Source organism: Chrysoperla carnea, chromosome X (genome assembly GCF_905475395.1).
Source record: "Chrysoperla carnea chromosome X, inChrCarn1.1, whole genome shotgun sequence".
In the NCBI taxonomy this organism is placed as follows: domain Eukaryota; kingdom Metazoa; phylum Arthropoda; class Insecta; order Neuroptera; family Chrysopidae; genus Chrysoperla; species Chrysoperla carnea.
The window spans coordinates 30,735,689-30,807,777 of record NC_058342.1 but is presented as its reverse complement, the minus strand read 5'-3'; the positions used below and the strand labels follow the sequence as shown (position 1 = coordinate 30,807,777).

The following is a 72,089-nucleotide window of genomic DNA, read 5'->3' as shown; positions in this document are numbered from 1 at the left end:
TAATATCGAACGACGTTTTTTTTATGTAGATTAAGGTGATGGCATGGTATGGTATGGAGGTTAGAGGGCCATGCTCGAACATCGGGCCTCGAAGCAATGGTTCAGAGCACCTAGCCAAATAGACCCTTGTACTCTATCCCCGCTACACTTTTCAGTGGCTATTATAACCAACTGATGTACTGAAACCCAGGATTTGCCAGATTAAGGTGATAAAAAGATTGAAAAATTGATGGAATTTTTGTTTCGCTTGAGAGTTTTCAAAATCACACACTTCTTTACCCTTCCTTGTATGTAATGATGATATTTTATAATTTATTATCTACAACAATTCATCAACGAATATTAAAAACAATTTGATTAGCTTCTATGAATTTGTATGATGATGTCATCAAAATATGTCACTACTTCATTTTTTTTTTTTTGTAGATCCCGACATTATAATATTACGTAATACAAGACCACACTCGTAAGGTTTGATTAGAGTTACTAAAAAACAATGTCATGATTTTTTACATAGCTTTTGTATATATCTTATTACGTGATCATTATTTAATATATATGTTATAATATACAGGTTATTATATAATGGTATAGATTAGCGATTTTGACAATGTAATAGGCAATTTATGTTAGTGGAGCAATAAAATAAATTGCTCATATTAAGGATGTATGAGCATGACAACAATGTTTGATTTAAAGGCTCAAAATTTGTTTGTAGGTAGTCTTTTACTCAAAGAATATGTGGTTAAAATTTCAGCTTAGGTATCCGTGCAAATTTTTAAGAAAAAAGTCATTAAAAACCGATATAAAATACATTGGCTCTTATGGAAGAATCTCAAAAAACTACATATTTTGGAAGTTTTTGATAATTTTCATTTGGAATGAATGAAAACAAATTAAAAAAAAAACGTCAAGTAATAATATAAATTTATCATCAAAATTGAAAATATCTATTTTTAAATTTGTGCCCCCACTACCATGCTCATACATCCTTAAATGCTAAGATCATATTAAATATCAAGAGTTTGTTCAGCAAAAATCTGGTAAAATGAAAAGATGGGTTTTATGAACCCAAGACCCAATTGACCTATGTTACTCATTTACGAACTCGATCTCACTTTTTACCTCCAAAGTATGCTATAAATTCAACTTGATATCTCTTTTCGTTTTGATGTTATCGTGTCAACAGACAGACAGACGGGCAGAGTCCGGAAATGGATTAATTAGGTTATTTTATGAACACGTATATCAAAAATGGTGTTCTTCGCAAGCGAAGGATCATGCGTCCGTTAAACTAAAAAACTTATTGATTAACATTTAGTAGGTATCTTATTACAAACACGGATATTCAAATTGTCTTTATTAATATTGCATTGAAAACACATGATTTTGAAAAATAATGACATTCAAAAAAGTGACGCAAGAACATCTCTGATATAATTAATTAATTTTGAATGTTGTTTTAACTGGTTTTAAACATTATTAAGTATAATTGATGGATTTTTCAATCACTCCGGGAACTGATGACAGTTATAGAGCAATGCATGGTTCGAGATCCTTTCAGCAACTTAAATTCTTGCGTCTTAAAGAATGTCAAGGGTTGAAGGAAAAAATTGCTTATTGTACACTCTTTTTTCAAGCACTTTAAGTTAATCCCTGCAATAGGCGTAATAGAATAATAAGTGCTACACTTGCCAATTAATTGTGTTTAATTATAACATATCGTATATATAAAATTTTCCCCTGAAATAAATATTAACAAATATTGATAGAGCAAAATTAAATTTTTTGGATTCTGATGACGTCATAATGTTAAAAAATTCGATTTTTTCGATAACACAGGCAAATTTGATCCGATATTATTGGAATTTGTATTGAAACCCACTAATTTTGGGTCAGTATTTTCAACTTTGATGTTAGTTTTTTGCTAGCTATGATTTATGTGCTTAATTCCGGGACCAGGGCCCCAAATTTTTGAAAGCCATTAGAGCTAGGTTAATTATGATGATTAATTTGAAAAGTATGACCCAAATTTAATAGCATTACATACTTGGTTTATCAAAATTGGATAAAATTTGGATGTGATAGAGCAAAATTAAATTTTTTGGATTTTGATGACGTCATAAAGTTAAAAAATTCGTTTTTTTGATAACAAAGGCAAATTTGATCCGATCTTATTGGAATTCTTTTTGAAACCCACTAACTTTGGGCTATTCTTTTCAGCTGTGATTTCAGTTTTTCGCTAACTATTATTCGTGTGCTTAATTCCGGGATCAGTACCCCACATTCTTGAAACCTATTAGACCTAGGTTAATTTTGATCACAAATTCGAAAAGTATGACCCAAATTTAGTAGGATTACATACTTGATTTATCAAAATTGGATAAAATTTGGATGTGATAGAGCAAAATTAAATTTTTTGAATTCTGATGACGTCACAAAGTTAAAAAATTTGATATTTTTGAAAACACAGGCAAATTTGATCCGATCTTATGGAATTTTTTTTTGAAACCCACTAATTTTGGGTCATTCTTTTCAGCTGTGAGATCAGTTTTTCGCTAGCTATCAGTAATGTGGTTAATTCCGGGACCAGGACTCCACATTCTAGAAATCCATTAGAGCTAGGTTAATTCTGATCACAAACTTGAAAAGTATGACCCAAATTTAGTAGGATTACATACTTAGTTTATCAAAATTGAACAAAATTTGGATGTGAAAGATCCAAATTAAATTTTTTGGATTCTTATGACGACATAAAGTTAAAAAATTCGATTTTTTTCACAACACAGGCAAATTTGTTCCGATCTTATTGGAATTTTTTTTTAAATCCAAAAATTTTGGGTCATTCTTTTCAGCTGTGATGTCAGTTTTTCACTAGCTATCACTTATGTGCTTAATTCCGGGATCAGATCCTTTACCCCAGGTCCCGTAGTGTAACTGACGGATCATTCACAATTGATAATATAATGAATGTTGCATGCTCAAAAGTTTAATAAATGTGATAACTAAATTCCTCAACATAATTTTTCATTTCAATATCAAAAATTACAATTATTATAGATTACAAAAAAAAAAAAAAAAAAAAAATGTATAATCTCAGACACAAAAAAATAGTAGTAAGGATTTATAGTTTGTATTAGTTTAACCGGAGGATGTAGATCAGGGACGAATTTAAATATTTGACCTCCTAAGATCTTAAATTTTCTTTCGCAATGCAAAAACGATTATGCGATATTTAATATAGAACTAGCTGTATTAGCAGCTTCGATTACGTGGATTACCTACAAAATTATTCTCTAGATTTTATTGAAATTGAATTTCTGTTCTTTTACTCATTTACGCATAAAATTTTAAAAGTGAGGTATAACTATTATTAACAGAGCAGAAAATTTAACAATACGCTGCGCTGTTTCATTCGGAGACTAAAATTTATCTTTACACGAATCTTTTAAACTATTTAAATATTTGCATATGCGATTTAACATCATTTTTAATGAACCGTATAATTTAAAGTAAACAAAAAATAAAATTCTGTGAGAAAGTCAAAAAACTAAAATTTTGATATTGTGTGTGAATTAGGTCGCAGACTGGAGTGAACCACCTCGTCCAAATATTATTTTGTCTAGTAGTCAAGTAGTGATAACTTTATGTTAGATAATGTGTTCAAGGTTAGTTAGGTATTAGTTTTTTTTAGGGATCCGTACCTACATATTGCTGAGCAAAGAGATTTTGTTTCAAAAAGAAAAATTTCTCTGAATTCATCAAAATATCGTATTTGTTTGTTTAAGTGGAAAGTTGTACATTAATATTCTTACACAAGGACATTGTGTAGGTGATATTCTGCATCAATTTTCTCCATCCTTCGCATTTGTTTTTATTTTTAATTGTTAAAGTTTTCATTTTACAACTACAGTGGAACCTCAATCACTCGAACCTCAAGAGAAATGCAAACAATTTCCAGTGAGTTTTCGACTTAGTTCGAGATACAGACGATTTAATTGCTAAAATTTTGACTTAGAAAGGCGCGATTACATTTTACCATCTACGGCGCCATTATATTTTCCTAATTACGACTTACGGAGTCTGAGTGTTTAAATTCAAGCGTATAAAAATGTACTATCAAAACATCGTCAGGAAATAACATTTTGTTCAAGTTACAAGGTCTAAATAATTCGAGATACCGCGTATTTAGGGATTTAGCGAACGGGAATGGCATTTATTCGACTTACTGAGGATAAGACTCAACGAGGAGCGATCTATCGAGGTTCCACTATATAAATTCTATCATTCTACATGAGTTGAAGTGCACGGTTTGAATACTTGGGCGATACTACCACGCAAGATTCGTTCCATTGGGCGCAAGATTCGTTCTATTGGGAGCAAGATTCGTTCCATATTCGTTGTATTGTACCCAACCCAAGAAAATTGCAAAACAATCTCATTTTTTAAGATCTATTAATATTTTAAAATTTAAAAGATAAAATTAGACATTGATAAATGATTCACATTTGAATATGTGTGTGAATGTACCAGACCAAACCAGACAGACAGACAAATAAATATCTACCTGTTTTGTTTTTTTTTATTAGTGCAAAGTGCTTTTGAAATATGCAAATAAATTAATTAATTTGTAACAAATAATCCATCAGACAAGTTTATTTAAAGATTATTTACTACCTACATAACACATTTAGAAAATGCTATTTACATGCAAATTGTCTTATTTACTTCACTACGATAATTAAAAAAAAGGATAATGATTTTTAGACCAGACGATAGATTTCTATTGACTTGGGGAAAATTTCTAATTGGAATTTTTTTTTCATACTCAAGCTTGATAGATATCATTGTATCAGAATTAAGTATTTGCCCTATCTTTCTGTCATTTGCTCTATCCTATTATTATGGCATGTTCTGTTAAATGTTTGTATTTTTTAATTGTTTCGCGATTCTCTTAACTTCAAATAATCTGATATTCAGTATGCAGCAAAAGCGTCGCCAGCCGAGGACAAATAGACGAGAAACAGTGTCCACTTGCCAGCCTTCTATGTCTACTTTTAATTCGAAAAATCTCCCCCAAATTGAGCTACAGGGATGAAAATATATCTGAAAATTAAGTTAATGTTAAGATAGCGTCTTTAATGTTAAGAAACTACTGGAAAAATTAATATAGTTTTATTATATTTTTACAAAAATTTAAAATAATTTATAAATAATTAGTATGTTTACAGAACGTTTTTAAATAAACTGTGAATTATTATTTATACAATTATTATTTTACAACAATAATATTGTATAAAATAATGAGCCATTAATTAAGGTAAATAATCGTTTCGTTAAATAAACATTACCTGATAATAATACAAATTAATTTTATTATGGGTTAGTGATTATGATGACAATAAGTTCTTTATTTTATCGATTTGTCCCTTATATTTTTCGTCAAAAATTATAATAATATTTATTTTATATTTTTTAAGTTAATTTTAGCCAAACTCTAAAAATAGGATTGCAATTCTTTGATACAATTTTTATTTGTCATTTTAGAAAGTCCAAACGTTACTCAAATTAAATTAATGTACGTCGCTAATTATTTTTATTTTTATTACAACATGGAAGGATCAGGTATATACAGACTGTCCTGGGACTCGATGGACATAGGTGATTGTAAACTTACAGTATTGTAAAAAAGTTTTGGTTTATTGCACGGTACATACATATAAACCAAATACATGCCTCGTAGTCAAGTAATGTGTTATTTTTAGCTTTACAATACCACGCAACTACAAAAATATATAATATATTGTGTGCAAGTGCTGCTTATAAATTTGATAATATAGATATCGCTCTTCAATCATCAATACTCTAACTATAGTCGTCTCACTGTTCATCCAGTGATGGATCTTCGATATAAAAATATTCAATTGAAAAGGATAACCTATATGAATCATCATTTTTTCAGCCAACTTTGAACGATAAAATAATAATAAAAAGACCAAGGACCTAGGAATTTTTTGTGAGTTTTGGAAACTTGTTAATCAAAAAATGAATTTATAAAGCTTTATTGAAATCCCTAGTATTATGCAATCCTTGCCTATCTCCTTAAGAGCGTATTCCTTAAGCAATTTTAAGTGGAAAGAAAAATAACTCAGAGCCATGAAGTGTTCGCGAAACTAAGTTCGAACATTTCACGAACAAAGGCATGCAAGCAATTAAATTGCTAAACTAAACCGTCTTGTAATAAAAAAAGTTTTGTTGTAGGTATTATATATTTTTTTTCAAATTCTTTAAAATTTTCCAAGTGTAATAAAATCGAAGTTGACTGTAATAAATTATTGTTATCGTTAATTTGTATTTATTAACACTATCAGTTAATAATTAATTAATTTTTTATTTATAAACAAACTATTAATTAGTGTTAACAATATAATCATAATAAATTTTGGCTTAATTTCTGGAATTACAAATTGCTGGTAAAATAAACAAAAAATGTATATATAATTAATTAATTAATTTAAAATATGATTTTAGTAGCGAAAATAAAAACACTTCGTCATTATTTAATTAACTAAATGTGTGTTTATGACTGTTGAGTTTATGAAATTTTTAGGACAAATTTTTAGCCCTCCTCCCTTAAGCCAAAAAGTTGGGTAAAATAAAAATTACATATTCAACCTTTTCCCTGTATGATACTATAAATATATGTGAAAGTGGCACCATCCATTAATATTTTCCTTTACTACACAAATGGAGATTGAGAAAATGAAAAGTTATTCGATCAATGCGGAAAATCCTCATTGATATTCTAGTCAGATATTATATTTTAGTCAGTAGGAATATGTATAGATGGCGATATGATGTTATGTTAGCCGATTAACTCGATCTCACAACAGAAAAATTGAATAGTACAGAATCAAATTTTTGGCACTTAGCCCATTATTGATATCCAGTCGTCATTTGTATTCATTAAATGAACTTCTATGGCATTCACAGCTAATTTATTTCACTTTTTACAAATTTTTCTCCTTCTAGTAATTATGCCATTGATAAATTTTCCATATGCAATATTCAAATTATAGTACTCAGTCAAGGTTACTCGCTGATAACATTTGCAATCAACGCAGGAATGAATTATAATATATAATAAAAATTTCATAATAGTCAGAATCCTTGTGGTTTTTGAAATAATATGGCTCAAGAAATAAAAGATGATCCAAATTGAGTTTCCTAACTTTAATTTAAAAAAAACATTCAAAATATATGATTATCTTAGTTAAATTTTTATTAATCGAGTATCAATGAAAAATAATGTCAGCCAAAGGGCCACCTCTGTACCTTTTGCAGAAGTTTATTCGTGGGGTTAATTCTGGGGTAAATTTCGGCTATAACTTGACAGATGCTTACAGTTTCCTTACAGCTCACTAGGACGAGTAAATTGGGCATCACGCAGTTCTTACAGAATTGTAAAATAGCTGAATGCTTGAACCTAGTGCTTTCTGTAAGCGATGCTTATTATAATGAACGATAAAGAACCCTCGGAGTCGTTCAAGTTTAAAAGGGCAACCACTAAATCTAAATACGCCTGCTTTGAGTTCGCAAGTATGGCGCAACTTTGCAATGAAACCTTTCAGGGGCCATTCTTTAAATACGTCATGCATACTCGAATAGCGGGAGTATTGCTTAGCATAACGAAATACTGGGAGTGTCTCAGTTTCATTGCCAATTGCGGCGTGAGGAAAGGAAAAGGAAGTTCAAAAAGATGAAATTTGGCGTGTCGTATTTTAATATTGGTTTCTCAATATCGTTTATGAGCCTTTTTCGATAAATACGCTGCCGTTTTTGCTTTGCAAGGTTATTAATAAAAATTGCCACTAGCCACCTAACTATTATAGTAATAAATATTGTTTTATTTGCATTAAAAAACTACTGAGATCATAGGTCAAATATTACAACAAAAAAAGCCATCTTTCACCTAAGGTTCATAACGTTTTTAATTTACAGTTTATGTTTACAAAAATCACGTTTTATTCAAATTCACATGATTTAAGTATTTTTCCTTCCTATTTTACGACTGATTTATACTCACCTCATATCACGAGTATGTATATAAAAAGATAAGTATAAGCAGTGAATTGTACAAGCGGCAACATTGTTCAATTTACCTATGCGTTGTGGTGTTTACAAAGATAATACCATAGAGCTGCAAAGTTTCCGCCAAATGGTTGATCGCAGTTAAGAGAGACAGATAAAATAGGCGCGTGAAATGAAACTTACAGAAGTCCCTCGTACTGCTTACTTAAAATACGAGTTAGACAGTGATAACCTAACCAGCGACAACCTAAAATACGAGTAAGACAGAGAGACAAAATTTTTTTTCTACCTATCTCATTACTATTAGAGAAACTGAGATAGGTAGAAGAGTCGTATATCCGTCTCGCTTCCTCCACTATGAGCAATGCGGACTTGGATAAAGAGACACACAATAAAGTTATAACAATGGTGACTTGGACTTAATAACTCACCCATTCCTGCTGTAGTAGTGTAGAGAGACAGATAAAGGCTGGTAAACTAGGCGCGTATAGCTGTTTTCGCTTCTCTTATGCCTCTCTCTTCAGTGACTTTCTCATCGCCTGCATTTATTTATTGCGTTTCCTATGTTTATACAGCTCTATGGTATTATCTCTATGGATTTATTGCACTAATACAACAACATTTAGATAACTATATTTTCCCTCTTTCTAAGATATTCGATTCTCATTACCTCCGATAGAATTATCTTAAGTTTTGTTTGGGTAATTTTTGAATCTTTATTATCCAGAAAACTGAAAAAAAAAAATTAAAAACGACAAAATTATTGATTATACAATTTTTATTAACAATTTTTTTTAAGGAACATGATACTGATGATTCTTATTCGTTAGTGACAATTTATTTTCATGGAAAAACGTGTTTTTTCATAATCGTTTCTGCAAACGATTTATAATATGCTTTTTTTTTTGGAGATTTTCATTTTTTTAAATTATAAATTACATGGCCAATTCCCAAAAAATTAAATAATTCTAACTACCTATCTTACATTAGATAATACAGATTTCTATATGTGTGTTTTTTTTTTTTACATTCCATGTTTTAGTACAAGAAATAGAGATTTTGTGCTCAAAAATTTTATGCACTCGCTAGAAATTTGGTCATAGTTCATTAAAAGATATAAGATAGCATGTGCAAATTAATGTATCGTGAAATTCGAGGAATATTGGAAAATATGGAAAAATAGTTTTTCTTCAACTGAATGCTTTCATTTTTTATGCAAATCTATAGCATCAAATTTGCTTGAGATATGCCACTTTTTACGATAAGTACCTTTTTCATACCAAGTGTTTAAAAAGTTGGAGTTGGAGATTAATGAAAAAACAAAACGCAGTTCTCCAGAGCAAAAATTCGAGGCGAGCAGTGATGTGAAACATTTGATTGTTAAATTTATTTATTTCTTTTTGTATTTCGATGCAAAGTTATGAAAACCATTCAGCAATTTTATTGTAATACTTTTATAGTTAACTCTTTTAATCATTAAACCATTTAAGAATCCCATTTTAAACAATCCGCTTGACCTTGAAGCGACCTTCATGGTCAAGGTTAGAACAACTTTTGTCTTGCTCATTTTTGCTGTCATTATTTTACAAAATTCAAGCGGTCTCGAACTTTTTCAACACTTCGTAAACGTTAAAATAAACCTCAAAAAGTCTACGGCTCATTGGATGCAGCACTTCGTTCTATAGCAAAATTTTCAGCGAGTCCCTAAGATTTTTGGGCGTAGAGTTAATTTTTCTCTCTATTACTTGTGCTATGTCTTTATTTTAATTATTTATAATACAATAAAATTACAAAAAAAAAAAAAATATTTAAAAGAAAAAAAAATTATTTTCGTGGTTTAAATTTACATAATCACTGTCACATTTCAAATTCTATCAGATCCATCTATTGTAATAATTAGAAACTAAACAAGAAAAATAACATACTTCTTCAAATTTAATTAACAGGTTATAGGCCCAGTCATAAGAAGATTTTCATGGTTTTATCGAATTGGAATAATATCAAAGCATTTTCTAATGTTTTTTCATATACTGATTAAGGTAAAATTTTTGTGTATTTTTGAGTACACCGAGCCCCCCCCCCCTGTCCCTTCACTAGATTCTTCTAGATATTTTCATTTAGGCTTCTGGCCGAGGTACATGGCTTAAAAATTAACGCACATTGCAACTGTTTTGAACACAATGTAATGCTAAGAAAGTGCGTGTACTTCGATAAGTCGAGAGATCTTGGCGATCTGTTAGATCACAACTTATTTTTATCGAGAAAAGTTATTGGGTTCAGCAGGCAAGTATTCTTCTTCGTCTTAGAGTAGCTTTAAATTTAAACTTAATTTTCTGACTCATTTAATATAGCCTTTACAAACTTTAATAGATATACAAAAGATACTTTTTAAGTATGAAGTTGTTCCTTATAAAAAGTTAACATTTAAAGTTAAATAGCTTGCATAAAAATTGCAGTATTCAGTTAACGAAAAGATGGTTTTTGCATTAAATATCCTGATGGTAACGGATAATAGGATTATTAAAAAACTTGTCGGTAAAAAACGTTTAATCGAGAGCCGATATATTTTCGTAGATTGAAAAATCACATATATGTACAATTCCTATCAAATCTATTCATTTCCGTCATAAAGAACAACTTTCTTATTTAAAATTGTGTATCAAAGTAAGTATAAGATGCGACCCTTTAAACTTACTTAGAAACTTTTGTTTGCAACATTTTTTCTCGTTAAAACTTTTGAAGTTTCTCGCCTGTCTTTAAATAAAGGAAACACTCAAAATTAAATAAACTCTATTCTGAAGATTTTGCGTTTCATTGGGAATTTACTGCCTTGTATAAATACAGGTAAATATTTTGGAATTCAAGCTAAACTTTACATGAAAATACACAAGAAAATGCAATTAGTCCTCTAAAAATCCTCTATTTTTGACTATAATGACTGACCCACAAGGAATAATTTCATCTGATCAATTTTAATTTAAAAAAAAATTAATCAAACTAATTAGTTGAAAAATTAAAATACCCTCAATCCCGTTCATGGAAAATCATTTATCTAAAAAACCTAAAAATTTTTTTTTTAGTATTTTTGGAATTGAGCTGTTATTTTATGTTTTTTTTTTTTTAGTATTTTTTTTTCATTTTTTATTTTTATTTAATTTTTTTCATTATTATATACAGTTTTTTTTTTTTTTTTTTTTATTGTTAAACTATAACTGGTCCAGTATTTTTTGTGCACGTAATTTTAAGTAGACTTTTTTTTAAAAATATTTTATTATGATTTTGGAATCAAATACCTATTGTAATTTTTTTGTTTTTTATTCTTTCTTACTATGTTTAATAATATACTAGAGAAATGGAATAGATTATAATTTTTAAATCCATATACTTTATTCCAGATGTCAAAAAATTTAAGGTTATGTCATTCCAGTTTATTTTGTCCAATTTTTGACCATTGAGTTTAAGAATTTGTAAATATGTATAACTATGGATTAAGTTTAAAAATATGTTCTCAATCAAATAAAGTATATGAATAGTCTTTTGAAACGGTTATTTATAAGATAATTGAAAATAATATCACTAATTAATGTTTTAGCACAGCTAGTTTGAAATATTGGGTTTTCTAAAAGTAATATACACAATAATTTTTCCTCAAGTGCATTGAAATTATTGTATTCAATTATTGTAAAATGTTTTTTTTTTTATTAAATTTGTTAATTTCAAATATTCTACAATCATTGTCACATTTTTAGGAGGATTGAGGGGGGTAGCTCACAGAAGCATTCCAGGAAATTGTGAAGACGAGCTTGCTAGAAATGGCACAATACTGCCGAACACAAGCACCAATAAATATCCGGGAGTTCCATTTGCGAACTGCAAGTTGCTCTTCAAAGAGGATATCTTAGATGGAAGGAGGAACGTACTTGTGGTACTGCAAGATATGATCTGAGTACAATCGTAGGCGTTCCGACGATCTTGTATCACTTCCTCTGTTAGCAAAGTTGTTGTGGCTATTACAGGACACTGGTTGGTTGGTAGGCATGCTGAACGCCTGGACCTGGCAGTGTATCACGACTACTGCAGGAGCTGTCACAGTGGTGAGGAGGAGGAAACTATGTCTCATCTTCTTGCTACTACTTGAGCCAGCCTCTCTTTGACGACCTCTCCGATCTAAAGTTTGTCGACGTCAAAGCACTCCATGAATTAAGGGGTATGAGCCTCAAAGATGCTGTATGGTATATAGAACATAATACGCTGCTTGGAGAATGACGCAGCGATTGAAGGCAGCTAGTATGCGCAATTCGTGACCCGTCGTATACTGGACTGATTCCCTCAGCTGGAGTATAAAGTACGCAGGAGTTCTTTGTGCAACGCTAGAGGGAATATTAAAATTAGTTGGTTATGATTTATGATAAATCAGAGGTTGAAAAATAAAATACTGAGGCAAGAAGGCATTTTTGATCATTTCCAGCAAAACTGTGACAAAACCTGCGATAAATCAGAGGTTGAAAAATAAAATAGTGAGGCAAGAAGGCATTTTCGACTATTTATAGCAAACCTACGACAAAACAACGATTTCAGAAATTTCTTCCCATTAAGTGTGTTAATTGTGTCAATTCTGGAATAATCTTGCATGTTGATATATTTTTGGGATAGTAATAATGCGTGTTTGGAAATAGTAATAATGCTATATTTTTATGGCAATGAATATAAAAAGAAGAGGACATGTCAGCCTGGGATCCAAATTTTTGTATCCTCGTGGCTATCGTTTATCTATGACTACCCACCACTCTTTTCTAGTAATTAGATGTTTGTTTCCTGATTTTTACATGTTTTCATCCTATTTTAGAACATGGACAAATGAATGTAGACAAAATGAAGTATATTTTCAAAGTGAAATATGAAACTTCAAATTATTGTGTATATTGTTTAAGTATTTCTTTTAAATTACTAACTATTGTTTTTTTAGTATTTATAGTTTTAATAATTATTTTTTATATTGGTATTTAAAGGCTATAAATATGCACACTGCTTTTTTTTTCATAAACATAGAGTAAATGCCTTATTTGCATGATAAAATATATTGTTTTTTGTCGTTGAATGCATCATTTTTTCATAGAATTTAAATCTGTATGTCAAAAAATACGTTGACAGATCAAGCATAATTGAGGTTATTTTTTCATTTGAAAAGTAAGTTACTTAAATATGTCTTAAATGGCTGTCTTCTTGCACTGTATTCAATAAAATTGAGGCTTCATTGGCATTCATTTTGTTTTGATTTTCTAGTTAAAGGTATGATTCCTATGCTGATTCCTGACGCGTTCGTCTGACGCTCACTGCTGTCATACTTGACTGTTAAAAACTAAAGTGACGTAAAATGAGTGTTCGCGTATTATATTACGCCTATTAATGCTGGAAAAAGAAGAAATTCTATTGGAACAATTGATGCTTGATAGTAATGCTGAAGTCAAAACTTTATATAAAACAAGAAAAGATGAAGGTTTCTTTGCAAAACTTATTAATCAGCATTTACTGCAGGATGACAAAAAGAACGTCGCTCAGTTTAATTATGTTTTGGATCTTATAAAGGATGATATTCGAACAGATTCTTTATACAGATATCAGTACCTTATCCTGTATAAACAAAGTGTTGTGCGACTGCGTCAATACTGCTCAAATTGAGGTGTGATGGCACAGCTCCTTCTAACTGCAGCCGAATCAGACTCAGTGGCGCATTATCATAGATAACGCTTGTGTTAGATTTCATAAGAGCAGTATCCTGCGTCAGACGCACACGTCTGATGCAGCATAGGAATCATACCTTAACTTGTTAGTAGTATACTAAATTGTTTTTTACAGTTTAAAGTAGTCCAAATTTTTGACGTATTTAGAATGGAAGTTGAAATAATTAGCGAAAAAGGTGGTCTCAATGGGTTTTAGTAAAGTGACAATGATTTTACATCGCTTGTCTCATATTGACACTTAGTTCAGTTTATGCACAGAGTTTGATATGGAAATTAAAAAAAAAAAGTGAAGCAGTTTTTTATTTTTGTTCTACACCTGAAACGAAAAATGATTAACACTGCAGATATGCATCTTTCATTAATCTCAAGAAAACAAAGAATCGTTACATAGAATCTGTATTCCAATACAAATGCAATCAGGCAATTCCGAAATCAATCTTTGGCGATATCTAATCTCAGAAAATATAAAAATAGTTCTATTTGAGTTCTAACAAAATGATGCACTCATTTATTTTGGTTTCAGAAAATAAATTTTGGGAAATTACTATTTTCATATGAATAAAATATTTTTGTATTTTTTTTCTGCGTATGATAATTTTTCATACAATTTTAAGTAATTGTGGAAAAACTAACCTTCTAGCAAACTACTTTCGATGAAAAATCTACATTTTTTTTTTTGTATATTTTATCATTTTGTTATTTATAATTATAATTAATTTACTTATTAATTAAAGAAGTTTATTTTAATGTATTGGTTTTTATTTTTTTTAATTATTCCTTAAAAGTACAGTGGCTAAGGTATAAATTTGTATTGTCAAATTTTGAGTGTATTTCCGAATTCTAGAAAAATTTTCTTTACTGCTTAAAAGTCTGAGGAAATTTTGTGGTATTTTCAATAAAAAGGCAGTATGAAACAATAAATGTTGACTAGGCAATTGTGAATTACTTCAAATCCCAAAGAACAAGAGTTAGTGAGTCCGGCTCACCGGGTTTTGTACTTTACGAATTGAAACACTCTAAACGAAATGAAAGCGCTTATGCCTGCACAAATAACAATTACTTACAGTATATTCTATTTACGCAGGCGTAAGTGACCCAGATAAAAAAATCCAATTCAAATTTCCAATTCATTCTGATTGAATACCGATTCATTCCAATAGAATCCAATACGAAATTTACAATTCGATCCTATTCATGAATTGAAACCAATTGAAAATTTCCGACTAGTTCAATTGGATGGAATAGGAATGAATTAGAAATTTTTCCCGATTAAATCCGATTCATTTCAATTAAATTTCGATTCAAAACTTTTAGTGGTTTTAACGAGAATGAATCGGAATTTTCCGATTCATTAATCGGACTTTTTTTATCAGGGGAATTCACTTTAACTTCGTTTGGATCACTGGGTTTGTCGTTCAGACTTTAATGGGCTACAATCATATTTCGAAATAGTTCCGCTTATGTTTAAGAAGGGTAGAAAATAATTACTCGATAAGACTGATAGAGAAAGATTTTCAGGCGCTGCCAAAAAAGTCTAATTTTTTGCTTTTATTGTAACTACTACGAAAATGACTCGTCAAGCAAAATTCCTTAAAGAACGGCGTTTCGAAAAGTGATAATGTAACATGAGGCAAGCATTCTAAACAGTAAATAATTTTTTTCGTAGATTGGTCAGGAAATTTGTTTTGAAGTATATTTTTTTTAAATGCGATTATAAAGTGGATATTATTAATAAGTTTTCGAAAAAACAACTTTTTTTTAAGTTTGCCCAGAAATGTTTATAATATTTATCTAATTTTTAAAAACATTATTAAAAAATGGATGTTTTGATTTAATTTTTTTTTTAGTTAAGGCAACCATTTATTCTAAATTTTTTTTGTTTTTTTTTGCAATATCAAAAGCTTCAAATTAAAATTTTTTGATTTAAATTTATTAAACGCACTTTTTTTTCATTGACTTAACGATCAACAAATTTTAAGGCTTCATGTAACCTGATTTAGGTGATTTTTTTTGTAGACAAGCAACTAAGCTATATAAAATTTGAATGTTGATCGATTTTTATGTAAATTAGCTGAACAATTTTTTTTTATGAATTAATTTTTCTCAAATGAAATAAAGGAAATAAAAATGACTTTCTTTGTGTGTTATTTTTATAGAGAAGCTATTTTAAAAACTTGAAGCTATTTGTTTTTGTTATCAATACTAAATTGGTTAGCTAATTTTTGTAACTATCTACGAGTTTATTTTCATAATTTATGATATTTTATTATATTATAAAAATTATTAAAATATATTTATATATATATTTTTTATTATATATTATTATATTTTGTGACTGGTATCAGTTGTATTTTGATAAATATTTATACATTGGAAATCGATAACTTTAAACATGTTTGTATAATTAATTAATTATAATCATTTTGTAGTTTTAATATTTATATAATTAATTAAACCAATTTTTTCGTCGAGTTTAGTTATTTAAAAACTAGGTAAAATATATAAAAGTATGCTTGACAAACACACGTGCATTTTTTTGTAGGTTAGGTATATTTTAATTATTATTTATTTGCAACAGAAATTTTAATTTAAACGTTACGATAGTTTGCGTTGATGAATTGAAAGCTATACGCATCGAAAACAGTGGCAAAATAAGTTTAGGTTGGTACTAAGTCTAAAATGTTTCTGCTGCGTTGATATGGAGGGTAAAGATAAAGAAGAAGCATCTCCATATATAAAAAGTGTCCATCGAAAAGCAGCAAATGAGGGTGGCGCTGCTGTAGCAAAAGGGTAAGTTTTGAAAGAAATGCTCAAAGTAATAAGAATAAGATAAAGATCTAAACAAGTTGTTCGAGAGGGTTAGAGAATTTCACATCAACCTCTACTCTCCATATGCGTTGATCAATTAAAGGCTTTCTGTAAAGTGACACTGCATTCGTTGGAGTAATCTGATTCGAGACTAATGCATCGATAAGGTGCGGTCGTGCGGTAATTGATAAGTCAACAGCTTCTCACAAGTTTCAGTGGAGCTTTAACCTCATGTCTTGAGGTTGAATAAGGTTGTAGGCTCGATTCTCAGCTGGATGCGTTCATGTCTGAATATTATTTGTAAATATGACTAATGTTAGATCGGAGTGGGAAAAAATGCAAATTTAATTGTTTTTAGATTAATGCTCAAATATTGTTACAGAACTTGTTACTGAAACAAATGATTTCGCGGTCATAGTATATTTCATTCGTATGAGATTTAATATCATTTTGAAATTCGGCCTTCTGACATATTTCCAATCGATTTGTAAGTCACTTATTCCAACTTTTAGTTTCAGTCTATTGATATGGCGTACTCACATCTTTTAAATACTTACGACATTTATTGCAAAACTTTTAAGTGACACAAATTTAACACTCTATAATGGACGGGGAGACAAGTCTTGATGCATACCTTAGCTATTGTCAGAGAGCCGTATCGATCAAAAAGTTCTGGAGCAGAAATAAAGAATGTTATCGAGAGCTGGATTCAGAATAGAAATTCTTCACACCAATCAGAGAGGAAATAGGGATACTGATGCGAATCTTAGATGGAGGGAGGAACGTACTTGTGGTACTACGAGACAGATATGGTCTTAGTACAATCGTAGAAATTCCGAAGATCTTACATCACTTCCATGAGCCTCTATTAGCAAAATTGTTGCGGTTTCTACACTGACTAGGTGCCAAGCACGCTGAGCGCCTTGACCTGACAGTGTATCATGATTATTGCAGGATATTTCATTTTCTCGGTCACTACCCTGATCTTGCCACGAAGAGGTGAACTCACTTGAGCCAGACTTTCTTTGACGACCTCTCCGACCTGAAGTCCATTGACGTCAAAGCACTCCTGTTGTTCTCCAACATGGAGTAGTGGCCGGGGATGGGCCAACTCTTTTTCGGTATCACAACGGATCGTATGGTTTAAGTGTGTTCCACCACAGGGAAGCCACTTTAGCCTAACCTAACTCACTGATGCGGCTTTTTACGAGACATTCTTAAATATGACGAGAGCCTTAAACTTCTAAGAATAAATATTTGAAATTATATATTTGTGTCCATCCAAGTGCCACCACATTACCATACTTTCTTTTGGAAAGAAACAATCTCCGAATTGACTTCAAATCTCACACTCCCTAAAATAATTGAGACTAGATTAAAAGAAACTGGAGTAACCCTATGATCATTAATTTATTTGCCTGTTATATAGCCAGCAGAGAAAGTCATCCAAGGAAATCAAGGAAATCAGCTGACGATCGTTTCTCTCTTGCACAGTTTGTTCTGCGCAGATGTTCGTTCGGTCCTTGAAAACCCATTTTCATCTCTCTTTGATTTCCATGAAGTAAATGAGGCGCAGGCTATATCTTAGGTAAATTACATATATGGCTTAAATTGAGTCACAATATTTAACCGGTTGCCTGATGTGGGTTAAAAAAAAAATGAACGAAAATTTTTGTAATATAAATTTTATCAAAATTCAACTGATAGCTATTCAAATTTCTACAGGATATGCCAGTTTCAATATTGATTATTGACATTTTCTAATATAACGAATATAGTTTTCGAATAAATTGTCTGTTATTAATATTAAAACTGTAACACCCAGCGAAAACAAAAAAAAATAATAATTTGGGGAAAAATGTAAAACAGAAAAATGACAGATAATTAAATAAATTAATTTTTTTTAAATCTCTTTATGATTATTTTTAAGTTTAGTAGAAATCTTTTAGCGCTTAATAATATAAGCTATACTAATTAGTTTTTTTTTTCTTAATAAATACTATTTTCAAATTTTTTTTTTTAAGTTTTTCATTAAATTACTTATAAAAATTGTTTTGCATTATCTGTCGAATCAATATCTAAATACATAAAAACATAATTGGCGGGAAATTCGAAAACATTTTACGTCCACACGACTTAAAATTTTTTTGTATACATTCCCTGTATTGAATTTACGAAATTTTCATTAGTCCTTTTAATTGAAAAATAAAATTCCAGAAATCCAATATTTGCAAAATACGGTACGACAACTTACTTATTTGAATATGCTCCCAAGCAGTAGAAGGGATGGTCGTTTTCGAAAGATCAAAGTTTGACGTATTCTCAGAAATGGCAGAAGGAAGATGCTTCCCACCATTATTTGTACACTGAAATACTTGACTTTAGACATTTCTGCTCACTCTCTCATGCTTAGAGGCCGGAATATTGTCAATGGCTAGCCGTATGTTGACTTTAATTTGAGCCAAGGTTCTCTGATTATCATAAAAAGAACCTTATGATGCTAATTTGGACATATCCCAACGACCATTGATAATTGACTCTTTAGAGAAAAAAGGCGTGCATCAAAATAAGCACTCTAAGCAGTGATGATTATGTGGTGATGAAAGTTGAGAATCCCTCCCGTAGTTACGTAGGAAATAATCTCGTGCTAGCAAAAAGAGCACGAGAAAAATCGAGACGAGTGTAAGAGGAGCGTTGCATGTGAATTATTGATAAAAGGTCTCTTCGATAAATTGACATCCCTCTCGGATCCAATGAATGACATATTTAATTCTCTACTGAGACCAATTCTCCAATGAGGTCAATCTAATGCTTCTTATTGAGTCAACTGCTGCTTGGAGAAAATTTTAAATCAGCAAATCATCCTATCGTATCCTGTATTTCCGCAATTTCGGGAACATATTCTGTTTGAAATAAAATGATAAACCATAGCAAAGGAATTATGGAAAATAAAATGCTTTGAATCAGGGGTCACGAAAGGTTACTTACAAAAAATTTTCAGTCGATTGTATTGTAAGATGTTTTCAGAACTCTAGCCTATAAATTAATCACATTTGTTGAGAAAAAAAACGAAATAAAATCATTACGTTTTAACAATTTTCAAATAATTAACAATGATGATATTTTATACACTAAAAAATTTTCATTTCGCATCAAAAGAATATTTTTTTCTTAAATAATAACTTCAAATATTCATTCTGATGAAGTTTTAACTTTGTTTCATTATTTTTATTTACAAACTGAGCTCTGTTACTCACAGTTGAAATCAATATACAATAGATAGCACTACATGTCATAACGATTGATGAAATGGGCTCATTACGTACCTTGCTCTGTCAAAAAAACAATTCCATTGACATAAACTCCCGGTAGATTGCGTTCTCTATTCAGAAGTCATTTTTCTGGCCGACGGTAACAAAATGATTGCTCCAGATTGAGTTTAACGTAAGAGTTGAGTCTAGCCAGTGTCAATGGGCCCTTAGATGTGAAATTGACAATAAGTTTAATTGAACATTCATATTGACGCTCTGTCAAAATACCATTCCATTGACATGACAAGAACTCCCTGTAGATTGCGTTATCAAATCAGAAGCCATTTTTCTTGCCGATGATGACAAAATGATGACTCCAGAATGAGTTTAACGTAAGAGTGGAGTCCAGTTAGTGTCAACGGGCCTTTAGATGTCAAGTTGACAATGACATTAATTAAATTGTTCATTTTGACGTTTGATCAATCAAATAAAATAAATAAAAGTTTATTGATGATTATATTTAAAATATTATGTCAATCATCGATTACAAAAGACAACAGCCTATGACCCAACGTCAAACGAAACGAAGAGGGGGACAATGTAAGCTACGTAAGTAACCCATAACGAAACAAAGCTAATTGACAATATGTAATCAATAATTTTCTTATAAAATAAATCCTAAAGTACCGTATTTAAGCTAATATAACAATTATAAATTCATTTTAAAAAACCAGTGTATAAAAACATTTTCAATAAAAAAATGAAGTCTTGCAGCAACAGTTTTTTTTTGCGCTAAATGTCATTATCATTGCTAAATGCGTTCTTTTTTTTTTAATTCGCTTTGCGATATATTCATCACGAGAGTGTTGTAACTTAGAGAGTTTTGTGGAAGAAAGTCGAAATACTGTTACATTAATTTAGAATATTTGCTTAGTTTGTTCTCTTCCGAAACATCGATAAAACTTTCATCAAATATTCTTTATTTCCGTCGATTTTTTTTTCTATGTACAAAAACGAAAATAATCGAAATGTAGAAACGGAACAAGACACAGGCGAGGTATGGTACATAAGTTCAGTCTCACAAACAGTGCCGGATTAACCCATGCCGGTGTCCATAGGCAGTGTAATCAACTTAGAGTCCTTTCCCTTGTGTGGAGCCCTTGTCATAAAAATTTCATTTTTTTACTCTTCGTAAATCAACTTGGAGCGCCCCCTTGTCCTGAAAACTTGTCTTTTTCTCTTTTTAAACTTTCTCGGGGGCCCCTAGTCAATGCGAGGCTCCTAGACAGTTGCCTACTCCGTCTAATGGTTAATCCGCCACTGCTCACAAGTAGCTTTGAGTCACTCATATTCAAATGTGGTACATTCTTAAATTTTAATATCAAACTGCCAAATTGATTTCATTTATGGGAGTAAAAACTAATCGAATAAATAAGGGAAGTGATCTGCTACTTGCTGTGGTCCATATACCACCACTAATCTGATTTATGTCAGTTAACATGGTGGACAGTCTACGAAAGTTTAAACAATTATTTTAGGGAGTTCCCCGAGTTCCATCTCATCCACGAATGACTTCCGAGGGTATTACTTACTGTACAATCATTTTATCGTTAAACTTCCTAGAGAACGTTTTATCTGATTGAATAAATCGAATTTAGAATTGATCAATTAATTTACTTTCATAGTTTTATAATATTTCCGAAATATTTCTTCAGTTATTTTTGAATCCATCGGACTTACGTAACAGTTACAACACTCCATTATAAAAATTTCTCATGTTTTTTTACAAAAAACTGAAAACATATTTTTGTTTACAATATTTTTTTATATATATTTTTTTGAATGCAAATCAGCATATTTTTGTTTTTATTAAATTTAAGGACATCCACACTCATCAACAGTCATTTTTGGTAAATCCCTTTTAATAATATTTGAATCAGGACCAAAATATATTAAACTTGTTGAACTAAACTTCACTGGAGCACAACACGGCTGTAATCCTTTTAAATCACCATACTTTTGATATTCGTAAATAACATGCGTGTAATAATTAAGGAATGTATCCGGTGTACGATGCACACTATTACAAGAGCCCATACAATAGTTAGCATAATAACCTTGTGGCGCTAGTATCCAATCGGACCAACCCAAATCGGTGAAATTCACATAAAATCGTTGTTTACAACATTGCCCTTTTAATGCACCGGAACAATCGAGTGCACGTCGTCGAACACGTTTCATAATATTTGGATCGGTGTGTATGACTAAAAATGGCCGATTTGGATCATCCGAATTAATTTGTTCAGTGTTCTCATCACTCTGAACATTGCTCGTATTATTTCGTTCATGATTCGAATGTCGATGTTCAACATTTTGTTTATGTTTTTTATTGTCAGATGGCGTTGTGTTGTTCTCACCACCGCCATCATTGTAATAACCGTCATATGTATAAATTTCATAATCGCGATTATTTTTTTGTTTTTTACGTTGACGTGGTTTTTTATTATCATCAATTTTTGTGTTAAATAAATGTATTTGCACTAGATTCTTACATCCAGAACAATCGATTAGTAACCGTAATTTTTTCGATGATGCTGGATCATCCGTTAAATCGTCATAATCGTAATCGTGATGTTTGGTGTCGTTATTATGATTACCATACGTTATCGATTCGTAATTTAAATGGTTGATATCTTTTTGTTTATCGTTATTTTTATAAAATGTTGCAGTTTTTGAACGTATATAACGATAATTGGAAGAATTTGTGGAATATTGATCGTCACGATTATCGTAATTTGTGTATCCACCATGATTCGTTGATTCTGATGTGGTTTGTGGTTTAAGTACATTTTGATACCAATCACGGACTGTTGGTGTTAAATCAAATTTTTGCCAGCCAAGTGATGATAAATTTATTGTTAAGGATGTTGCCATTTTCATATATTTATCAAATTCCTGCAACGTACAATTTATTATTATAATTTTTGCAAAAAAATTATGTTATGGTAGGGTATTTTGCCCTAGGGTACATTTTACCCTTAAGCATGTCTGGGATTCCCCGAATTTTATTTAAAAAAATTACTTCAATTTTTAACCAGGAAGCATTATTCTTCATATTGTCCTTTATTATTGTTACTGAACGCTAAAAACGATTCAATTAGTAATTAACAGATGGCAGTGTATGTATAAAATAAGGCGCTTATTTTAAACTAATTACTAGTAGTAGTATTCATGTAGGTAATAGCATAGGCTTGATATTAGCAAAGAACTCACCTGATTACTTATTCTATTATTCATATGGTCTTGTACAACTCGAAACACCCATAATGTAACATTCTTATTGGTAACTGATATTTTTTTAATATGACTCACTAACGATACTTTCACCCATAATGTTGCTGCTTTTACTTTTAGTTCTTGATCACCTGTATCTGAATACTTCGATAATGAAAATTCAACTAGCTGTTGATTATTCAACTTGCGACCTGTGAAAAAAAAGTAATTTCTGTATTAATTAAATTTATATTAGGTTTTCGGTAGTACATACTATAATACAATAAATAATTAAAAAATAATTTTATTATTGGTGTATGACTACAAGTTTTTTTTATTTTATCTTGCGTTCATTCTCAAGAGAATAAATGAATTTATACAAAATTATTTTGTAATAAATACTAGAGTGAAACCCACCCGCTTCGCTGGGTTTAAAAGATTGCTCTCGCTTATCCCCTTTCTATAACACTCGAAATAATGGTAAGGATTGTTTTACACATGTAAAAAATATGTATGGTTTTCTATTCTTTTAAATGTATAATAGTCGTAATTATTCATTGAGCATATCAGAAATGATGGCCGTGAAATATTTTATATTGACTATTTTAACAGAAATCTGTAATTTATGGTAATGTCAAATGACTACTTTTACAGAAATCTGTAATTTATGGTAATGTCGAATTAAATTAATTTTTAACTTTTTTTTTTTTAAATTTGTGTTATTCTGAAGTATGAGCTATATTGCTGTACAGTTTCATTAAAAACCATTCGCTAATTTTAACGTGAAAGCGTAACAAACAAACAAACATGCTTACTTTCACATTTACAATATATAGGGATAAATAGAACAAAATAAATACCATGGTTTTATAAAATTTTTTGACGTTAGTATGAATACCTTGGAAACTGAAATGAAAATTTAAAGAAAATTATTCGAAATATAGACTCAAAATAGGAGTTCGTAACACATCCTTTTTATCGTTAGTATTTTTGTATTATTATTTATAATAACAATAATAGCACGTGAACTTAAAACGATATCTGTTAGTTAATGTTTTAGTCGTTAGATGGTAGCAAAATCTGTATAATGCTGTTTCAAATACATATAACACATAGTTTAATATTAACAGCATGTATTTTCCCGATTGCATCATAATATTTTTCGGGTATATGAATAAGTATGTTCGTTTTTTGTAGCCTACACATTTTCTTGGACTTTGATAAATGAAACTTCGTTCATTGTATTTTTCTTTAGAAAAGACGATAAATTCGAATTCGTGTATGTGGGAAAAATCGCATTCAAAAAAACCATTTATAATTTTTGAAATTCGAAAAAAATCAAATTAAGAAAAAAAACACCATCAAATTAAAACTTTGAGAAATCGTTCATAAACATATTAAGAAGTGACTATTAAATTATTAAATAGAATGTATGAAAATTGAAAAAGTTTGTCACTAATTAAAGCCGTCCGTAAATAGGAAATATTCATGTATTTTTTAATATTTTTAATTCATTGTTTACACCGTTATAACATAGTAACAAATATAAATACTGTTTAAAAATGCTGTAAAAAGTTTCATGTACCAAACACCTTTCATTTCTAAAAAGTATTTTTTGTTTTTACTTTTTTGCTTCCTTAATACTTCATCAATGTTAAGAAATGTGGTATCTTTTTGAAGATTATTTTCACCGCTACAAGAGAAAAATAATATAAAAGGCTAATATTATTGTTTTTGAGTCGAAAAATTAGTATTCAAAACTCTTTAGAAACTTAATATTTTCTAGTTTAAATACATTTGTTTAAAAAAATTGCCTACATTTTACACAACCAGGAAGATAGACTTAAAAAGGATAAGCAGGAAGATACTTGCTGATGAACCGGATGCATACTTGGTGGTGCAAAAATTTGGGATTTATCATTTGGTAAAATAATAAACGTTTTTTTCGTGACTAGAACATATGAATTTTTAAGAAAAAATGTAATACGTTTAATGAATTAAATTTTCTGTGAGTAATATAAATTTTCTTGGGGTTTTACTTGGCTTTTACATGATGCAAACTTTATAACGTTGAATGATTAATGAAAAATTTGAATTTTGAATATATAAAATTATTGTCAAATCGATTTTAAAATAAAATAAAATTTTCTATTGAGTCATTTTGGACTCGGTATTTGTAAATTTATATGAATAGGCAAAACGATTTTAACGATTACTTTATGTTGGATGGCTAAATTCAGACAAACTGAGCGATGATTGATTTTATGAATAGCTATAAATCTATGATTAGAGAAAATTTTGCGTGTGATAGCAATTGCCAGGTCCCGTCATTTTAATCCATTAAAACCTCTATTAATGATAAACAGGAATCGACCTCGTGGACCCTTGTAGCTAAGACTTACCTGTACCTCTATAAGCGGCACGCAAGCGTATTTAACATCTGATATTTCTGACCCATTCTTCGACGCTATATTTCTGATATTTCTGACCCATCACGGAAACTAACTATTGATTTTTTTATATTTTTCAGTGCTCCGTTCCCAAAAATATATATACGGAACACTATAGTTCTCTAAAATTTTTGGATAAATGGAAAAAAATCTTGACTTGATCTTAAATTGATCTTCATGGTCAAAATTACGGTCAAATCCAAGGCCACCATTCGATTATACAAGCGAAATTCTGCCTTGATCATTTTTTTAAGTTATTATTTTCCAAAATTCAGGAGGGCTCTAGAACTTTTTGAGCACCCCATATGTGTAAGAGACATGAAAAACTTGAGTTAGTTTATTTTTTGATCTTTGTAAATAATTTATATCAACTCAAAATTTGGTTCCCCTATTTTACCCTACTTTTTAATAATCTTCAAATTTTCAAAGTAAAATGATAAATTCATGGTTGATCAAAATTTTATTTGAAATTTTTTGGTTGCAAAAAAAATGTACAATATAATTATTTTACAGGATGATTTTAAAAAAAGTTTCTACCCTTATATTTCGAAAACGGAACGGAAAATCAAAAAACGCTAAAACACATACCGGTTCATTTTTGGGAATGAAAATGATGTATATGGGGTTTTTATACAAGGACGTCTCATGGTCAAATAAGGGTCATGGTCAACTTTGTTTTTTAAATGAAACTGCGTATTTTTGAAGCGGATTCTTTCGTAAAAAAGCAACTTTTGAACAAATATTTTTCCTAGACTTCATTTTTTGATCGATTTCAGGTATTTTAAAATGTTAAAAAGTCTCAAACAAGAAAGAAAATTTTTAGCCTTAAAAACCGTAACCGTTACCGAAAATTTCAAACATAAGTTCCTTTTTTGTGGCAAAGAACAAAAATTTGCTACTAAAAAAAAAAAAAAAAATTAACCAAGAAGACGCCTTCATAGAAAAAACTGCATACTATATTTTCATTTTTCCAAAAATAAACCAATACCTATTTTCGTGTGCTTTGATTTTCCATTCCGTTTTCGAAACATAAGCGAGGAAAAAATCACATTATGTACTTTATACTAAAAATATAATATTCCCCAATCCACAATCTGATACAAGTATATAATATTTACATAGATTACTATAAATTTTGAACAATTTGGTACATTTAGGGCATGTGATCAACGCCAGGATATATATTTATAAGATGCGCATGTGATAAATATCCAAAAAAGGGTACATGAATATACAGTGTGCTTCATTTGAGTGTACCCAACCTCGTATTTTAGAGTAAAGAGAACCATTTAAACAATTTTGACGTAATTACGTCTATGTTTTCGTTTGTAATAGGGATCATTTTTTGAACAGCTTATGGGTTAACACCATCTGTTGGTGCATAAGTGAAAGAAGTGGATAAGTATTTGGTCTAATATATCGATGATTTCTTTTTTGGTTCAATAAGACTTCATTCATGTAACAAACACCATAGAAAATTATTTTTCGAATTACTTTAAAAACAACCAAGATAGAAGCCATCAAAGATGTGTTTGTATCCTTTTCTAGCAAAACAGAATTAAATGACGTCAAATACTATGTCCGATCTCTCTGTCTAGCATCTGTCTGATTAGTAGTTTAAAATGTTCGTATTTCTAGGCCGATTTCAATTTTAACTTTTTAAGGGTATTTTTATATTTTGTTAAGATGAGAAAAAAATGTAAAACATTTGACATATCCACGTAAAATTTACGGCTCTCTATATTTATTACTGTGAGTGTATAATTTGTATATGTATATAAATACGTTGTATAAGTATTGTGTACACGTACATAGCAGCATGTTCTTGTGATTATAGCGGACATTATACCTTAAATAAGTGTTTAAATTCAAGCAAGCATAATTCTTGAAAAATCAATAATTTTCTGATAAACTTGAAGACTTTATATTGAATCCCCATCATTTTTCTATCGTGGAAATTACTAATTAATCATTTTTATTCGCTTCATTCTCAAATTAACAAAAAAATTCAGAAACACCCGGTGCAAACTTTGTGTATTAAACTCCGTTTATGAGATCAATTTTCGAAATTGAACAATGCCTGATTTACTTTCGTAATTTTTGTGAAAGTTTGTGAAGTTCGAAAAACTTTTGCTCAAATCATATAATACGTCGTCTTGAGTAGAAAATAATGCTACAAAAGTATTATTTGATTCATTCACGCTACTCCAAAATATAAGAGTGGTTTCATCGAAAGTAAGACACACTGTATAAACATACCAGCAGCTCGATAATGACACAACCATATAAAGCAAATTCTTGGCACAGTTTTAATAAAATAAGAAAAACAAAACAGTTTATGAAATGATATTGTTTTGTTTTAGAACTCTGACATGCAATAAAAAACGGTTAGCATTCACCCACCGTATATAATCAGTTATACAGAGCATTCAAAATGTATGGAAACAGCCGAAGAACTCGAGAAAACCGAACATCATTTTGTTTTAAAAAACGAAATAATACATTTTTGTCTTTTTCTATCATTTTTTTCCTATCTTTAAAATGAAAATCGAAACCATCCTCTCGCTAATCCTTTGGGTTGGAGCAGAGATCAACTTTAAAATCTTAAATGAAATCCCAATTTTAAAAATCACAAATTAAGATTCTCCACGCTAGAAAAAGTTAATTTTGCTTAAACAATCGTCAAATCGTAAAATGCTATCGTAAAATTATTATACCATGTATATGAAATGTATTATTAAGGTATACTAAGTTTAGTCCCAAGTTATACCATGTATATGAAATATATTAAAGTATACTAAGTTTAATCCCAAGTTTGTAACGCTTAAAAATATTGACACTACGAACAAAATTTTGGTATAGGTGTTCATAAAATCACCTAATTTATAGCGTGCTCAAGACATAAAAAGTGAGGTCGATTTCGTAAATGAGCAACATAGGTCTAGTGGGTGTTGGGTCCGTAGAACCAATTTATTAAACCGTTAGAGATAGAACAAAAGAGTACTGTTTATCCGTGAGAGTGCAAATTGAGCGGAAATTATATAGTATGTATTATATAGGAATATCAGAAGAAAATTCTTTGCCAAATTTAGATGTGAGGCCTAATTTACGAGATATTTAGAGACACCTTCCACTGTGATAAAACACACCTTCTATTTAAGTAGTGTTTTATTTAATGATTTTGATTTTGGGGAATGTATTTTTCATTAATTGAAAAATAAGAATAGGATAATTATCTCTTAAATTAGGCCTCAGATCCAAATTAAGTTAAGAACATTTTCTTCTTTTTTTTCTCAACTTTTTCAGGAGACAATAGTTCTGCAGTCAATAATAGAACACCCTGTATATATATATTTTAGTGACTACTGATTCATTCTAATCGACCCCCTCGATTTCATATTTGTTATGTACCATTCGTTTTTATGAGTCAAATTTAAGAGTTTTAAGAAAGATAATTCTCAATGTTCTTTCAATTGTTATTCTACCATGTACGCCTATCAGTCATATTCATTACGAATATGTTCAAAACTTCAGACAAGCTTTCATATCTTAGTGAATTTTTTTTTTTCTGTGAGTATAGGCAATTTGTATACATTTATCTTGTGGATAAGCTTATGTGAACTTTCATACAAACAAATTTTCAATATTAGTATCTCACTGGCGGGATACAAAAAATTGGGTAGTAAATAATAGGGTATTCCACTATTTTTGAAAAAGTACTTCAAAATGTTTATTTTGCTAGTAAAAAGCCATCAAAAATTTATTTCGGAAAAATACAAACGCTTTCTTTCCAAAAACTTAAATTAAATTTTAACCTTTTTTAAACTGTCCAAAACGCGGACAAACGCGCATCATCGTCAATTTGAGGACGTAATATGGGTATCATTATACGAAATAACACAAATAAGTTTGACAGATATATTCATAGACATCTGATTATAATATAAATATAAATACTTGTCTATGTATATATTATACTCAGCTGTCTACACTGAACTAACTGATGGTCTATGACTCATACCGATATGACATCACAGCAGAGCTTTCCCGCGTTTTAGGTCACGTGATATACAGTTTAAAAATTACGAGTTTTTTTTTTAATATTTTAAAAGAAAAATGTGCTTTTATGACCCGAAATCATTAATTACTGTCTATAAACGGTTTCTCGTCTACAAGTGGAGTTTTCGGTAAATTCGTCATAAAATTGGTCTCAGAGGTACCTGGTGTAACGGTAGTTCCGTCGTCTCTTGGAGTTTTCGAGAAATTCATCATATAATCAGCCCAAACTCGTTACACGGGGGTTTCGAAATCCGACTGTTTCTTCGTCTATAATAACATATAATGATACTGTTGTAATATTAACAGGACACAAGTAGCAGATGGCACTCGTGCTTGTATACACGACCTTGGTCCCTATCTTATAACTCATAGGGCTTTTCATTTTAAAATCACGATTCACATTTGTTTTGTACTAAATGATTTATAACCAATGTGATAAAATGCATAACAAATATCTTCTATCTTGGTCCTACTTATTGCTGTCAGTACGAAAAAATAAATTCTGCATTTGCACATATGACATGATGAAAAGGTCTATTGCTAATCACCATAAATAATGAAATACCTATGTCAATAAAGAAGAATGCAATGAATATTTCGGTTACCATCCTAAACTATCCTTAAAATTTGTAATATCACCAGTTTCATTCGCTTGGCTGTGTAAATGGATAAATGAATGGATAACCTTTGAAATCAAAAGAAGGTTTTACATATGATTTTCACGATCATTCCGAATCAAATCGTAAAAACAATCTTCTAGGTTATAACGAATAGATGATTGTTTTTTGAGTGACTCACTTCTGGATTATAATTCAGGTCACTTGCATTCCTGACATTTCAATAAATTACCTTTATTCAGGGTTACAAATTGAAATTAAAAAATAACTTATTTATTATTTACTCAAGTCGAGGATAGTTTCATCGAGTTCAGAATAAACAAAATTATATGTTCATATGTTCAAATTTAAAAATTATGTTCATATAAACAAATTTTATTGATTTTCTTATTTATTACTTTAAAATTTAAAAATTTAAGTACCTATAAATTTTATATACTTTAAAATTGAATTATTTTATTGGAGTTTTTAAAGCAGAAATTTCTGTTTTTACTCTATTATTCTATAGTCCAGGCATGGGCAAACGTGGCTTAGAGAAGTCCCTCATACTTCTGTATCTAAAATACGAGTAAGACAGTCACAACCTAACCAGTGACAACCAATAATACGAGTAAAACAGAGAGACATTTTTTTTCTACTTATCTCATTACTATTAGAGAAACTGAGTTAGGTAGAAGAGTCGTATACTCGTCTCGCTTCCACTTCTATGAGCAATGCGAACTTGGATAAAGAGACTTACAATTAAGTTTATGGCACGCAATAAAGTTCAATGGTGACTTCGACTTAAAATAACTCGCCCATGCCTGTTATAGTCCAAGAAGATTGGCAATTGGTTATAAGTGTATTTTCGTTAAATTTCTGAAAAACCGGAAGCATTTAATAGACATTCGGATACGCATCTTTCTTGCAAATATCGAGTGCTTCAAGTGAATTTTGGTACTCCGTCCGGCAATACGTTTTCGCCAAAGTTGAACTTTGTCGACTCAGATGTCACGGGAATCATCTTCCAAAATTGATTATTTTAGTTCAAAAAGTCGAGAAAGAGTTTTCATCAAAATTTTTCATTTTATTGAGAAAGTGACAAGCTAAATTTGATAAAATATTGTGATTCAAAATTCGATCTATAATCTTAAACGGAATCAGTCTGTAAATTCGAGCATTGAGTTCGTTATGACGCGAACCTTATCTTCATTTACAAGACTTTATTAGTTTAAAAATTTATGTAGACAGATTCTCAAAGGGAGGGATTTTGACTTCCAAAACCCTTCCCTTGCGCACGGGCCTGAGGTTGATATAAGCTTGAAACTCAATAAATAAATTTAATGCATCAAACGAATTCGATCCTAGTTATCAGATTCAATTAATACCTCACTCTGATTTATAATGGCAAACCAAACTCTCCTATTTCAAACTGTCAAAATTTTCTTATAATTAATGTTAGTAGAATAAAATTAATGCATATTCGAGAAAAATGAAAACATTATTTTTATAGTTTATACGAGGGAAGTCGCGGTCACAATATGTGTACGTGATAAATATAAATTTTTCTTTCCCAAATACACAAAAAAACTATGTTATACAATCAATGAACTGTGACACACTCAAGTCGATCGCACATATACACGTATGGAATGAGAAAAATCAAAAATATCGAAGTAAAATTGGGACGGTAGGGGAAAGGGGTTTGAATTGAGAATCTTTCCATATAAAATTGAACTAACAATATATAGTCGAGTAAATGCAGCCATTTATGAAATGCATTTCCACTGACTTCTAACTGATATTTATTGAATTTTAATTTTGAGACTGCTTTGTGCAGTAAAAAACATGGAATTGACATGATTGTAAACGAAAATGGCTTTTATTGTACTAAAAAGTAAAACATAATTTTATCTATGAGTCACACATACCCGACTATTATAAAAGCTTGAGGCGCTCAATGTAAATTATAAAAAATGAATCGGAACACCTCATCTACTCCACATGCCTAATTATTTTTTAATTCATTCTTGATATTACGCGCCTCAAGCTTATACAAATAGTCGGGTATGAGTTACTCATGGATAAAATTATTTTCTATTTTTTAGTACAATAAAAGCTTTTCCTTTAAAAAATATTTTTAAATTAAGACTTAAAAAAAATGTATATATATCAAATATGGTGGAAGCGATGGGAAAATCAGGACGCCAAAAACCTTACCATGCATTGTCATCCAAACTAAATGTGCATGCAAAATTTCAGCTCAATCGTAAACCGAGAAGTGGATCAAATTTGACTTAGGGGCTGAACATCTAATTTTGACATAATAAATTGTTCTCTTACTTGAAAAAAGACTTTCTGTGTTTATTGACTTAATGACCTAACATGATGAACGAAAGTTTGGAACATATCAACCCCCCCCTACTACGCACAGGCCTAGTAGCACATGAACATTAAAGAAAAAACTTTGAACATAAAACTTCATTGTTCATCAAAACTAATTATATACTCTATGCACAGAAATAACAACAAATATTTGGTGTGAAGACCACTTAGCGTCCATGTACTGAAGCTTGTAAAGGTGATTCCAATCAAGTGTCCTATCTTTAATATCTTTGACGTATGAAACATGCAAAAGTATTCACAGCATTCTTATTTAAAGAATTGCAAACATAAGAAACTGGAATTTACAATAAGTTCAACTAAGGTTGCTTTTGTTTGGAATGTTAGAACCAAGCTAAGTCACTCACTTTTCTGGGAGATTTTTAGTTTCAAAGTCGTTCTCACGTCGACCAATACAAATTACATACCCGAACATGGACGCACACAGCTTTTGGTTCAAGGGGTGGCTTTCTTGATAAAATAATCTGGCAACATTGCAATGTCGAATATCAAGGTTGGCACTACTGTTCAAAATATGAGGCAAATCATATAGAGTTAGTTCATTAAACATTACATATGTATATCATTCATTCTCTCGGTAATATCTAACACAAATTGAACCAACTCTACAGCAAATTAGTTTTGTGAAATTATTATAACTTAACTTTATTTATTTATTCTTGGAGTAAATGAATTTGAATAACGAATACATTTTTAGCGAAAAGTCGCGAATGTGTTGAAATTTTACGAGTGCATTACAAAAATGTTCATTTGATATATTTTTTCCCATTTTCTTATCGTAAGAAAAACGCCCTTACTCCCTTAAGTATATATAGAGGTAGAAAAAGTTTTGTAGTGAAGTTGTTACAATTTATGATTATATTCCAATCAAAAAAATATGTTTTTCATTTCACCCCATAAACACATTCAAATTGTATTATCAATAAATGTTTCACCTGAATACCCAATGGTTTGATGGTATCACATTAACCTTCTACGTAATGTTCTACGTTCAATATGTTCTACGTTCAAAATATACAATAAAACATCAAATGTTTTTCTGTTCATAAATTATGTGGAAATATGAAAAATCATTCTGTCAAGCAATTTACTTTATTCTTGTGTTGTGTAAATGGTAATTTTTTAAATTTGTATATACAGGGAGTTCAAAACGAGAAACTGCGTACATACAGTTTTATCCACTACATAACGGATGGGTAACTGCTAGCGAGTTACGTTATATTAGACGAAGTTCGAAAAATTTGAGCAGTAAGTCAGATTTAAATGCGGTTTTCGACATTCGATTCGTTAGAGCGTCAGGAAATTTTGTGACCTAATCTGATTTATAAGAAATTACAAATATGCAATTAGCATAATTAATATGCATTTTATAATTGGATTTTAAATTTACCGTTAATATTAAACTCACAATTCGGTAAATAGTGATGGAAAAGGTTTCAAACTTGTTATATGGAGGTTTTTGGGGTCGCTGAACACGAATATTGTAACAGAATTGGTCTCAGAGGTACCTGATGCTCAGGGTAAACGGTTCCTCGCTGTCTGGTGGAATTGTTGGGAAAATAATCGGTCCAAACTCGTAACACGAGTTTTTGGGATCGCTGAACACGAATATCGTGGCAGAATTGGTCTCAGAGGAACCTGGTGCAACGGTATCCCCGTCACCTCCTGGATTTTTCGAGAAATTCATCATATAATCAGTCCAAACTCGTTACTCGTGGGTTTTTGGTTCAAACAGCCGAAGTACTTTAAAAATATAAAATTAATACGAAATTTAAACAGTATTTATTTTTAAAAAAAATTTTCGTGTCCACCATTTAAAAATAGGAGAACGTTTAATAGTATTTTTAAAACTAGCCTGATACCCGCCCGTTTCATTGGCCTTTAAAGTAAAAAACACCGCTTTATAGCCTCTACCTCCATTGATGTGCACAGTTTTCAATTTTGTTAAATATAAAATAGTCAGAATTGATTGAGTATATCAGAAAAGTTGGCCATGAATGGTTTGACATTAACTATTTTACAGAATACTTTAATTTATGGTTCAACATTATGATTATAGATCTGCTCCATATATAACCATCTTTTTGAACCATAAATTACAGATTTCTGGAAAAATTTAAAAAAAGTAAATGTCAGAATTTTATTTATTTTTAAATATATCTTTATAAATCATAGCTCATGTGTTATTCTGAAGTATGAGCTATATTGCTGTACAGTTTCATTTTAGCGTGAAAGCGTAACAAACAAATAAATAAACAAACAAACATCCTTACTTTCGCATTTATAATTTATAGAGATAAATGCGATGCTATTGGTGGGACATCCTTTACGAAAATGTATGTAGTGTAAATAACTAAAAGTACTAAAATTATCATTATTTTAGCAATAATTCTCCTTCATTACATATTTAGTTTTATCAAAAAATAGGGGAGATTGTTTTTCAAACATAGTTAGACATTACCCATTTAAACGATTTATATTCGTTAGTATTGTATCGTTAAAAATAATTTGTCTGGAAAGTTTGATTTTAATAACATTTTATTATTTGTGTAATAATGCTAAAAAAAACTACTTAAAATGAAAATTTTGGATTTGAATATAATTTGAATACTTATATTTGTAAGTGGTAAATAAATATCCAAACTTTCACCCTGAGACGGTTTTATTAAGGGTAAATACCCCGCAGGTCGAATATTGATTAAATATTCGTTAGAGTTAAAAAAATTCGATAAATCTGTTGTGCTTTGTTTATCCAATAAAAGCCAATGTGACTTATTAGTTTAAGGTTATTACTTTTTTAAAAGGATTCTTGCGACCCGTAATCTCACAGTACCTTGTAAATTATATATATTTATAGATATGTATATCGATTTTCGCTGAGTTTTTACTTTATGACGTCATCAGAATCCAAAAAAATTAATTTTGCTCTATCAAATCCAAATTTTATTCAATTTTGATAAACCAAGTATGTAATCCTACTAAACTTGGGTTATAATTTTCAAATTTGGCATCAAAATTAACCTAGAACTGATGGGTTTCAAGAATGTGCAGTCCTGGTCCCGGAATTAAGCACATAAGTGATAGCTAGCGAAAAATTGACATCACAGCTTAAAAGAATGACCCAAAATTAGTGGGTTTCAAAAAAAATTTCAATGAAATCGGATAAAGTTTGCCTGTGTCATCAAAAAAATCGAATTTTTGAACTTTATGACGTCATCAGAATTCAAAAAATTTAATTTTGCTCTATCACATCCAAATTTTATCCAATTTTGATAAACCAAGTATGTAATCCTACTAAATTCGGGTCATACTTTTTAAATTTGTCATCAAAATTGACCTAGCTCTAATAGGTTTCAATAATGTGGAGACTTGGTGCCAGAATTAAGCATGTAAGTGATAGCTAGCGAAAAACTGACATCGCAGCTGAAAAGAATGTCCCAAAATTAGTGGGTTTCAAAAAAAATTCCAATAAGATCGGATCAAATTTGCCTGTGTTATCAAAAAAATCGAATTTTTTAACTTTATGACGTCATGAGAATCCAAAAAATTTAATTTTGCTCTATCACATTCAAATATTATCCAATTTTGATAAACCAAGTATGTAATCCTACTAAATTTGGGTTATACTTTTCAAATTTGTCATCAAAATTAACCTAGAACTGATGGGTTTCAAGAATGTGCAGTTCTGGTCCCGGAATTAAGCACATAAGTGATAGCTAGCGAACAATTGACATCACAACTGAAAAGAATGACCCAAAATTAGAGGGTTTCAAAAAAAATTCCAACAAAATCGGATAAAATTTGCCTGTGTCATCAAAAAAATCGAATTTTTGAACTTTATGACGTCATCAGAATTCAAAAATTTAATTTTGCTCTATCACATCCAAATTTTATCCAATTTTGATAAACCAAGTATGTAATCCTACTAAATTCGGGTCATAATTTTCAAATTTGGCATCAAAATTAACCTAGAACTGATGGGTTTCAAGAATGTGCAGTCCTGGTCCCGGAATTAAGCACATAAGTGATAGCTAGCGAAAAATTGACATCACAACTGAAAAGAATGACCCAAAATTAGTGGATTTCAAAAAAAATTCCAATAAAATCGGATAAAATTTGCCTGTGTCATCAAAAAAATCGAATTTTTGAACTTTATGACGTCATCAAAATCCAAAAAATTTAATTTGCTCTATCACATTCAAACTTGATTCAATTTTGATAAACCAAGTATGTAATCCTACTAAATTTGGGTTATACTTTTCAAATTTGGCATCAAAATTAACCTAGAACTGATGGGTTTCAAGAATGTGCAGTCCTGGTCCTGGAATTAAGCACATTAGTGATAGCTAGCGAAAAATTGACATCACAACTGAAAAGAATGACCCAAAATAAGTGGGTTTCAAAAAAAATTCTAATAAAATCGGATAAAATTTGCCTGTGTCATCAAAAATATCGAATTCTTTAACTTTATGTAAATTAATGAGCGCCTTTTACATTATTCTTTAGTAACTTTTACGTATTATTTTAAACAAAAACATACGTTTTGTTTTGCGCCTCTATTTCTTATGCGCCAGTGGGGGGTGCCTCTTTTGCCACGCCCTGGTAACGGACCAGTACATGAATTTTAACGATGGTCATTTTGGTCATTTATTAGGAAGGATCGATGAACATTTGAAGAAATTTTTACAAAATTCCATTATCAGTACAAAGGAACTACCGGCATTTCCTTCGGAAGAAGGAAAGAAGAACACTTTACCATCCTTGTTCAAAATTAAACGATCGATTGGAAAGGAAAACATTAAGAAAAATCGTTTTTATGAAGATTTCCTATACGGAATCCTTAAACCAAAAAATATTTACTTCGAACAACAATAAAAAGAATCCGTCTTTATATATGTGAATAAATAAATCATGGTTTTTGTCAACAAAAATAGTCCATTTAGATGGACATATTTTTGTTCGCCCACTTTATATATACATATATTTCTTTCTATCGCTGAGTTTTTAATGTTCTATGTAGAAAAATGGAAATTCTAATAATTTCGTCATCTATGTCCATCTTCATCCCACATCTGGGTTTATACATGTTAAATACAATCTACAGGGTGTTCTTCCATTGACCTTGGAAAACTAAACGACGAGATTAAGCTCAACAAGATAAACGAAAACGCTTCTTACCAAATTCAGATCCGACGCGTACTTTCCAAGATATTGTTAGTTGAAAAATCAATAAATCCATCCAATCGCAGAGGCCTTTCGGCCGTCATAACTTTTCAAACTTAAAAATAATGCAAGCACACTTTTATATATTCAACACTTTCTATACAGGATATTTCAACAATTAAGTCAGTCAATTGTTTGTTTTCAATTGTTTATTTATTTAATTCTGAGGTATTTTAACGAATTTCTATGCTGGTAGAGTGAAGATATAAGAAATGTATTCATATGTGTTTCAGGTTTTATAAATTAGACAGTCATTAATGTTTGCTAAGAATTATTTCGAATTAACTAGTCTTCAAATTAGAAAAATTAATATAATTTTTTTTAAATTAATAATAATTTTTTTAATAAGTTTCTTTTTCTAAATTTATTTGAATCGGGTGAAGCCGTGTCATACACCTAAATATAATGTCATTATATACAATGTATTGTATGCTATAAATCAATTGTTGATTTAAATAAAATATAATATGCAACTATTTAAACTAAAATGTCATGAACTTTGCCTATATGTATATACATGCGAATAATTGGACAAGGAATCACTAAGGTGAATAGAAATTCGTCATATAATCAGTTCAATGTTCGTGTCCTTTGATCCTAAAAATCCTCTAGTAACGAGTTTGGACTGATAACATGACGAATTTCTCGAAAACTTCTAACGAATCGAATGTCGAAAACCGCATTCAAATACGACTTACTGCTCACATTTCGAACTTTGATCATTTTTTGGGCTTCGTTTCTTCGTCTATGAAAAAATGAAATAATAGGGTATTCCAATATTTTTGAAAAAGTACTTCAAAATGTTGTTTTTGCTAATAAAAAGCCACCAAAAATTTATTTACACACGCTTTCTTGCCAAAAACTTAAATTAAATTTTAAACCTTTTTTAAACTGTCAAAAACGCGGACATCCAATTTGATGACGTAATATGGGTATCATTATACAAAATAACACAAATAATTTTGACAGATATATTCATAGACATCTGATTATCATATAAATATAAATACTTATCTATGTATATATTATACCCAGCTGTCTACACTGAACTAATTGATGGTCTATGACTCATACCGCTATGACATCACAGCAGGGCTTACCCGCGTTTTAGGTCACGTGATATACAGTTTAAAAATTACGATTTTTAATTTTAATATTATAAAAGAAAAATGTGCTTTTATGACTCGAAATCAGAATATTTAAGTATATTTTTACATAAATTTTAACTTTTTTCAAATTTCATGATTTATTTTTGACTAACGATAATACCCTATTAGGTTTGAAGTAGAATATGACTAAAAAAATTACTTTTGTATCTAAATAGTCTTTTGAATCAATTTTGAGCATCCCTCCTTATTTTTTGGCCGGAAATTTGGTATAAAACTCCGCTGTGCGGCGTCCATGGTAGTAGTACTACTCTTGTAACAACACTAAGAGAAATGAATCATCAATGAACGATTTACGATGTACCTTCGATAAAACGGTAAATTCGCAAAACAATTTCTAAACTCAAATAAAATAGTACTGAAGCATTCTAGCATGTATAACGTCACGTCGTACGACCAATGCTTTCCTTTTGACAGATAATAATGTATAATATGGTCAAAGGACTTGCATGTATAAAACTATTATAAAGTTTTGAAGATATAAGAACATGCTATTTAATATCCCCTTTACATGCGGCAACCAGCAACGCCATGCCAATTGAAAACTAAAGTTGAAATACTTGAAATAACTTGTAAAAATCATAAATAATATTATAATAATAAATTTAGTGCGCACGTCAAAATCATTATCTAAATCTGGTCAATAAATTTCGCATGTTTTGTGTTTAATGTATTGACATTTTTTTTAATGAAATATTCTTCCCAAATAATATTATGACAAAAACTAGCCATTACTCGCAGATTACGATATTTCGCACTTTATAAGTAGTAGCAGGCAAATAAGACTGCTTCGTCATGTTATGAGTCTAAACTTGTTACTCGGGGGTTTTTGGAGTCGCTGAACACGAATATTGTGACAGGATTGGTCTCAAAGGTACTTGGTGCGCAGGATGAACGGTATCCCCGTCGCCTCTTGTAATTTTCGAGAAATTCGTTATATAATCAATCGTTTTTGGGGGTCGACTACTTTTTGGGTCAAAATTACCTTATATACTAAGTTTTATCGAAATTGGAGATGAAAAAAATTTCTAGATTTTTTGCAATTTTTTAAGGGGTACCGCTTCGGAAAAATCGAAAAAATGGAAAAAAAAATTTTGTTTTGGAATTTGATGAAACTCGGTGGATAGGGTAATTTTGATCCAAAAAGTATAAAAATTCGGTTAATTTAATGATTGGATACAGAGTTTCTGAGATATCGCAATATTTGGATCGATTTTAGCTCGTATCGCAAAAACTATTCGACCAGTCAACAAATGTACCCGATTTTTGTACTTTTTGGGTCAAAATTACCTTATATACTGAGTTTTATCGAAATTGGAGGTAAAAAAATTTTTCGATTTTTTTAAATTTTTGTAAGGGGTATCCCTTAGAAAAAATAGGAAAAATCGGGAAAAAATTATTGTTTCGGATTTCGATAAAACTCTGTATATAAGGTAATTTTGACCCAAAAAATACAAAAATCTTGTGTTTGTATCGATTGGATCAATAGTTCCTGTGAAAATCGCTCTTTGTGTCCAATTTTGGATTATATCTCAAAAGCCACGCATCCAATAATTAAATAAACCCTATTTTTGGATTTTTTGGGTCAAAATTACCTTATATACTGAGTTTCATCGAAATTGGAGGTAAAAAAAAATTTTCGATTTTTTGCAATTTTTTTAAGGGGTACCCCTTTGAAAAAATCGAAAAAATCGGGAAAAAATTATTGTTTCGGATTTCGATAAAACTCAGTATATAAGGTAATTTTGACCCAAAAAATACAAAAATCGGGTGTTTGTATCGATTGGATCAATAGTTTCTGTGAAAATCGCTCTTTGTGTCCAATTTTGGATTATATCTCAAAAGCCACGCATCCAATAATTAAATAAACCCTATTTTTGGATTTTTTGGGTTAAAATTACCTTATATACTGAGTTTCATCGATATCGGAGATGAAAAAAATTTTCGATTTTTTTGGAATTTTCTTAAGGGGTCCCTTTGAAAAAATCGAGAAAAACGCAAAAAAAAAAATTTTTTGGAATTTGATGAAACTCGGTGGATGGGGTAATTTTAATCCAAAAAGTATAAAAATCAGGTTAATTTAATGATTGGACCTATAGAAAGTTACAATGTCAGCGAGTATCATGGGCAAAACTTTGAAAAAATCGAAAAAATCGGGAAAAAATTATTGTTTCGGATTTCGATAAAACTCAGTATATAAGGTAATTTTGACCCAAAAAATACAAAAATCGGGTGTTTGTATCGATTGGATCAATAGTTTCTGTGAAAATCGCTCTTTGTGTCCAATTTTGGATTATATCTCAAAAGCCACGCATCCAATAATTAAATAAACCCTATTTTTGGATTTTTTGGGTTAAAATTACCTTATATACTGAGTTTCATCGATATCGGAGATGAAAAAAATTTTCGATTTTTTTGGAATTTTCTTAAGGGGTACCCCTTTGAAAAAATCGAGAAAAACGCAAAAAAAAAAATTTTTTGGAATTTGATGAAACTCGGTGGATGGGGTAATTTTAATCCAAAAAGTATAAAAATCAGGTTAATTTAATGATTGGACCTATAGAAAGTTACAATGTCAGCGAGTATCATGGGCAAAACTTCATTTTCAAAATTAAAATCCATAAAATTGTAAACAAAAGGAAAGATATTCTAAATTTATTACAAAATAGTATTAAATTTTCTATGTATACCATATATAGAATCCATACACTTATATGTCCATCCATACAGATATATTATTTGATAGTGTGTCGTTACTATGATAACTCCCTGAAATGAAACTCATGCATGGAGCGAATATATAAAACTGTCTATCATACACATGATTTGAAAAACAAAATAAAATCAATGACTATATATTACTTAATTATTAACACAATTTGTTTGGAAATTATGCATCATTAATCAAAAAAAGATTGAAATATAAAGTAATTTTATACAGCTACTTAAATTAATACTTTAAAGTAGTCCATAGACGTTACGATAGTTTAAATCCAGATTATGAGAACCTTTGAAGACTATTTCAAACAGCTCAAAATAACTTCTGTTAGCTAAACGAGCCTTAGTAGATACCAATATTTTAAATTTAATTTTTATACCATGTATATATATAATATATATCAAGGTATACTAAGTTTAGTCCCAAGTTTGTAACGCTTAAAATTATTGATGCGACGACAAAAATTTTGATATAGGCGTTCACAAAATCACGTAATTAGTCAATTTCTGGTTGTCCGTCCGTCCGTCTGTGAACCCGATAACTCAAAAACAAAAAAAGATATCAGGCTGAAATTTTTATAGCGTTCTCAGGGCGAAAAAAGTGAGGTCGAGTTCGTAAATGCGCAACATAGGTCAATTGATAAAACAATTAGGAAGATAAGCGTGAGACAGAAAAACACTTGCTAGAGTTATAATATATAAGATATTCAATTTCAACAACATATCACCGAAACTAATTCTGCCTAATAAAATTCGGTCTAACATAATTCGGCCTACTTAACATTAGTAATTTATCGAATTATGTTGGGCGATAGACGTGGCTCGAAGTTTAGGTGACACTCAACTAATGTGAGTTTCTTATATAATTAAGGAAGCAAATGATTGCTACAAATTCGGACTTTGCTTATACAATATAGATATTTTAATACTCTGTAAGTACACGTGCTTTGTATAATTTGAAGTCCGAAATAAAGTATGTTCAAACGAGAATGCTACTGTTTGACTATTTGATAGATAACAAGGTAAAACAATAAGGCTATTTTCATTTTCTCGATACGAAAAAAATCGCACTTAATTATTCAGTTTTGTGGATATAAATAAGATTTATGATCATCAGGTTTTATAATAATGCATTTGATTTTTTTTTACTTCAAAAGCGGTAATTAATTTGATTAAACAGGTCCATTATTTCAGGAAAAATTCGATGAAACTAATTTTTGTTAAATGGTTTCAATAGGCATTCATTTATATAAAATTGTTTTTGCAAAAAATTGGCATGATCCAATATCTTAAAATACTTCATGTTAAAAAGATCAATAGGGAATATTCATGAATAAATTTGATTCTAATATTTTTTTCCCATAACTTTATTGGCTGGACATTTCAACTAAACCATCATTTTAGTAATGAATATCTTTTTAATTACTTAATATTAATTAATAAAAGTACAAATTGAGTGAGAGAAATTCAAATTTCTAAAACGAAAATTCAAATTTTAAAACGGACGTGACGTCATAGTATGTGGCTTGTCAGATTTGTTGACATACTGTATGGTATTAATTATGAGTTATATTATTCTACGGCATTTTATTAAAAAACTTAAAATAATAACGTGTGTAAATTCTGTGTTCATTTTTTAAAGTGTAAATTATACATTGAACTGTCACCAACTGACAGATCACATATTAATACGTCATCAACAGAGAGCGCCAAAAAGGACTGCGTTTAAACATCTCAAAATTATTATCTATTTTAAATATTTTTTTACACTTAATTACAGCATTTTTAAACAATATTTATTTGTTACTATGTTATAACGGTGTAAACAATGAATTAAAAATATTAAAAAAATACATGAATATTCTCTATTTCGGACTTTGATTATGTAATACATGATTAGTATATACATGTGTTTTTATACATTGTTATATGCAGATGGCTTATTATAAAAAGCACAGAGACAGAAAGAGATGTTACGTGAGATTTCAAACGCTCCACTACACGTGTATGTGCTATGTAAAACTATCCATTCAGCCTTTCACCTATACCTTTAGAATGAGTGCTTACGCGCGTTCTTCATCAACACTCTCTTTCAGTTTTAAACATATGCATTCATGTACTGCTACTGACTATGTCGCTATGATTGTCGCTTGTCTCCTACGTGTTATCATACTGTCTGTTTGAATGTATTCATGACGTGTTTACAATTAGTACCGGGAATACAGATTTTGAGCACAAAAATTTTAGCAACTCGATGAAAATTCGGTTATAAGTATTTAAAGTGGTTCGGTTTTTTGAGTAAATACGGTGAATGTTCATTTTTCTCTTCTTGGGGCTTTTTTTAGGCAAAATTTAGGATTATTTCATTATACCATGTATATATGAAATATACATAGTATATTAAGTTTAGTCCCAAGTTTGTAACGCTTAAAAATAATGATGCTAGGAAAAAAATTTTGTCATAGGTGTTCATAAAATCTTCTAATTAGTCCATTTCCGGTTGTCCGTCCGTCCGTCCGTATGTGGACACGATAACTCAAAAACGAAAAATGATCTCGAACTGAAATTTTTACAGCGTACTCAGGACGTAAAAAGTTCGTAAATGAGCATCATAGGTCAATTGGGTCTTGGGTCCGTAGGATCCATCTTGTAAGCCGTTAGAGATAGAACAAAAGTTTAAATGTAAAAAATGTTCCAACTTTTGTTTGAAACATTTTTTCGTAAACATCACTGTTTACCCGTGAGGGCGCCAATTAGGCGGAAATTTTATAATATGTACTATACTTGATTATCAGTTATGTATGTGTCACATGTTTGTATGTGTAATGTGATCAAGAAATCAGTTATAAAACATAGTTATAAAATTAAAAAATAAACTTGTAATTACTTTGATTAAAAACCAAAATAATGAAAAATAAAAAATCGAATTTTGTCATGAAAATCGATATATGGACCTAAAAGATATTCTAAGCAACTTTTGCTAATAATTTTTTTCGTTATCTCTAACCATCTCTGGCGTTAACAGCAATTGTGGTGGAGTTTTTGAAAAGCATCAATTTATATTAAAATAAAATATTTATGTTAAAATCATTTTCCATTTTCAGAATAAATATAATGGAATAACAAGTGAAAACAAACAATTGACTGAGTTAATTGTTGAAATACCATATATACACAGTGTTGATTACTCTGTCACATTACACATACATACATGTCACACATATATAACTGATATACTCATATAATACTACAATTTGCGCATAATATGATAACGGATACGGATACGGATAAACAGTGATGTTTACGAAAAAATGTTTCAAACAAAAGTTGTTTATTTTTTAATCAGGAACATTTTTTACACCTAAATTTTTGTTCTATCTCTAACGGTTTACAAGATGGGTCCTATGAATCCAAAACTCAATTGACCAATGTTACTCATTTACGAACTTGACCTCACTTTTTACATCCTTAGCAAGCTATAAAATTTCAGTTTGATATCTCTTTTCGTTTTTGAGTAATCGTGATGACAGACGGGCAGACGACAGATGACAGACGACAGACAGACAACCGGGAATGGACTAATTAGGTGATTTTATGAACACCTATACCAAAATGTTGTTCATAGCATCAATATTTTTAAGCATTACATACTTGGGAGTAAACTTAGTATACCCTGATATATTTCATATACATGGTATAAAAACAGACATTATAGTTGGCGGTGAAAGTCACTAAATGAATAAGTTAAATTTCGATTGTTCGAGAGAAGTTTTTCGAAACTGATAAAAATATGTCCATTGTGGAGTATATTGACCATTCATCTCTAACAGACAAACATATATATATATATATACATACTATATTATATGAAAAGTTTTGATGAAAGTTGAAGGACCGTATCAAAATGAACTCAAAATACTTGACTGATGACAGTTTGATGGTGATATCTCAAAAGGAAATATTCGTGAAAAACGACATATCTCATAAAATAATGTTTCTCATTGAAAAACATGATTTTCCATACAACAATGTATTTATGATAAAAGAAAATTATTTGATTTTTCTTTTTTGTGTGTGTGTGTGTGAATGAAAATTACAAAACTTTCTGAAAACACTGTTATTGTAGATGAACACAACGAGTGAAAATGGTTTCAAAAGTATGCAACTTGTATAACACTCAAGTAAATTATGATGTACAAGAGTGTTGGGAAAAAATCAACGCAGAAAGTTTAATATTTACGTCTGAAGATCATCACTGTATTAAGGATGGTCTGTTCCCATCATGGGAAATATGTTTTCTTGTAGATATTGTAGATCATCTCCTGAACACAATGAGATAGGTTAGGTTAGGTTATATTGGCTGTCCACGAAGGACACACTTAGATCTATAGAGCCCATTGTGATACCATATATGTGTTTTACCACCTTTCCGCTGATAATTTCATTTATCAGCTCCTCAATTTCAGAGGCTGAGTTCACCTCCTTGATGCATATACCATGCACTACACCAGTCCATCACAACTACCAATTAAATTAATTTTGTTACGATGGCGGGAATCGAACTCGATACCCTAAGCATACTGGAATTGGTTACGCCTTAACCAACTGAGCTAATAGGGTGACAATGAGATAAATGTAGATAGAAAATTTTGAGAAATTTCACATTCAAGTTTTTCTTTTCGTGATGAAACGCGCTGGAATGCATAAATTTCTTAAAATTATCTATACAAAAACAGATGTGAAAAGCATTTCTGTAATTCGAGAATGTCTCGAAATTGAAATACTAACTGTAAATGGTTAATAGTTACTAGTTGCTCACATGCCAGTATTAGAAATATTGAATGATTAAAAACAAAAGAATGTCACTTGTCAAAATACAATTTTAATTTAACCCTTAAATAGTGGCAATGTATAAGAATAGGACATTTAAATATTTTAATAATGTATAAAGAATTTTAGTATTTTACTATTTAAATAGATCTTTCAGGTAAAATCAAAATTTGATACTAAATGTTAAAATTATAAACAATAATTTCAAAAGTGTAAAACATTAAATAAAATTTTTGAAACCTCTTGTACATAAATTAATAGGTTCCCGTACACACTTTTAATTAAAAAACGAATAAAAAATAAAAAAGCAGAGCTTTTGCAAGACCGCAATGAAAGCTCTTATCAATAAAACTTAATCATTACTCACAATTCAATACATTAAAAAAAGTATCCCTTATTATTATTATGATTATATAATAAAAATATAAAATATATAATAATGACCGAAATTTAAAGAAAAATTCATGAGATACATTGTACATAGTTGTAAATTGATAGGGGTTGTTTTAGTAGTTGTATACGTTATAGGGCTGTGTGGGGCAGAGGGGATTCTTTGGCGTCTGTCTGGTTAGTGGCTGACATCTGAGGCGCCACCCCAATCGATCTGTCTGCTCTGCCAGTCTACAATATTGCTGTTACGATATATATATATATATATATATATATATATATATATATATATATATATATATATATATATATATATATATATATATATATATATATATATCATATACAGTATACTTTTCTAGGGCTATTTCAAACATTAGATATACTACAATCATCTTGGTTTTTCACCTCTCAAAAAAATTAACAAGCTGAAAGTTATGGAAACTTTGAATTTTGAATTAAATTTCAGGTTTTTCAGATCAGAATTTTTCAGAAAATAACGCTAATAATAGTAATGGGATTTAACCTCCGTTTATCATCTAAAACTACATCTTAAACTACATTCAATATACAAATAAATATTTTATGATGTGGGTGGAGTTTAGTCACACTGCCGCTGCCTGGATTCAAATCACCAATCTCGAAGTTAGTAGCCGAACATTGAATAACATCGAATGAAAAATGGCACGAATTTCAGAAGTTTCATAAAGATTGGTTGCACTCAAAAAGCTTTTAAAAGAATTTGAAAAGTTTTATTTTCCGCACAAAAGGGCAGGTTCAAATAAAATGCCTGTATTTCTTTCTCGGAAAGGATGCAAAAACTTATATTTAATCACCTTCTACTAAAATACTAGGAAAATACGAAAATTTTAGGTTAGTGAATTTTACGGTTTTCAAATCAATGATCTATAATTTCCAGAGATATTTGATAGAAAAGTTTTTCTGGATTGGCATACTCAAACTTTTCATGGTCCGGGAAATTTACGTTAAATTTTCTTTATTGAATTTCTCTCATTAATAACTGAAAGTTGCCACTACTTTCATCTTGTTTGTTTTTTACAAGCTTTTATTTAGTTTCACCTGTCCTGTTGTCTGTCTGTAATCAAATCTTGCAACTCAAATTTGATCCACTTCCAGGTTTCCGATTGAGCTGAAATTTTGCATGCACATTTAGTTTGGATGACAATGCATGGTAAGGTTGTGGGGTCCTGATTTTCTCATCGCTTCCACCATATTTGATATATGTACCTTTTTTTAGTCTTAAATTAAAAATTTTAAGGACAAGCTTTTATTGTACTAAAAAATTAGAAAGTGATTTTATCTATGAGTCACTCATATCCGACTATTTTTAAAAGCTTGAGGCGCTTAATATCAAGAATGAATCGAAAAATAATTAGGCATGTGGAGTAGATGAGGCGTTCCGATTCATTTTTGATATATTAAATTGAGCACCGCCTCAAGCTTTTACAAATAGTCGGGTATAAGTGACTCATAGATAAAATTATTTTCTACTTTTTAGTACAATAAAAGCTTGTTCTTTAAAAATGTTTTTTTCTTCGAGAGAATTGCTTGAATGAACGTTTTTTTTAAAATGACTTGAGTAATACAGTTATACAGTGATTCAAATGTCGGAATGCGGAGTAGTATACTAGTGTAGTCACTTCACCACTGCATTATAAACCAACCCCCGCATAGTCTGTCTCCCTCTGACGCATCATTTATCTGTCTGGTTCACTCATTCCAATCAAATAATGTGTTTCCTCAGTTTTCTCAATCGCGTACGAACTTTTTCGATGATAGAGTAAAAGCATGTATAGCACATGGTATTTTCTGTACTTTTGCCCACTCACAGAAAAACTTTAATGTGTGTGTATAGTTTTTTTTTTTTTTTTTTTTTTTTTCGTACTAAAAACCTTCTCTTCATTCAAAAACATTTTTGTAAAATATATATACTTATTAATTTTTTATGTAACCTTATATACATTTATGTCATACATATTGCCTATATGATCGCAATTAAGTTTTTAATTTGTATGTAGCTTTTATAGTTTTTGTGTGAATAATTTATGAAAAAGTTAGGGGTATTGATTATTATATAAAAAAAAAAAAATGAAAAACAAAAATATTTTTTTCTTCTTTAATTAAAGGAAAACTGATTATCAGGCACGTAATCAAGGACTTATTATTTGGGAGATATTATTTTTCAAGGAGAAAATTATTGCGAAAATATCATGTCTAAAATAACTAAATTAAAGTGGTTCGGTTGTTGGACTGCGATTAATTTTCTTTTTTTGCGGTAAATGGTAGTCCAAGGTCCCTTGATCACAATAAACACAGTTTTGGGGCCGTAAACGTTAATTGTACAAAAATTAATCGGTGATTGAACTTCAAAAAAGGTTTCATCATGAAGAAAATTTTTCACAGATTCTGCTTATGCAAAAAAAGATTACTTTTATATTCTGCTGAATTAATTCCCAATTTCATTTAGATAAATTTACAGGTCGACATGTTTTCATGTCAGGTTTTCAATTTGATATGTTTTTGTCCACTACTTATTGTCGCGGATAATTATTTCATTACTTTATCAAGTGTGATTTTTAAATTATACTCTACAGTTAGCTATTATTATCACTTAAAGAGTGATTTAAAATGCAAGCGTTTTTACTCGTATGGTAAAATATGCATATTTTCGATTAATTTGTTATCCAAATGGCATTTTAGTTCGAAATACTTATGTTTTCAGGAAAAAACAAATCGCCATTTTGCATACAAAAAGATTATATGTAAGCTATTTCTAAGTATATGATCAAAAACTTTAGAGCACTTATCCCTTGAGCACTATGCCTTTTGATTCGTTAAAAGGGGGCGAAAAATGATTTATTGGGTTTTCGCGGCTAATATACTAACATTTTAATCGAAAATAGACAAGCAAAAAAGTAACAGTTCGAGAAAAGTAGTTTATTACAAGCTTAAGGGGTAATTTGAGCACTTATACCCCTTTTTGACGTTCATAGAGTAGTCTAAATTCGACTATTTTAATTTTTGCAAGCAAAACGAGAATCTTCTTAGCATTTCAGCATATCTCCAAAACTGTTTTCAACTATATCGATTGACAATAGGTATGCCTCAAAATTGACAATTTTTTGGGGTCTCGCAAGAAATTTAAACTAAATTGAAACTTTTAAGATCGTAAAATAAGAGTTTAATAGTTGAATATAGAGCTATTTATATTTAAATGTGAATTCAAGGATCAAATTTTAAAGTTTCCTATTCAAAAATCCACGTTTTGAAATTGTGAAAACAAGTTAGGAAACATTATAAAGCGAAAATGAGAAATATACTTTCCTTATAAAACTCAAATTTTTTTTAATGTACTATTGCGATTCGCAGCTTTTTATAGCCGTAATAGACTTCGGTTTTGAAAAACTTCAAATTAGGGGGAGAAAGTGTAGACTGACTGATCAAATATGTGAGAAGAAAGTCATATCCAGTTTTTATAAAGATCTTTGATTAAAATTAATTTACATAGCTGATAATGAATTTTGATAAATCTTTGGAGACGGAGATGAAATCCCATGGGCTTACATCTCCTCAAAATTTCAGATATTAAAGTCAAACTATCCTCTGTTCGAAACCTATTTCAGAGAAATTATTTAAAGCAAATAAGTTTCTATACAAACTTTATATTAATTATGTAATATGTATTGCATAAACTGATTGACAACTGACATAGAAAATATTCCAGAATAATTTCGCTACATTGTTCTAAATAATTTTGGACAGGTTTTGATCCTCTAAATAATCTAACTTTTATTTTTTTCAAAAAACACCCCATTCGGAAATTTTGTAATAACCAATCATTAATAGAAAAGTTTCAAATCTTCGGAATTAAATTTTTTAGACCAAAAATCTCGGTTTTGAAGAATTTTGGAATTGACGACCGTTAGCTACGTCCCTGATTAATAAATGACATTGATAAAATGTCACGTTGAAAGTGATTAATGTCTTAAATATCATATATTTTATTTTATGATTTTTTTGATTAATTGACTTATTAAGTTACTTCTATTTTTTTTATTAAAAGAATTTCGATTATTTTTGGTCCCAAATAAATATTATCCAAAAATATCGAAATTTATACTTATAAATACTTACCGCGTCTTAAAAAAACACTAATCTATAAAAATTAATGTTTGTATGTATGGTATTTGTTTGTGTTCTATACGTACTAGGGTTGCCACCTGCTCGGGCTTTGCCCGGTCGTGATGGGTTTAGAAGGTCTTATCGTATGGTCAGGGTCGAAAAAGCAAAAATTAGCTTTATGATTGCTGAATCGCCACCACGATAGATTTGACTTCAACAATTCGAGTAGTGAGAATTGATTTTGTTCATGATTTTAGTGTCTATAGGACTTTTCATTTTATTTTGTTGGTATCACGATAAGAAGTCAGTTGTAAAACTTTTATATTCGTTCTTTTTGAGTCACGTTAGTGCAGAATTTCCATGTTTGTTCATTTAAAAAAATTAAAAATACAAAGTAATCGGACATTTACTATTTTAAATTTTTACAGAAATCTGTAAAAATTATAGATCTGATCCATCTATAATCATCATTTTGAACCATAAATTAAAGTATTCTGTAAAAAATTTAAATTAGTTAATGTCAAACCATTCATGGTCAACTTTTCTGATATACTAAATGAATTTTGACAATTACATTTAACAAAATTGAAAACTGTACACAACAAGAGAGGTGGAGGCTATATAAAGCGGTGTTATTTACTTTTAAGTCCAGTGAAACGGGCGGGTATCAGGCTAGTCATATTTAAAAATCATATTGGTTGCACGTTTAAGTGAGAAATATTACCTCTCCGAGGGGCATTTTAATTATTGGATATTTAGAATAATTTTAAAGAGCTGATGGACTGCTGTGCGTCTGATGCAATTCAAATTAATTTTTTGATAATTGGAGCTTCCGGCAACATTGAAAATGAGGCGCCAGTTTTTAAGGTGTAAATAATATATTGATTTCAAGGTTTACCTATAATGTTTATAAGCTAATTTGCATACATAATTTTAAAACATAAATCATTTGTTATCGGTGCATTTTTTAAACAATAAATAATCATTTTCAATATTTTTTTTTTTTTTATTATTATTTTAAATTTTTTATTTATTGATTAGTTTGAACTTTTTAAATCCTTGACATTCTTAGATGATCGATATATAAAATGTATTTGAGTTAATCGAATTGCTGCTTTTTATACCATGTATATGAAATATACCAAGGTATACTAAGTTTAGTCCCAAGTTTGTAACAACTAAAAATATTGATACTATGAACAAAATTTTGGTATAGCTGTTCATAAAATCACCTAATTAGTCCATTTCCGGTTGTCTGTCTGTCGTCTGTCCGTCTGTTATCACGATTACTCAAAAACGAAAAGAGATGTCAAGCTTAAATTTTTATAGCGTGCTGAGGACGTAAATAAAATCAACTAATTGGTCCATTTTCGATTGCCTGTCTGTCTGTCCGCCTGTCATTACATTTTTCAATATCTGACTTAATTTTCGAAATACCGAAGGCCTGAATAATTAAATCGAATAGTTCAATCTTTGATGTTTCGAAAACTAAGTCAAATATCAAAATAATCACGATACGTTTTTTTAATAAGTTGCGTAAGGGTTAAATAACGTGTTAGCGTTCCCCACATGAGGTAACATCATATGGTATGACAATTGAAAAATTTTAAGGTATGTACACAAAAAAAAACCGGTTTCATTTAATTTTTGTAAATTTTTTATTTTTATTTATTGAACATTTATTTTTGTCAAACAGTATACCCCACAACGCGAGAAAAAATGTTAAAGTATTGTTGGCATTAATGCTAGATAAGGGTAAGTTATTTTTACAAAAAAAATTGACCTATTACAGTGTGAATAATGCCTTTAGAATTTTGTTTCAGTATCTGTAAATTTAATCAATGCTCGAATCATAATTCATATTTTTTATGTACATATTTTTTTAGGTCGAATATATAGAAAACCTAAAGCTGATAGACCAAAATTATTAAAAGATTTTTTTTATCTCTATATATTATAAATGCGAAAGTAAGCATGTTTGTTTGTTTGTTTGTTACGCTTTCCCGCTAAAACTAGCGAATGGTTTTTAATGAAACTGTACAGCAATATAGCTCATACTTCAGAATAACACATGAGATATAATTTATAAAAATATAATAATAAAAATTTTAAAAAAATTTGAAAATTAATTAAATTTGACATTGTCATAAATTACAGATTTCTGTAAAAATAATCAATATAAAATATTTCACAGCCATCTTAGCTGATAGACTCAATGAATAATTAGACTTTTATACTATTAAAAAAATAGAAAACCATACATATATTTTACCTGTGTAAAACAATCCTTACCATTATTTCGCGTGTTATAGAAAGGGGATAAGCGAGTGCAATCTTTATCAATCTTTACTTTAAAACCCAGCGAAGCGGATGAGTATTACTCTAGTACAAAATATTTTCATTCACAGTATACTTTTTTGGGTATTTTTCACTTGAAGAGGGGATACACAGCTAAGAAGATATTATAACATTATATACATTTTTTGAGTACTTAAATTTCGATTTTTTAGTCAAATAAAGTATTTGTACCATCTATTGAGCACAAAAACAAACAAACAAACAAATTGGATGTTTTAATTTGATATTACAAAAAACAAAAGAATGTCATACGTCAAAATATCTTCTAAATTTAACCCTAAGATAATCCGGTCGTCACGTGACTATTCAACTAGTCAACTAGGCAATTTGTATGACGTAAATGTAATAAAATGCTCTAAAAATATCGTAAAAACTCAAGTTTTTTATATTTTCTTTTTTTAAAACGAAGTAAGGTAAAATTTTCTTCAAGATGAAAACTTTTTTGATACTAAATGTTATAATTAAACACAATAAGTCGAAAAATGTAAAATACTTCTTATTCTAACTCATTTGTAGGTACTGGAAGGGCTAAATCAAAGTTTTACTATCCCTCACATAAAGTAACACCATGGAATGCCGCTTAAATTAATAGATAGTTTATAAGAGTAGAGTAAGAGTTTACAGAGCATAGTTGTCAGTTTTTAAAACTGTTAGATTGACGCCTATGACTTAAACTTCGTAAGAGTACACTTTAACCGTTCATATAGGTCTATTTGTGCGTTAAAGATCGCAAATTCGAAAGTTTTCCATGGTCCTGGAGTGTCGAACAGTATTATATAACGAGTAAATAAAAATGTTGAAAGAAATATTATTATTGTTTATGCATGGCTTAATTTATTCGACCATTATATAAAGTCGCGGATTATTTTAATATTTACTATAAAACCATAAAAGCCAACAATTTACATAAAGATAAAATTGCTCTTTTACGAAAAGAATTGACATAAACATAACTTAGAGAATAGGAGACTTAAATTGTTGGTAATTTATAAAAAACATATTTAAATAAAATAATTGTAAAATTTTTGTTTTATAATTTGTGCCAAGTTTCAGATTGATTAATAATTTTTTTAAGATTTATCTTATACTTAAAAAACTGGCGAGTAACAATGTTCCATCACCAAAGTCATATTTCTCCCTCATTTTATGTATCTTAACTAATATTATAAAGCTGAAGAGTGTATTTGTTTGTTTGTTTGAATGTGCTTAAGTCGGGAACTACTGTTCATTTTGAATGATTTCGAAAACTATTTACTGGATTTTAATGAAACCTTACAATAATATAGTTCATACGTCAGAATAAAACATAGGCAGTTATCTGCTCGCTTCATTGGACGATTTCGAAAATAACAGAATGGTTTTGTCACTAGTTATAGCGGACGAATCAATGCAGTATGGGCGTCAGGTCCATACTGGTCGGCGATACCCACAATACTTCTGGTGGTTAGCCCAATTCAATACTGTAATATTACTTATACTAACATTGCTATTGTAGTATCTGTCACTATACCATTTTTGATCGTGATGTTATCACACATTTTCAAAAACTCATAAATAGTGGTCTATGTGTGTATAAGTCTATATTTACGGAGAAAATATGACTAATGATTGTACATTGGTTCCATAAAATACAACACACACGCACGTGAATCAATGCGGATGTGAAATTTCCTTTAAAACGGAACCATTTTTTTGATGGTTTGCCAATGAAAATTATTGTCATCAAATCATTTAGGGTAGTTAATTTTTAAATTATTATTGAAGTAATGTCAAAAAACATTTTACGAGGGCGTTGGTATCTACCAAATTTATTATTTTAATTCATTTAGTTCGTTTGGAGTTTTCTGGATGCCAAAAGTACCATTTTTTAACATTGGCTTATATATTTTCTATTCATTATTTCTTGTTTCTGTTAATATAAAATCTATTTTAAAATATTTTTAATTTTAGCAATAATTCCTATATAGGCTTTGAATTTTACATTACAATTAAAATTATTTTTCACTTTTTAGTGTAAGCAAGTGAAAATGTGTTAAATATTAAACTGACTGAGTTAATTGTTGATATACCATGTATAGACAGTGTTGATTACGCAAGCGTTTGTTTTTCTTACGTCATGTAAGTCAAGAAAGATATCCACTCGTAGGTAGCCACACATACATGCATGTCACATACATATAATTGATAATATATGTGTGTGACATGTATATATGTATATGTGGCTACCTAAGAGTGGCTATATTAATCGTAGTGCCAAAACGAATGAACCGATTTGGATTTTTTTTTGTTTCGCTTGAAGGTTAATTTAATGGGTTGTGTTCTTAGTTATCTTTTTAAGTGCGAGTTTAGGGTTCTGTAGCTGAACAACTAAAAAATAGACGATGATCATCAAAATCCTGTCCGTTTGGAGACGGCTTTATAAGGAAAAAGGTAATTTAATGAAAAGTGTTCTTAGATACGTTTCAAGAGCGAGTTTAGTAATTAAATAGATAACAATTTGCGAGCGCTTCATTTGAAAGTTAACATCCGCATTTGAATTCGCGAATATTGGAGATTCGCATTTAAGAATGTACAAAATAGTCGTATAAAAACTAAAGTGAATAGTCGCTATTTTCACTATTTCAAACTTAAGGGAGTTTAAGAAAATTTTACTTTAAGAGAAAACAATAAGCAGAGATTACTTTTTAACAAGTATTTAGTCTAATCCATGAAACGAATTGTACAATCGGCAACGTTGTTCAATTTACTCTTAGATGCTTGCTGATTTTTTACACGGATGAGCAATATATGATAGTATTTTTTGAAGCGTTGACAGATTTACTGTAGTTGATGTTTTGAATGCAATTATTTAGAGAACTAATTGTTTTTCGTCCTTAGATATCTCGTACATATTTTTCAAAACGAATAATTCTATTTTTTACTACCTATACATGTATATAGAAGTAATGTGTGCCTTTCACACCAAATTTTTAACAAGGAAATAAATACTACATTGGATAGATACTTAATTATTATCATTTAATTTTATTGACTTTTGTTTTTAAAATGGATTTTAACTGTCACATTATCACTACAAGGAGGTTAAAATTAAATTCACATTAAGGATGTTAAATCATATGTCATTGTTTTTAGTGTTCAGTTTGTTTTAAGGTACAATGTTCATAATCCCACTTTTTTACGGAATGAAATAAAATTTTCAACAGAAATTTCTGGCTACCATTTAAAAATGAAATTCGTTGTCGAAGGAGAACTTTTTCCATGGGTTAAGGTAGTACGAACACCAAGACCATTTTAGATTTACGATTGAAATTATTTGTACCTTTTTTTCAACTTTGATTATGAATTTTGCTATGAACTTCATTAATGTAAACGAAAAATAAGAATAAAATTTTTCGATACCTCGGGAAGCCCCCCTCCCCCCTAAAATTTACAGACTTACTTCAACATCATATAAAAAAAATTCAGCATTAGTTAAAATTACTTTTTTATCGCAGAGCGAAGAAAATTACCAGGAAAGCCGTTTGCAAATTGAATCGACAAATGTTTAGAGATTATAAAAAGGATTTATCCTTATTCCTCTTAATTGACATTATCGTAAATTTTCGGGTAAAACAAATTTTTAGAGATAACGAAAATTTTTTTTAAAATAAAATAATGTGCATATTTTTATGAACATAACATTACCATAGTACCGTAAAAGAATAAATAATAAAGCACATCGAGAGAGAAGTGATGACCAGTCATCAGTCTTGGTTACGCTCGTGTGCATTTAGCAATATAATTTTTATGTGCTACTGAAATCCGTTACGCCAATAAAACAATTGAAACGCGAGTCAATTTTAAATAGCACGTGTATGTATTACCTCACGTGAGATTAGTTTAACTATGGTTGTGATAGTTTTAATCATGGGAATGTAGATACATTATAGGAACCTTTATAATTTGTAAGTACAGTGGAACCTGGTTAAGTGAGACATGACGGAATCTTTTAATTTGTCTTACTTATAGAGATGTTCCACTTACCCAGTGTTTCAGATATCAAGGTACAAATTTATATTTGTCTCATTTACAGAGTGTTCCATTAATAGAGGTCTAAATACAGATTATGTTAGTTATAGAGCTGGTATTATTGAATAAAATAATGTATTATCAATAAAATAATGAATAAAATAATGTAATATCAATATCACTGCGGCTACAAAAATTATGAATACCGAGCCTTCGCATATCTTGTAAGAGGTATTATGTATATACATGCCTTGAAGCTTCGATATCCGTTGAGATAGTTGTAAGACGCTTGGAGAGTGGGAGCTTCTTAGTTGAATACATGAAGGTTATAAAGAAGGAGAAAGATCGCTATGTACTTAAGCATTAGCGCGTCTGTCCCTGAAAATTTGTAGAATTTATAGTTCATTTTTCAGCCACCAGCCGCGCTGTCATCAAGAAGTAGTATCTGCGAAGTTAGCTGTTTATGAGTACAAGTAGATGAAGCATAATGTACAAATTGATATATCATTTCAAATTAGCGCACAACAGCCCGCTTTTATTGATACTACTTAGCGGTCGCAGCGCCTCACTTATTTTTTCCATATTTCGGGGACAATTTTTTCTATAGCGATCGTTCTCCTTCTTATAACCTTCATGGTTGAATAGATGAACTACAACATATAAGCCACGATACAAGTCATTTTTACAATTTCATATAACACCTATAATACCTCTTACTTAGATGCATTGCTTAACGCATGTACTCTGTCATGTTTAGATGTAAATCGAACATTCTGTATAATGTTTTTAAGCTTATTTGAGTCCTCATACAAAGTTGTTTTTTTTTATAAGGAACATTTTTTACGTTTAAACTTTTGTTCTATATCTTACGGTTTACAAACGAATCCTACGGATCCAAGACCTTGACCAATGTTGCTCATTTACGAACTCGATTGTAACGCCATTGACATGGCGGTAAACATATATTTTCAATATAAATTGTATTTGCCTTTAAGTATAAAAAATAAAAAATAAAACCGTAAAATATTATTTACGACTTATAAACCGTAATGAATAAATGAACATTAAAGGTAATTTTTTTTTTAAAAGTTTTCAAGTCATAAATCAACGAACTAATGTTTCTCATTTTTTACTTTAAATGATTTTTACCTAATCATTAAAAACAGATCTTTAACTTAAAACAAGTGAAAACAAACAATTGACTGAGTTAATTGTTGAAATACCATATATAGACAAGGTTGATTACTTTATCACATTACATATACATGTCACACAGATATAACTGATATTCGCATATAATACATACTATACAATTTGCGCTCTCAAGGGTAAACAGTGATGTTTAAGAAAAAATGTTTCGAACAAAAGTTGTTTATTTATCTATCTCTAACGGTTTTCAAGATGGGTCCTACGGATCTGAGACTGAATTGACCTATGTTGCTCATTTATGAACTCGATCTCATTTTTTACGTCCTCAGCACGCTATAAAAATTTTAGCTTGATATCTCTTTTTGTTTTTGAGTAATCGTGATAACAGACGGACAGACGACAGACAGACAACCGAAAATGGACTAATTAGGTGATTTTATGAACATCTATACCAAAATGTTGTTCATAGCATCAATTACAAACTTGGGACTAAACTTAGTATACCTTGGTATATTTCATATACATGATATACATATTTTAAACGTTCTTAAAATATTTTTTATTGAGTGATTACTATTATTATGATTATTATTACTCTATGATTATATAAATAATTATTATAATTGAAAGTATTTTAGGACCATTAATTACATGGACTGAGTGTCAAAGAATTTAAAATGTGCCAACATCTGAGGTAATTACTTGTATCAAATCCTTCATGATGTGGAAATGTCAAAACAAAGTGTTGTTGGCAAAATTTTCAAAAGCCCGACCGTCCGACAAAATCTTCTAAGCCCGTTACTGCAGGCGAGGCCCGAGCAGGTGGGGGTCCTAATATGAACTTTTAATTAAAATTTTTTAATATCATAATTTGTGATGTACTGAAATTAGGAATATTATTACATCATAAATTATAACCTTAAAAATTTAAAACTGATTATATAATTAAATCTCTAAGTAAAGTACTAAATTCATCATCTTTTTTCATATAATAATTATAAAAATTTGTCACGTAGGAGCTGCATTAAATTATCTTATTAATTTTATTAGGATATTAAAGTCAGCATACATTGTACTTAAAAGCAATGCCGATAATAACAAATTTTCTGAGGTAATTTTACCTGTACTAAATAAAAGCTGATCTAATTTCAGTTCAATTATTAATTATTACTCCTGCCGCTGTGCCGGTTGTTGTTCCCGATTGAGGTCCGCGTAAACGACTTATGGTTTTTGGTCGTTTCTTCGAAATCTGGTGCAGTAACTTTTTATAGGCAATTAAATAGTTTATAACGCTACCAATCATGCCTGGCCATTTTTTAGACAGTTTCTCTTATATCTCGGTTTCTTATGAAATTAGGAAACTCTACGGCATTTCATTTTTAATCTGAATATGCATATTATTGGCATTTGAAGTTTGATGGTGGTAATCGAATTAGTCGCATGTACTGTCGCAGACTACGTGTTCTTATAATGGTGGGGAGGGTGGTTAAACCCAGCCTTACGTAATATTTTGTAAGTCGAATATGTTCAGCTTGCCATCTGATATTTCGGTTCTGTTTTACAACAGAATCAGTACTTGCTATTAAGATTTAAAAAAAAAAAAGAGGTAGCATTGATTATTTTTCCTAAGCCGTCTCTGCTCTTTAAAAACTTCACATTCCTGACTATAAATATATTTGTGGAAATTTCAACGAAATTTAAGTGACTAATAATATTGGGAAATTTGCTGGCGTATTTTGCATTCTGAAAAATGTAAATAATAGTTGTTTAAATGACATTTAGTGTCTAATTTTGATTTACAGAAATTCTAGGAAACAAGAAAATATTTATGCAAGAAATAACTTTTTTTAATTTATTTATAAAATTAAAAGAATGCAATATAGGCATATTGCAATGATTCGGTGAATTGCATGCAAAACGCGTTATAACTTCATGTGTTCAAATGTTAATTTTAGGAAAAAAAGTAAATAGTCAATAAGTAAATCGTCATAGTCGTGTAAATCATAAACGGTTAGTGATACAAAAAAAATTAGTTCACAAAAAAGGTAGGTAATTTAATTATCTACAATAAAGGTGATTACCATTTTTGGTCTAAAAATCACGGTTATGGAGATATAGCCTAAAACGGTTTTCCTTAAAATGGAAGCACTTCCCCATTCTATTTGTAAGAATTTTGTGCATGTACTTTCAATACGTGATACTGAATTTATTTAAATAAAAATAATAACTCCTGTAATTTAGTGCATTATGGACAAGAGTACTTAGCTTCTATAAAACCTGCATTACATCAGTTTTGAGATTCAAAATATGATTAAGATGAGACATGTTTCGTGAAATATGTGGTACATTATGAGATTATGCCGATTAAACATTATACGTTTTTATTGTTTGTTCTAAATAGTATAATTTTTTCTTTTGAAAGTTAATTACAAATTTCTGTCTACTTGCCAGTCCCCACAGTCTTCAATAAATTAATAAATATATCTCATATTTCATACATATATTATGTGTATAAAATAGTTCGTCACTCAAAAAAAAAATGTACAGTCAAATATAAAATTTCACAAATATTAATAAAATTCATAATAATTATTAATTTTTGGTAGCGTATGTATAATAATTCATAATTCATTCATGTATCTTAAATAAGTCTATTTAATAATTAGTGTGTACTGATATTGAGACGATATACAAATTTACCAATTCTTTTTAATTTTTGAAATTTGTTTAGAAAATTATTCAATTTAAAAATGAATAATTTTAATCGATATTTATTATAAATATAATAATAATAATAATAATAATGGGGTTTAACCTCCGTTTCTCTGACATATACGCCTATAACAGAGGCCACCCACATCAATATTTGTTAATCTTTATTTTATTTAATTACAAACATATTTACAATTACATTTTGATGTGGGTGGAGTCGGTTACTTCGTTCTTATTCAAGCGACGACAATGTGATCAATTCTGCACTCCCATTAATTATAAATTGTTCACACTGTCGCTGCCTGAATTCGAACCCGCAACCTAAGTCTAAATCGACAAACAGTCGAAAACAAACGCCTTAGACCGCTCGGCCATTTAAGCTCTCAAAAACGAAATATATTGTCATTCTGTTTAATACATCAAAAAATTAAATTTTAACGATTACTTTATGTCGGGTGGCTAAATTCAGACTAACTGAGCGATGATTGATTTTATGAATAATCATAAATCTATGATTAGAGAAAATTTTGCGTGTGATAGCAATTGCCAGGTCCCGTCATTTTAATCCATTAAAACCTCTGTTAATACTCGTGTATAATTTAAATATTCCCAGACCTTACACAAAACTAAATTCGTTTTCAAGAACAAACTTAGAAACTCGATTTTTAGCAAAATTTTTTTGCTACAACTTATGGTTAACGTAGCGATTTTATAATTATCGAGCGATATAATTAGCGATAGTAAAAATTATACTTCGTCCGAGGCGAAGCTAGTCAACATTCTACCTTCGCCGAGGTCGAGGTAGGGTGTGGGTAGTGAACGTACCTCGTGAAATATCGAATATTCTTATTATTATAAATAATTCAAAATTTTAAAGCAATTCAAAAATAAGTTCTAAGAAAAAATTTCAGACAGTTAATCAATACTCAAGAATGACATTTTAACAGAACCTTGGAATTTTTACAATTAAAAATTTAACTTTCTAAGAAAATTTTTGTTTGATGCAAGTGCTGTGCAAAACTATTTAGCAAGAAAATTATGTAAAACTTTTAATAACATAGAATTTTGAGAACATAAAAATCCTGTTAGAACTAGCATTAAAATTCGAAAAAATAGTTTAAGCTAGAAAATTTTGTATTCGAAATATTGTTTGAAATCGCTACAACGAAATTCTCTTATGGAAATATTACCATGCAAACCAACAGTACCATGTAGACTTTCTCTACTATTGGAAGTTAAATTGATCAGATTCACGTTGAACGTGATTTAAATCGATTTTTAAATAAAAATACCAATTATGTTTTCTTAAAAATAAAAAAGGTGTGCATAAAAGATGTTTACAATGCTCTTTCACGATTAGAGGAAGTTGTCCTATAATGATCCCCCAAAGAAAAAATGTAATTTATAGCCAAACTGTTTGAGATATGTATAACGTGGAAATAATTTTTGGTTCAAATTTTTTGAACTATTCAACATTTCTCAAAAAGGATCGTTATACTGACCTTGTGGGTAAAATGATCCCATCGCATTTTTTACCAAAAAGTTCACACGGTGGGAGATAATTTTAGTTATTATTATTTTATACACAAATAGGGATCATTTTTAACGTATATAAAGGGGATCATTTTACCTATAACGACATATTTGAATATCGTCATAAAAACTGACCTTAAAATTTATTATACGCCTATCAAAATGTGTTATGATATTATTAAAAGTCAACAGAAGGCAAGAGTAAAACAATCAACCGGCGAAAAATAACACAAAAAAGAAATTTTACATCATAAGCAATAAAATTAATATTTTTGCTACGATACACAAAATAAATAAAATCGCCAAGTATTTACTGAACGATTAATTTGATCATGTGGAAGCCATCTATCGATAAATATACTAGATGGCTTTAATAGTTCACTTTAAACAACGAAGGATCATTTTACCCTGAGCGGGATAGGAGGTTTCGTAGGAAGAAAACACCGGTATGAGTAGGCGCAGTGTTTTCTGAAGGTTTTTAGATCGCTGATTTCGAATATGATCAACAAAAGATAAAAAAACCTTCAATTGCAACGTTTCGCTAAATAATTTATAGCTTCTTCAGGCTCTTACAGACATAGCTTAATGTGCTTTCGCGCTTTATGATTTCCAATCCATTTTTGAAATATAAGGATGGGAACTATTTTTAAAATCACCCTGTAAACAACTTTTCATTAAAAGAAACTTTGGAATAATTTAACCTAATTTTTTGTAACTTAATTTTTTATTTTAAGTCAAAGCCAATGATTTAAGTTGCTAATTTCGGAACCATAAGAATTAGTTTATAAAATTCTTATACTTATCTGCAATCTTGATTGGAAACCCCTCGATCCACGAGAAATAAAACATTTATTTTAAAACTGAACTGAACCCAAATGAAGCAACCTTATAGACTTGGCAAAGTAATTTAGCTAAATTACTTATTTTGAGATGATAATAGAGCATTGTACACACCTTTCAAGTACCCTGCAATCTTCAAATGCTAGTATTTTAAGTTTCAGTGTAGATTATAGCAAATTTTAGTGATAATTCTTTTGAAATTCAATGAAATCCCAAAAAACTTTTCGAGCAAAAATTTTCGACGTCTTGCTTGGTTTTCGGAATGAATGGCATTATCAGAAATGCCATTTTAATAACGATCCAATAAAAGGAAAACTCTAAATAATTTCGAAAAGAAAACACTTGTCAAAATTTCCTGATCCAAACCAATTCGGTCAAGATCAGCAAATAGAAAATGATCTCGAAAATCTTTTTTTATATACAGCGTGAAAAATTTACTCATGTTTTTGGCACGCAAAGAATTCCAAAAGAATTAAGCACCAAAATTTGTCGTACAGGAAACCGCAACTTCCCTTTAATTAAAAATTTGATACAAACGATAAAAGAACTTTTGTGAAAAACTTACCGGCATCACCAAAAACAATAATCTCCGATGTCCGTGCATAAAAATCATCTTGTACTTCATTTGTCGAATACGATGTCGAACTAGTTGTCGGTAAATTTTCACCCGTTGTCGAACTAAACTCCTCATATTTATCGTTTAAATCATTCGTTTTAATTGGTTTATTAAAATTAAGGCCTGCACCCGCACGTGAAGGCATACTTTTATGTTTTTCATCATTAAAAAATTCTAAATTGTCCTCTTCGGCCCTGTACAAACTCTGTAACACAATCTCTCTAGGTAATTTTTTTCGTATAATTGGTCGATGTTTTAAACCTAATTTATTTAAAATTTGCTGTTTAATTGCCTCTAATCGGATACTCTCGCTATCAATTTTATTTTTGTTATTTGGATCAATAAAAGTTTTTTCATGATTTAAATAATGCGCGTAACATGTGGGACAATGAGAGAATGAGGGGATTTGCTGTTGTTGCGGGGGTGTAAATTTCTTAATCGGGACCATATTAAAATGTTGCGGCGGATTTGATTTTTTTGGTTTATTATCATCATCACATTTAACATCCGGTCGATTGCTTGTATGCTCCCGATCCAATAATGATTTCTCTAATTGATGTTCCGTAAAATCATCATCGTTAAAACCAATCAGCGGACGTGGATCCTCTGATTCATAATCACGGGAATCAAATCCACCGTATGGATCATCGTTCGGATAATCTTTAACATGACTAGTTTTTGATTTTAATAAATATTCACTATGTATACGAATATTTCGTAATGTTCTTCTAGAAATTCCTAACTTATCAGACTTATGAATTATAGGCACTACTTTTGGTCGTGACCATAACGTTTTTACACTATCCGTTTTATCACTTGTGACATGATGATTATGTCGATTATGATGTAAGCCAGTTGCCATGCAACTGCAACTGGACATTAGATATAAAGACGAGATCATAATTCCAATACACCACGTTCGAAATCCTACATTCCTACGGCGACCATAAGTGTTTCTGTACACAGCCATAATTCGGGTATTTCTGTCGTCAATGGATAATTTTTTAATAACCACTGAGACACAAATACGATTGAAAAAATCCACAATCGAATTTTTTGAAATCCATTTTTATTTTGTTTTTTGTTTTTGTGTGTGTTTTAAACGATGAGTAAATTGTCTACGGTCAGCGGTCAGTAATGGATTTAATTGTTTGATGCACTTCTTTCTTAATTGGACACTTGTTTAATTGATCATACACAATTACAATTGCCTTCATTTTTATTAATTTTTTAATTCAAGTTGATAATTTTTAACTCTTATTAGCAAACTGCACACTTCATTGTTGAAAAAAAACGTCGCTGTTTATTCACTTTGGAAGGATTCACTATTTATTAAATTTTCCGAAAAATATTTTTTTATATTATTTACAAAATTTAATTTTTTAATAAATAAATAACACGAAAAAAAAAATTGAGCACTGAATGAAATTTTTTTTTGAAGCACTTTGTTAAAGAGAGCTTTACACGAGAGCTTTTTTGAAGCAGTTATGTGTGTTTGAAATCGGTGGCACTAAAGTTTTAACGGCGTTATATCGGGCGTTAAATATGTGTATGTTTGAATATATTCGATTCAGAAAATATATATGTAATCTGCTACGCTATATACTATCGGCATGGTTCTACTGGAGGCCAGAGTTACTCTGATAGTCGCGAGACAAACGCTCGGACACAAATGCACAATGATGCCGATAAATCAGGCACGTACTAAGTGGTTAAATATATACATATGTGACTGGCGCCTTCGATGCATCTTATTATACAGAGTTGGATTCAGTGGTTTTGCGAATATATTATATTTAAAAAAAAAATTATTCATTTTTTTATATTCTTTTTTAAATTTATTTTTTTTAATTTATTTGTAAGGTAATTGATTTGATTTATATGTGTTTTATATTATGTAGTCTAATCATTAGGTTATTTAAAAGTTGCGTCCAACTTTAATTGCTGATTAAAATTTTTTAAAAATTTTTTTTCAACATGATTTCAGCTTGTAAGCCCTCTAAAGCAATATAAAAATGAAAATTTGAATTTTTCCCATTGTTACTATCGACAAACATAGAGGCGTGGTTTAATAAATATGGCTGACTTTAGATTTCAAATTTAAAAATATGTGTTTTGTATGAGATATAATAATATTTACAACTTTTTTGATACTCTGATTAATTTTTTAATTAATTTAAAAATTAGTTAGAAGTTCTGCATTGTTTTTTAGGTTGAATCAACTCTTATTCTGGGAAACGCATCCTTTAAGCACGTTTCTATACTTTCAATGCTATTAATCGATCGAATTTTTGTGAATACTGTCTCCAGACTTGGGAAAACTATGAAAGTAAGACCTTAATTTTCAGGAGACTTATTTTTACAGACCCTCACAGCTCAAAAATACCAAGCTACGGAATGAATTCGAGTAGTCTGGTGGACTCTTTCCATTTTAATTAGAGAATAAGTAATTGTTTTTATTTGTAATTATTGAAAGATTATTTCCTATGTATTTATAACATCCCATGCAATTTTATTATAGTTTGAATTTTAGCAAGGCGTGGCCGGGTAGCTAGTTGTTTATATATATTATCTTTGAAAACCGCAGAACATGTGTAAATCCATATAGACATGAGTGAAGAAGTTAAAATATTTTACAAGCTTAGAATAGTGTTAAACTAAAGTAAAAAATAATTTTTAAAATACTGACTTCTAAAGCACTGAGAATTAGACCTGCCTATTGTCTTACATGGCTTTAAAAACATTGAGGCACTTAGGCTATAAGGACCACAAAAAATACAATACAGAAATGTTGATAGTTCTAATTTCTTCCACATTTAGAACATGAGCTTTTATAAAGGTGTCTCTAGTTTTTGTGTGCAAGACTCTGGGATAAAAAAACTTTTTGTTTTAAGTTCAATTAAAAGCATACCACAAACTTGAGACTAACTTATTTCGGTGAATATGATTTCAAAAGGGTAGGTAACCGGTTTTGTCGGAGGCCAATTTACGCAGAGGCGGACTTTGTACGATTACACTGGCCGGTTTTAAAGATTTGTATATTTCGTTCCATTTTCCTTCTATTTGGCCCACTTTTTCTTTTTTTTGGTCCTCGTCAATCTATCTACCTACCTGAGGCCCTTTCAAATTTTGTTTGTTTGTAAAATAAAATAAAAAAGATTATTTAAAAAATCAAAATACCCGACTAGTAAATAGAACTGAAAAGAAAAAAACAAGTCCAGCAGTTTACATAGCGGGACCCATTATTGGGAAAATTTAAACCGGTGTAGATTCTAATCGAACCCAACTATTGCTATGTAAACTGCTGGACTTGGTTTTTTCCTTTCAGTTCTATTACCTCAGTCGAGTTTTTTGATTTTTTAAATAATCTTTTTTATTTTGCCCATCTTAATTAGGACTTAGTATGTGTGTTTCGCCCTTGCGGTGTGTATTTGGTCCTTTGAGACCAAATGCATGAAGCAATTTTATTGATTATTACGTTAATCGATTTGTGTATTTAATAGCTATTCAACGATACCCCACTTGACAAAGTTCGTCGATTTCAATTTTTTGCTTTATCAAAATATGGCGTCTATGACGCATTTGGCCCCCAAGTGTGACACATAGGAACACACATTTTGACAATATGACGTTTGTTTGTCGCGATATAGAAGTTTTATTACTGCCATATCTTCAGTAGCACCCGCAGGGTAAAGAAAAATGGATTGACGTCTGAAACATCAAAATCGTTCCATGCGTTTGATCTGTATTGTTCTATACCTATAGAAACATACATATATAGACTGATAAACATATTACCACTCCTTTGCGTTGCTCAGTCGGGTAAAAAAAAACCCCTAAGATGATCAAACGGTAAATGCGGCACTACGCATCATAACAATTTTCTCTAGAAAGACCCCAAACTTTTGAATATTTTTAACATTCGCAAACACAACAATATATTTATAATAATCAAGCTCAGACAACAGTTTGAGCAAAAAAAAAAAAAAAAATTTGGACGCAACTTTTTTGATCCTTTACATTTGAAACTGGTGTAATAGTTGTGTTAATGTAGACTATGAAGGCGTTAGCGCCAGGCGCCGATTTTGGTGCATTGTATTGGTTTGTGTGTTTGTTGTTAACTGTTTGTGTTTATTTGTTTTGTTATGATCGCATTTCAAAAAGTATTCACCATTATGATTATTTAGTATGGACTTGATTATTATAAATACTTTGCTTTGCTCAGCTCAGCTCAGCCTGCAGCCTGATAGTATTATGCGTGGGCATATAAAACGACATTCCAATATTATCCAATCTATTTTCTTTTTTGAAATAATTTATTCATTTTGTTATATTATTATTATTATATTATCGAGAGGGGTTCAAAATTATATTTATTGTAAATGTATTTCAATTCAAATGATTTTTTTTTACACTTTATATATTTTAATACATATTGCATGTGTAGTGTAGAGTATATAGTTATAGTATACACATTTTTAAATAATAATTTAATATAATATATTCCTTTCAATTGTATTTATTCGACACCTATAAAAGATATTTTATATACTTTATATTTGAAATTATAGTTTGTTTCCTAAGTCTTGATATAAACAGCAACCGTCGATAAATCTATATCTCTATATACATTATAAATGCGAAAGTAAGCATGTTTGTTTGTTTGTTTGTTTGTTTGTTACGCTTTCACGCTAAAACTAGCTAATGGTTTTTATTGAAACTGTACAGCAATATAGCTCATACTTCAAAATAACACATGAGCTATAATTTATAAATTTTTATAGAAATCTGTAATTTATGGTTCAAAATCAAGAAATTAGATGGAGCGGATCTATAATCGTCATTTTAATCCATAAATTGAGGTATTCTGTAAAAATTTAAAATAGTAAACGTAAAACAATTTATAGCCAACTTTTCTGATATACTCAATGAATTATGACTATTTTGCATTTAGCAAAATTGAAAACTGTGCACATCAAGAAAGGTGGAGGCTATAAAGTGGTTTTTTACTCTAATTTATCGGTTCTTTTTATCGGTTTAAAATTTTGCACAGTCAAACAGGGTGATGGGTTACCGATGCCTGTATTTTTTGATCCGAACTTTAAACTCAGCGTACTACAAATTGACAAATAGGGCCGATTCGTAATTTTTTTATATCCATGTGACGGTTTTCATGACAAAATTCGCATTTTTTATTTGTTCATATTTTGGTCTTTACTCAAAATTATTACAAGTTTATGTAAATTCACCCCGCTGATCCAAAATAGCAATATTTTGCAAATTTTTGGCCCATTTTATTGAATATTTACAGAATATTGCTGTTTTGGAACAGCGGGGGTTGAATTATCTCAGGAGGGAGAGAATATATTCACATTTTAACCACGGAATCATGATCAGCGACCCCCAAAATCCACCAAGTACACTTTTTTTGTTCATTTTATTGAATATTTACAGAATATTGCTGTGCTGGACCAACGGGAGTTAAATTACCTCGAGATTCTGATTTCGGAATAGTGATCAGCGACCCTGAAAATCCCCGAGTATAAGTTTCTAGCCCAATTTGTCGAATATTTTAAAAGTTTCAAATTTTCAAAAATCACTTCAGAAATGGATTTTAATAAATGGCCTATTTGGCCCATAGTAATGGCCAAACTTTCTAACGGCACCAAGTTAGATGAAGATTTTGATACATGGATCTTCCTGAACATTTAAAAAAATTTGGCCCGAAACTCTCTTTGAAATGCTAAAATGATTCGTCTATAAAACCAATCTCTAGCCATGAAAACGATTTTAATAATCTCTCGAAAAAGATTTTAATAATCTCTCAAGATATATTAAACAGACTATTCGATATGTTGGCATTATGCAATAATCGTATGAGACACATTTGTTTAATAGGTGGTCTTTTAGTTGGACAAGTTTTTTTTTTTACTGTTCAGATTTTGCCACCTGAGTAGTGACCATGAGAACATCTGATTTACTAATTTGCATATTATCTGAATTCAATCTATTTTGTGTTAATTTGAATGTTGTCTGTCTGAAATTTGAAGCAGGTTTTTCCATTTTCCCTTTATTTTTATACCATGTATATGAAATTTACAAAGGTATATTAAATTTAGCCCCAAGTTTGTAACGCTTAAAAATATTGATGCTATGAACAAAATTTTGGTATAGGTGTTCATAAAATCACTTAATTAGTCCATTTCCGGTTGTCTGTCTATCGTCTGTCATCGCGATTACTCAAAAACGAAAAGACATATCAAGCTAAAATTTTTATAGCGTGCTGAGGACGTAAAAAGTGAGGTCAAGTTCGTAAATGAGCAACATAGGTCAATTGGGTCCATCTTTTAAACCGTTAGAGATAGAACAAAAGTAAAAAAATGTTCCTTATATAAAAATAAACAACTTTTGTTTGAAACATTTTTTCGTAAACATCACTCTTTATCCGTGAGAGCGCAAATTATATATGTGTGATATGTATGTATGTGTAATGTGACAGAGTAATCAACACTGTCTATACATGGTATTTCAACAATTAACTCAGTCAATTGTTTGTTTTCACTTGTTTTTTGTTCGAAATTGATTGTCTAATTAAATATTTTTTGGTTTGATTTATCAAAACCTTGTAATGTCTATCCGAAATAGACCACCAACAATTGTTTTTTGAAATGTTTTTTGATAAATATTTCCTTGAATTTGAAAGTTTTTACAAATGAATATTTAATCAGATCCACAAAAGTCTACATAACGCACAGACCCTTAGCAAGAGGTCGATATCATCTTATTTCAAATAATTTACTCTTTTAAAAACTTAACTCCTTTTACGTTCATTGATTTAAAAATGATTCAAGATATAATTTCAGCTGGCCGCTAATTTGTTACGTTAGTGTAAATTTTAAGAAGTACGCCCTTAGATTTTTGGGTAGCGTTACCTCACAAGCAAGTGAACTTTTGAAATAAGACTTGAAATTTTTTTTTTATATTTGCCCAAATAACGAAGTGATGAAAATGTGCTTTTACCGGATTGGATAAAAATTTTGGCGGACACAAAAGATTCAGTTTTTCAGTCTTAAAAACGACTGCTTTTGCGTTTTTTCAAACATTAAATAAAACCGATTGAAATGTTGAAGATTTTTGGATATTAATAAACGCTTTTTTATTTTGGAAATAACAAAAATTATATTTTATGCCTGAACCTGGAGAAATTTATACCTTTGTCTGGATACCAGACAGATAACAGCCCTAAGAACATATCTAAATCTCTGCTTACCAAAGATCTCAGGTAATAAAATTCAACACTTGCTTCGATAAGTAATCTTTTGTATGGTAATTCAAAATGTTTTAATAAAATATGACGAATCACACAGTAATCATGACAAAGTATGTAGCTAATTCCTTGTTTAAACAAATGAAAACAAACAATTGACTGAGTTAATTGTTGAAATACCATGTATAGACAGTGTTGTTAAGCATTCGTTTGTTTGTTTACGTCATGTTTATAAAGAAACATAAACAAACAAACAGATACATAAAATATGTAACGTATAAATATAAAATATAAACAATAGGTACTTGTATATACATACCATAAAACGTGCTCCATAATTGTCTGCAGAACTTCCGCTTCCTAAATAAGCTGAGAACAAAAAGATTTTCTTTACCAATTTGGAATTGGGGGCCTAATTTACAAGATAATTAACCTACTCTTATAATAATAATGTGTTTTATCAT

General features: G+C 30.0%; 2 protein-coding genes across 2 annotated transcripts; both read right to left on the bottom strand.

Moving 5' to 3' along the window:
• Window positions 1-21,766: 21,766 nt before the first annotated feature.
• LOC123303052 (inhibin beta chain-like) lies at window positions 21,767-22,388 on the bottom strand. The gene has a single exon (XM_044886150.1). The coding sequence runs from the start codon at window positions 22,130-22,132 to the stop codon at window positions 21,767-21,769; it is 366 nt and encodes a 121-aa protein (XP_044742085.1). The 5' UTR covers window positions 22,133-22,388.
• A 24-nt stretch (window positions 22,389-22,412) lies between these two features.
• Window positions 22,413-65,453, bottom strand: LOC123303051. Its single transcript, XM_044886149.1, has 4 exons — window positions 64,308-65,453; window positions 23,165-23,376; window positions 22,467-22,846; window positions 22,413-22,431 (listed from the first exon to the last, which is right to left on the bottom strand). Exons 1-4 carry the CDS (start codon window positions 65,326-65,328, stop codon window positions 22,413-22,415), a joined length of 1,632 nt encoding a protein of 543 aa, XP_044742084.1. The 5' UTR covers window positions 65,329-65,453.
• Window positions 65,454-72,089: the final 6,636 nt, after the last annotated feature.

Coding starts and splice junctions, on each gene's coding strand:
- LOC123303052 (XM_044886150.1), bottom strand. CDS start 22,132: ATGAAACGTGTTCGACGACGTGCACTCGATTGTTCCGGTGCATTAAAA.
- LOC123303051 (XM_044886149.1), bottom strand. CDS start 65,328: ATGGCTGTGTACAGAAACACTTATGGTCGCCGTAGGAATGTAGGATTT. Junction 23,377..64,307: donor TATTGTTTTTGGTGATGCCG/GTAAGTTTTTCA, acceptor TTTTTTTCACAG/GTCGCAAGTTGAATAATCAA. Junction 22,847..23,164: donor ATAATAGAATAAGTAATCAG/GTGAGTTCTTTG, acceptor TGTACGTTGCAG/GAATTTGATAAATATATGAA.